Genomic DNA, 72,089 nt, shown 5'->3' with positions numbered 1-72,089 from the left:
AAATTAATGAATAATTTTTTTACAAAAGTGATGTTTTTATTTCTTTTTATATCAAAACATCCTTCATATTTTTAATGAGTTTATAAAAAATTATACTTTTTATTCAATAATATATTCTTTTTTGTTGCATTAATTCATCTTTATATTTATTTATGTCACCCGACTAATTATATTAGGACAAATTCATTTGGATGATTAATTTTTTTAATAATCATTGGAGTTTTTATGTTTAGAGACTCTTAAATATTTATATTACCCTAATTCATATATTTATCATTGGATATCCATTCAAAATCAAATTTATTTGGATGATTATATATATATATATATATATATATATATATATATATATATATATTTATATATATATATATATAATTGAGTTTTTTATTGCAAGAGTCTTGCATATTTCATATTTTAATTTATGTTTCTTTTTATATTAAAACATCTTTCATTTTTTTCAATTTAAAGTATAAAAAATTATATTTTTTGAATTATTATATAATCTATTTGTGGTACATTAATCCATATTTATATTCATCTATCTAGATAACCGTATACTAAGACAAATTCCTTGGGTCTCTTTTGTATTTCTTAATTTGATGATATAAAAAATTATTTTTAAACTATTGTATATTTTATTTATGTCACGTTAATCCCTATTTATATTCATGTATTACATGGGTGATCATATGAGAATTTATCGATTTGAGTAAATATTTTTTTTTATAATCAAAGATCCCTGGAAGTTAATACAATAATCCATTATATCCATGGATGAAAAAAAGTATCTTAAAGATGTTATTAGTTCAAATTCACAAGCCTAAGAAGTAATATTTTTAATTACAAAAGTAGTAGTTTTAATAGTAATTATAAGATAAGTATATTTAAATATACTTATTTTATTGACCCAATATTTTAGATGGCTCATTGGTGAATATTTCAAAACTAATAAAGATTGAAACTATTTACAACTAAACACATGTATAAATGCTTTTTTGATTTCAATATTAAGCTAAATTGCATCATTGGTGAAAAACAATATTTTTTGAGTATAGAATTTCATGTTGTAAAAAATAAATTCCATATTACACAAGTAAAACTTAAGAGATAACATCACTTTTAACTATAGTAAACTTTTATGATATAAGAAAAATAATTATCTCGTTAGGAGTAAATTCTTCATACTGTTAAACAATATATTTTTTGTGGGGTGGTTGGGAAGCTTATATTTTCTTTAAAGAAAACTTTAATTGAATACATTTTCCTAAAAACTCTTAAAAAATCGAGCAAATTGTTAATTCCTTAATAAAACATTGAAAGGGAAAAAATTTAAGTTTTTAAAGAAAGTTAGTAACTAAACTTTTAGGGAAAATTATTGGATGACTAAGAAATTACACGTCAATTGTCAAAACATGATTCAAAACATTGACATACCATTGGTTGTTATTAAAAAGGAATTAAATTCCATTTGTCTATAAATTTAAAGTTTTTTATTTCTATTGTTAAATATGAAAAATTTATAACAAGATATCGATCTTAATAATTCATATTTTTATTCATCTATTACATAGGTCATCATATTTGGACAACTTCATTTGAGTGATTTTGTTATAATCATTGATTTTTTTTAATATCAAGAGACTCTTAGATATTTATACTTAAATTAATGTATAAATTGTTTATAAGAATGATATTTATATTTCTTTTTTATATTAAAACATCCTTCATATTTTTAATATGAATCTATAAAAAGTTATACTTTTAAACAATTATATATTCTTCTTTTGTTGCATTAATTATTCTTTATATTCTTTATGCACCCGGGTAACCATACTAAAACAAACTCATTTTGATGATTAATTTTTTTAATAATCATTTGAGATTTTTATTACAAGAGTCTTACATATTTATCATATTTTAGTTTATGTTTATTTTTATATTAAAACACCTTTCATTTTCTTTTCAAATTGAAAGTATAAATTATATTTTTAAAATTATTATATAATCTATTTATGTTACCTTAATTCATATTTGTATCCATCTATGGGTAATCATATACTAAGACAAATTCGTTGGGATGTTTAAACTTTTTTGTATCAAAACATTTTCTTAATTTGGTTATATGAAATTATATTTTTAAACTATTATTTATTTTATTTTTATCATGTTAGTCCATATTTGTATTTGTGTATTACATAGGTAACCATGCTAAAGTTGATCGATTTGAGTAAAAAAAAATTATAATCAAAGATCTATGGAAGTCAATATAATATTTCATTATATCGATGGATGAAAAAAAAATATATCGTAAAAAAGTTATTAGTTAAAATTCATAAGCCTAAAAAGTAATATTTTTAATTATAAAAATAATAGTTATAAAAGTAATTATAAGATAAGTATATCTAAATATACTCATTTTATTGACCCAAAATTTTAGATGAACTCATTGGTGAATATTTTAAAATTAACAAAGATTGAAACTATTTACAAATAAATACTTATATATAAAAGCTTTTTGGATTTGACTATTAACATAAATAATGTCATTTAAGAGATAACATCATTTTTAACTATAATACAACTTTATGATATAAGAAACACAATTATCTCTTTAGAAGTAATCTCTTCAGATTATTGCACAATATACCAAAAATTGTTATCAATAACATAATAAATTCTGATAAGAAATTATAAATAAATTTAAATATGAAATATTTTATCCCGTAATAAAAAAACTCGTCTGGCATATGCATATATAACTACGTAAGTGTAAGAAAACAATTATTTAGTAATTTCCTTGAAGCACAAATCGTGTAGATAGTTCATGATAATTCAGATCAACTAAAAAAGAAAAAGTTTCATTATAATTCTTAAAAATCAGCATCACTGCCATATACAATAAAAAATATGCAAGGTTGGAATGTGAGCAATCAATCTTTGGCCAGTCTTCGCCTCCTGGGTTCTGGCAACGCTGCTCGAGGTTGGGGCAGCCACCAATAAAAAGATATGAAATGGATTTGGAAAGACCCTCCTCTGGTAGCTATTGGAGGTTGGGGCAGTTTCCAAGAATCAATTTCTTGAGAGAGGAGAGCTGACAGAGCCCCTTGTAGTCCAGTTTTTTTAGATTTCGAAAATCACGGATGCGTAGACAAGTAAGAGAGAGTGGCAGCAAACCTTCATCAGGAAAAGATTCTGCATCCAGCTCTACTATCCCCAAGCTTTCCAGAGAGGGATTGCCTCCCAAAGCCCCTTTCAGTGAGGCCATGAGTCCGGAGGAGCATTTATAGAGTCCCATCTCTTTTAGATTTGATGGCAAACCTCCTTCAGGGAACGACTCAACTCTTGGACAATCATCTATTACTAGCTCCTTCAGAGATGGAAGCAGCATATGCATGCTTCCAGGCAATGATTCTAATTGAGGGCACTCTCTGATTTTCAGAAATTCAAGATGATTATGGGTGTGATCCTGTGTAATCATCTGTAGATTATGAAAGCCTCTGAGATGAAGGGTCCTGAGTGCAGGGAAGAAATCTAGCGGAAAAGTCTTTTGAGAGTCAAAGCCATTATCACTCATTTCACAATTGCATAATATTCCATATTTCAGGCAACAATAAATATACAGTTCTTTCAAAGTATCAGACTTTTCCAGCAACGACGTTTCCGCGCTGTGTCCGCCCATTCTGAGCTTTTTCAAAGAAGCCCAGTCAAGTTGCAGCTTTCCAAAGTCCTTCAGGTCTAGTTCTAGAGCCCTGGGAGCTGAAGCCTCTAGTTGTTTGCACTCACTAATTTGTAGCTTCTTTAAAGGAAGAAGTTGCTCTGGGAGGTCACCTTTCAGCTTGGGACATTTGCTTATAGAAAGATATTGAACACATGGAAAAGCACCTATCACAGCTTCACATTCCCATTTTTCCCATGCTTTCATAGAGGAGAACTTCAATGTTTCCAACGATGGAAATGAAGAAGTGCCATTCCCATGAAAATCAGCACCAATGCTCACTATCCCATCAAGACTTGAAATCTCTAGGTTCTTGAGAAATGGAAAAAGTCCAAGGGAAGGCAAATGTTGGCAAGATTGACAGTTGTGCAACTTTAAGAACACCACATTTGATAGAGAATTATTGGATAACCAATTAGGGAATTGTTTACCACCATAGTTCCTGATTGACAACTTCTCCAAGTGTTTGGAAGGTTGTAGATTCTCGATTACGATTGCATCCCTTTCTTTGGCAGAATCATCAGGGTTCCGGTTCCAATTCCATTCTAACTCTAGTTCCACAAGGCGTGTTTTATTTTTCAAATCTGCAGCTAATGCATCTGAGGGGTTCTCAATATTCTGCAGCTCCCAAAATGATAGTCTTCCATGAAGATTGAGCTCTCCTAATTGCTGAATAGTGAACTCGCTAGTTTTACCAACATCAAATGAACTCATGGATACTTGAAGATTCTTCAGCTTTCCCAGATGTGGTGGCACCTTTATAATTTTAGTATTTACAAATTCAAGGCGATGCAAATTGGTGAGTTCATGCAAATTCGAGGGTTGCTCCTTCAAATATCTACAATAGTTCAGCTTCAGTATTTGCAAGTTGGAGAGTGAACATGTTGAATCAGGTAGTTTTTTTATGCTAGTATGTGAAAGGTCTAACGAACGAAGATGTTTAAGATTGCAAACAGAGTCAGGCAGCTCATTAATGTCAGAGCAATGAGATAGAGATAAGACACGTAAGAACTTAAACTTGGAGAACAATTCAGGTATCGACATATTATTGCAATGCCAACTATTGTAATATTCATTCATGATCCTAATTGTTGGCATAAATGTACGTAGCCTTTTAGTATCACATAAAGTTCCAAACTCATCAAAATGTTGTTTGTTATTCATTGCAACTGAAAAATAGCGGGCTGTCTTCTGTGTACATTTTGCTTGATCAACTTCCAACCTGAAATAGATGTCCCCACAAACATATTTTCCCAAATCATTTAGAACGTCATGCATGACAAATACTTCTTTATTTTCGCTTGATTGTTGAAAGAAGGACCTTGATAGTAAATCATTGAAGTACTGCTGGCCAACTTCTTCTGGACTCTTACTGCCTTGATGGCAGTGTAGGAAATTTTCAGCCATCCACAACTGAATTAAACACTCCTTGTCAAACTCATAATCCTTGGGGAATAAAGTGTAGTAAGCAAAGCATGTCTTGAGATGGGGAGGAAGGTGGTGATAGCTCACTGCTAAAGCAGGAACAATATCACTGTCCTCTATTTCCCATATCTCACTTTTCAATATGTTTTCCCAATCTGAAACAAATGATTTGTTCTGTAATAGACTTCCTATTGACTTTAAGGCTAGAGGAAGTCCTCCACATTTTTCAACTATCTTCATACCAATCTCGTTGTACCCTGGATTTGGTTGAGGATTATCATCATGAAATGCATGTTTGGCAAACAGCTTCCAGCAATAATCTTCTTGTAATTGCTGCAGGTGGTGTTGTTCTGACCGCATGGTAGAAGCAACTTTCTGACTGCGTGTTGTGACAAGGATCCTACTTCCCTGAGCTCCACAAACAAGAGCATTCTGCACAACTTCCCATTTAGGCCTGCTTTCGTTCCAAACGTCATCCAAAACGAGAAGAAATCTGTTTCCTCTCAATTTGTCTTTCAGTTTTGTATGAACAATTTCTAGCCAATCACTATTTTCAGTTGATTTAGTAAATGTGTCAAGAATTGCTCTTGATACGTTCAAAACATCAAATTCCTCTGAGACACAGACCCAAGCTTTAACAATAAATTTGCCCTCTATCCTTGGGTCGTTGTATACAAGTTGAGCAAGCGTGGTCTTACCCAGCCCACCCATGCCCACAATAGAAAGTATTGATAGCATGTTATCAGTGTCAGAAGTGAGTCAGTTAATGATCATTTTTTTATCAGCATCTCTGCCACAAATATCACTTTCTACCACTGAAGATGTTTGTTGAAATTGCTACAAATTTCTAGAATATTCTTAAATATAATATGTATGAAAATAGTAGAATATCCTAGAACTATAGAATATGGTAGAACAATCTAGAACTATAATGTGTATGTGGTAGAACAATCTAGAACTATAAGTGTATGTATAAGATAGAAGAATCTAGAACTATAAGTGTATGTATAAAATAGAAGAATCTAGAACTATCATGATACTAATCTATCATGAAAACTTTAGAAAGACCTAAAGTAATGCAGAAACATTCACCACCATTGAGAGGTTGGTGACTTGAGCCTATAAATAGGCAATTGGTATGTTGTAATTGATAATCCAAGAAATCAATGACATAACCTTCTTTCTAAAACAATTCTCTAAAATTATCAACTATCAACTATCATCTAATCAACTACCAACAGTGGCATCAGAGCTACGTTCGGTCATACATTGGGCGTAGTTATATTACCTACCTACCATTCTAAAATCCTCCCAACTACTTCAAAAATTTCCTTTGTACTATTAACCCACTCTAATAATATTTTTTCTAAGCTATGGATAACATTACTCAATCGTCAACTATTTCTGTCCTTATCTGCAATGATGAAAATTATGATTTCTGGCGTGTTAAAATGGAAACGTATTTTTCATCTCAAGATTTATGGGACATAGTAGAAGAAGGCTTCATCATTCCCGCGGATACTTCAGCTTTTAATGCATCTCAAGAAAAAGAGTTGAAGAAAAATAAACAAAAAAATTCAAAGGCGTTGTTCACCTTGCAACAAGCGGTGACTGATCCAATTTTCCCAAGAATTGTGGGAGCTAAGACTGCCAAAGAAGCGTGGAACACATTGCAGGAGAAGTTTCAAGGAAGTGTTAAGGTACGTGTCGTTAAACTTCAATCTCTAAGAAGAGATTTTGAACTATTGAAGATGAAGGAGTCTGAGACAGTTAAAGATTACTATTCTAAAGTTAAAGAAATAGTTAATCAAATGAGAGCTTTTGGGGAAGATATTCTTGACAAGAAAATTGTTGAGAAAATTCTAATTACTATGCCCCAAAAGTTTGACCCAATCGTGACAACGATTGAGGAAACCAAAGATCTATCCACTCTATCAGAGACAAAACTTGTGGGCTCTCTTGAAGCATATGAGCAAAGACTGTATAGGCATAAAGAAGATATAATTGACAATGCCTTCCAGTCAAAGTTTAAATTTCAGCCCCAAAACAAAGAAAATGGAGGAAAGAAAAATTATGGAGAAACTTCCAGAAGAAGAGAAGGTTCTAGGAATTTCCTTAAGAACAAAATAGATAAAAATCTTCCATGCAATATATGCAAAAGGCAAGGCCACACAGAGAAAAATTGTTGGTTCCGTAATATGCCACAATGCAACCATTGCAAGAAGTTCGGGCACGTAGAGAAAAATTGTCGCAACAAAAATAGGCATCAAGCCAATATTGCAGAGGAGCATGATCAAGAACAATGTACGTTCTACGCCACTCAAGACTCAATAAAAGAAAAGGGAGGAAGCTGGTACTTGGATAGTGGATGTAGCAATCACATGGCCAAGGATGAGACTATTTTCAAAAGTATTGATGAGTCTGTCAAAGTCAAAGTTCGACTGGGAAATGGAAGTGTGGTTGAATCAAAAGGCAAAGGCATTGTCATGGTGGAGACAGATAAAGGTACGTGACTCATCCATGATGTCTTACTAGTTCCTAGCCTAAAAGAAAATCTTCTAAGCATTGGCCAAATGATGGAGAGAGGCTACACACTTTACTTTGAAGGAGGTGTATGCAAAATCTTAGACAACAAAAATAAAAGGTCTGAGATAGCCCAAGTAAAGATGAATAAGACCAATAGAAGCTTTCCTCTAAATTTAAAATATGCAACAAACATTGCCATGAAAGTACAAGTTGATGATTCATGGCTATGGCATCGAAGATTTGGCCACTTCAACACACATGCCTTGAAGTTGTTACATGAGAAGAACATGATGAGAGATCTTCCAAGCATAAAGGAGAACAATGAAGTGTGTGAAGGATGTCTCCTTGGTAAGCAACACTGATTTCCTTTCTCAACAAGCGGAGCATGGAGAGCGAAAGATCTATTAGAGCTGATACATACGGGCGTTTGTGGACCAATGAGGACACCATCACATGGGAACAACAGGTACTTCATACTCTTCATTGATGACTTCTCTAGAATGACATGGGTATATTTTCTAAAAGAAAAATCAGAAGTCTTTGGAGTATTCAAAAAGTTCAAGGCCCTTGCTGAAAATCAAAGTGGAAAACGGATAAAAGTACTAAGAAGTGATCGCGACAAAGAGTACACCTCTTGCGAGTTTGAAAGATTTTGTGAGGATGAAGGCATTGAGTGATAACTTGCAGTCGCATATTCTCCTCAACAAAATGGAGTGTCCGAGAGAAAGAATCACACAGTTATGGAGATTGCTAGATCGATGCTTAAGGAAAAGGGACTACCGAACACATTCTGGGCTGAAGCAGTCTACACTGCTGTTTACATACTCAACAGATGTCCAACTAAGTCTGTAAAAGACAAGACTCCAATTGAAGCTTGGAACGGGAAGAAGCCATCAGCAAAGCACCTAAGGGTCTTTGGATCTATATGCTACATTCATATTCCAGACATGAAGAGGCACGAGCTTGAAGACAAGACTATACGAGATATCTTCCTTGGGTATAGCAATATCTCTAAGGGCTACCGTGTCTACAACTTGCAAACTAAGAAACTCATCATTAGTCGAGATGTTGAAGTTGATGAATATGCTTCTTGGAATTGGGATGAAGAAAAAGTGGAGAAGAACGTTCTTATACCCGCTCAACTACCTCAAGAAGAAGCTGAGGAAGAAGATCGAGGTGAACCACCTTCACCTCCACCACAACAACAAGATCAAGAACTATCATCACCAGAGTCTACTCCAAGACGAGTAAGATCTTTGGTGGACATATATGAAACCTGTAACTTGGTCATACTTAAACCTGGAAGCTTTGAAGAAGCGTTAAAGCAAGAAGTATGGGTCAAGGCAATGGAAGAAGAGATACAGATGATCGAGAAAAACAACACATGGGAGTTAGTAAATCGTCCCCATGGAAAAGATATCATTGGGGTTAAGTGGGTCTATAAGACAAAGCACAACCCTGATGGCATCATACAGAAACACAAGGCGAGGCTAGTAGCTAAGGGTTACTCATAGCAACCTGGAATTGACTACAATGAGACATTTGCACCAGTAGCTCGTCTTGATACCATAAGAGCTCTAATAGCTCTTGCGTCACGAAAAGGATGGAGTATCCATCAACTAGATGTCAAATCCGCCTTCCTTAACGGCGTACTTGAAGAAGAGATCTATGTGGAACAGCCATAAGGATTCGTGTCTGAAGGCAAAGAAAACAAAGTGTTAAGACTAAGAAAAGCACTCTACGATTTGAAGCAAGCACCTCGAGCATGGTATAGCAGAATCGATCAGTATTTCATGGATCGAGGATTCAGGAGGAGTAAGAGTGAGCCTACACTTTACATCAAGTCTCAAGGGCAGTACACTCTCTTACTCTCTCTATATGTAGATGATCTTATCTACACGGGAAACAATACTAAGATGATGATGGAGTTTAAAGAAGACATGATGAAGACCTTTAAGATGACCGACCTTGGTTTGATGAGTTACTTCCTCGGCATAGAGGTAAGTCAGAGAAATGAAGGGATATTCATCTCGCAAAAGAAATACACAGAAGGCTTACTTAAGAAATTCAAGATGTATGGTTGAAAACCTGTTGCTACTCGACTCATAACAAATGAGAAACTACAGAAGAATGATGGAGCACCAAAAGCTTATGCATCCAAATACCGAAGTCTAATTGGAAGCCTCCTATATTTGATAGCTACACGGCCTGACATAATATATGCTACAAGTCTTTTATCAAGATTCATGCAAAGCCCAAGTCAAATACACTTTGGAGCAGGAAAAAGAATTTTGAGGTATCTACAAGGAACAAAAGAGTTCGGTATATGGTATACTACCGAAACCAACTCAGAATTACTTGGCTACACCGACAATGATTGGGCAGGTTCGGCAGATGACATGAAGAGTACCTCTGGCTATGCTTTCTCACTAGGATCGGGAATGTTCTCTTGGGCGTCGAAGAAGCAAGCTACAGTAGCACAATCAACAGTAGAAGCAGAGTACGTGGCAGCTGCGGAAGCAACGAGTCAAGCTATATGGCTCCGTAGGATACTTGAAGACATGGGAGAAAAACAAGATGGGCCTACTAAAATCAACTGCGATAACAAATCAGCAATTGCAATGGCGAAGAATACAGTTCATCACAACAGAACAAAACACATAGCAATCAAGTATCACTTTATCAGAGAAGCTGAAGCAACTAAAGAGATCAAACTCGACTACTGCAGAACAGAAGATCAAATTGCAGACATATTCACGAAGGCTCTGCCGAGACCAAGATTTGAAGAATTACGAGCTATGCTCGGAGTCACAAAAATTTGCATCAAGGAGGAGTGTTGAAATTGCTACAAATTTCTAGAATATTCTTAAATATAATATGTATGAAAATAGTAGAATATCCTAGAACTATAGAATATGGTAGAACAATCTAGAACTATAATATGTATGTGGTAGAACAATCTAGAACTATAAGTGTATGTATAAGATAGAAGAATCTAGAACTATAAGTGTATGTATAAGATAGAAGAATCTAGAACTATCATGATACTAATCTATCATGAAAACTCTAGAAAGACCTAAAGTAATGTAGAAACATTCACCACCATTGAGAGGTTGGTGACTTGAGCCTATAAATAGGCAATTGGTATGTTGTAATTGATAATCCAAGAAATCAATGACATAGCCTTCTTTCTAAAATAATTCTCTAAAATTATTAATTATCAACTATCATCTAATCAACTACCAACAATGTTGATTGTGGCACTTTACCACCTGATCCTGATCTAGCTACAAGATCACTAGCCTTTTTCAAACCTAGATTATCCATCCGGCTTGCAAGATCATCTAGGTCATCAAGGATTTTTTTCATGCTGGAATTAATTTCCTTGTTAATGGAACTAAAAGAGGAAGATTGGAAGAATTTGGGTACCTTGCAAGTACAGCCTGAACCAGTTTGAGATTCAGATTGAGGTTGAACTTGGAGTTTGGAGTGTTGTATTTCATCCAAGACATCTTCTACGTCAAGCATGGCAACTTTGAGCTTAATAAGCCAGTCTCTCACTAGCACATTTCCAAACTATTTTTGTTCAGCATCATCAAGCACAGCTTGGATGGAGAGGAGCTTGTTTTCTAAGTCCTTCCGCAGCTTCTGATCGATCTTTGTTCCACGAAAGAAATCCAGAACTTGAGGAGAAGCCAGCTTCTGAAATAGAGCCCCGAGGAAAGAAGAAAGAATAGCACCACCAACGCATTCTAATGCCATTGTATGGTAGGAAAGGGAGCAGTGGAGTGGATGAATGGAAACCTAGATCTTTTTGTTTCAATGGCAATCAACCCAACAACTCTTAGGGTTCCCGACAACACAAACTTTAGCAGCTGTATTCTATCAATGAATGATTTTAAGATTTGTGTTTTATGTATGATTTTTAATGAGTTATATATGTGAGGATGGCAAATCATGTTTTAATTATTAAATTTTATTCTGTTTTAATATATTTTTTAACCTTCAAACATCTTAGGCTTTTTTATTAATAAGGGGTAAAAAAATTTTAAATTTATCAATTCGAAGATATATTTTAAAAAATTATCCAAGAGGAGTAAGTCGTAATAGCTGTTACGACTTCTAATTCAGAAGTCGTAACACCTGTTATGACTTATTATTTTTTTTAATTTTTTAACTGAAGTCGTAAAAATATTTTCGACTTCATAGTATAAATCTAATTTTTTTACGACTTTAAAGTCATATTTTTTTAAATAACGAAAGTCATAATATTTTACATGACTTTAAAGTCCTAAAGCGTATTTTATTTTATTTTTCTAAATTTTTTAAAGGTTTACCACTTACTTCAAAGTAGTAAACTTATTTTTTTTTAAACTGCTGTTTTGTTATTTGCAGCCACATTTTTGTTTTGTTCACCTGTTTTCTTTTTGTAAATCTGTTTTTTTAATTTAATACTATTTACGGTTTTATTTTTATTTTAAATAAAAAAGTTAAAAAATATATTTAAATATATAATAGATAATATTAAGTTGATTTTATTAGTATATTTTTTGTGATTTTATTTGATATGTTATTATTTTATTTTAATATTTTCATTTTTTAAAACATGTTATATATATATTTTTAATATAGTTTACTTTAAATGTTTTTTATTTAAAGTTTAAATAATCTATCAATAAAAATTAAAAACAACATAATTAATACATTAATATAAAAAGCACAATACAAATGAAAGAAAAACATAAAAATTACAAGTTATTTTAGTCATGTATTTGTTTGTATGGACAGTTAGTCCGATTATGTCCTTTAGTTTTATATAATGAGCATTTTTTAGGCCAATTTGAAATTGGTTCATCCATCTCATTATGTATTCAAGTAGTAACCGGCCTGCCTGATGATGTCTGTCGCCGTTTCGAAGAATCAGACATAAAATGCGGACCTAAATATTGAGGCCATGTGGCTTCACTTCCAAGGGAATGAAAATGATGTTGATAAACTTTGAAAATGTTTTTCAACTTGTATACAGGTCAACAAAGTCATCATAATTTAAATTGGAAAAAGTACACGATGCAATTGCATGCGAGCAAGGTAATCGAAGTGCTTGAAATTATCCACAATCACACGACCATTCATTCAATTTGACAGTGCATGTCATTGCTCATAGACCAAGTCGAACTAGACGATATATATCACGTGAAGGAACAGTATCTACTGAGATTGTAAATCTACTTTACAATTTTAATCATTCTTGATATTATTATTCATAGTTATTTCTAACTTTGTAAATTTGAATCACAATATTATCCTGCTCATCACCAACATCAATCATATGCAGAACCTAATGTACCTCCAGTGCATGTTCCTGGATTTATGTCCCAACATCATCCATCACAAGCACAATATCAATCAACAAGTTTTTCTGGTCATGCGTCTCAAGAATATCAACAAAGTTTTCAACCACTGGGGTTCTCATCGTATATACCTCAGTACTCATTTCAAGTTCCTTGTACCTCAAATGTTTTTGATGGCTCCTCACAAATGTTTGCCACCACTTTCAAGACTCCACCATTTGCATATAATCTTGCACAAGTTTTTGTTATCGTTCATCATTACCTGCTCAAATAGGTGACATCAGTCATGAAGATGAGGATGAGAAGGATAACAACAATAACAACGATGACGATGATGATGGTGATGGTGATGGTGATAATGATGATGACAACGGTAGTCATTATGTTCCTCAACAATAACAGACAATTACGCATCCTAGAACAAGAGGAGGTAGAGGTCACAGACGACCAAGAGGACAACAAACATAGACAAATCCAGTCCAACAACATGAGAGACCCATGCATATCTAGAAGAACTCGTTGTGGGACATCGTCTCATTATTAATTTAACAAATATGTAATTTTTATTTAAATAGAATCAATTTTTAATTTAAACTCTTTCAATTTTTTTAATATATTTCTATTAATAGATTATTTAAACTTTAAATAAAAAACATTTAAAGTAAACCATATTAAAAATATATATAACATGTTTTAAATAATAAAAAATTAAAATAAAATAATAAAATATCAAATAAAATCACAAAAAATATACTAATAAAATCAACTTAATATTATTTATCATGTATTTAAATATATATTTTTCTACTTTTTTATTTAAAACAAAAATAAAACCGTAAATACTATTATATTAAAAAAAACAGATTTACGAAAAGAAAATAGGTGAACAAAACATAAACGTGGCTGCAAATAGCAAAACAACAGTTTTTTTTAAAAAAAAATAGGTTTACTGTCCTCAACCTTTAAAAAAAATAAATTAAAATAAGCTTTACGACTTTAAAGTCATGTAAAATATTACGACTTTCGTTGTTTTTTTTAAAATACGACTTTAAAGTGGTAAAAAAAATTAGATTTACACTGAAGTTGTAAATATTTTTACAACTTTAGTTAAAAAATTTAAAAAAATAATAAGTCGTAATAGGTGTTATGACTTCTGAGTTAGAAGTCGTAACAACTATTACGACTTATCTTCTTTTGGGTAATTTTTTAAAATATACCCTTGATCGGTAAATTGAATTTTTTTTTTACCCTGGTTGGTAAAAAGGCCAACATCCTAACTATGGCATTTGTTTAAAGTTTAACAATTAAATTAAACCAATAATATAAAATAATCACATTAAATATTAATTACATGAACCAAGTAAAAAAATTTGTACTTTTCTTGAAGTATGTCAACAAACATACAAAATCAAAAGAAACCTTTCTTATATTGTATATTGAAGATATAAAATAAAAGTAAAATTATTATGATATAGTATTTATAATATAGTAGTAAAAGCACAAATATATGAATATATGTGAAAAACTTGTACAATGATTATACAAACATAAGATAAAATAACAATAAAAATAAAAAGAAAATCTTATGTATTAATTATCTACTCAATGAAGAAAATCTTATGCCATTTACTTTTTTTCTTTCATTTACTCACCAAAAATATATTTTCAATATTACTCACCGACTTCCTTTTATATATATAAAGATACATCATTCACATATTGTTAATGTTTTCTAATTTATATAAATAATATTATTTTGACAAATGTTAATTTTATAGTATAATTTCAACAAATATTTTTACATTTTTTACTCATATAATTTAATAAACTATTTATTTTTTAACACTTTTAACATCTTCAAATTATATCACATACAAATTAATATTAATTTACAAATAATTTATACAATGGATATATTTTATTCTAAATATTTTTTATGTATAATTCCAACAAAATTTTTATATTGAATTACTTTTATAATTTAATGTAATATTTTAAAAATATTTAAATATATATCTCAAAATTATTTATAGTCTTAGATGTGTTTTTATTCATATTAAATACCTGATTATTTTTCATTTGTTCCTAAGTAAAATAACAATTTTATTTTTAGTCCTTGATATTTTATTTTAGTCATTGATGAACTAACAAATTTTATATTTATTCTTTGATAAATTAGCTCATTTTGTTTTAGTTCTGACAATTAACAAAAGAAAAAAATTATAAGAAAAAAACCACAATATTTACTAATTTATTAAGGACTAAAACAAAGTATCAAGTATGAAAAATAAAATTAGTTTATTAGGAATCCAATGCAAAGAAAAATATATTAGAGAGTAAATACAATTTTTTTGTATTTATTAGAAATTAAAAATATATTTTATAAGTATTTTTTTAAACCCATGCAACGCCTAGGCCAATACCTAATTTTAATAATTCTGACAAAAAATGACATATTGGCAGCAACGGATATTCACAGAAAGCTACCACCAAAATGAAAATTCTGCTGGTCCCTTTTGTTGTACTCATCCCTCGCTCTAAGCAGAAGAACTGGGTATTTTGTATTGTTTCTTCAGGAATTGAAAAGCTTCTGAGTCACTCCTGTTACATGATATTCTCAATAGAGTTTTGATATTGAACTGAGTATTTCCATGCCACTAGCAGATTATTTCAAGTCTTCGATCAACTTCCGTGTCTGCAAAATAATACAAATTATTTTACATGCTTTCTTAGACATAATTGTTGCAAGAAGATATTTTCTATCATTGACGAATTATAACTGATCCCTCCAAGCTCGGATAAAGGAGGAAGATTCCATTAGTCATCAGCAATCAACATAAAATTTCAAATATCAACGAGCAAAAACCAAGAAAAACTTGTCAGAAAACAAATATAAAACTCGAATATATATTAACAAGCACGAACATATTTTAGCCTAAATAAATCCAAGATATCTAACACATATTTAATGAAGACTTTAGTGTGTTTAGTCAATTTTAATGACTAATTTATCAATAAAGAAATTCAAGAAATCTAACATCATGCATATGTGTAGAGTTTAATGACAGTGGGTCTGTGCATTGCAATAATTTAAAATGTGTGTAAAAAAAAACTACAACTTAAATAGCTCAACAGAGCATAGCAAACTCTGATCAAACTAATTAAATAAATCAAATGTACACAATTAAGTTAGGTATTAAACTTCAAGACAACAGTAGAAAAACACTTTTCTTCTCATATTTTTGATGAAAAATAATGTTTTGATTAAAGTTTTGTATAGGGTCTCCTTTGGATGAAAAAAATAGTGTAACATAACATAAAATCAGAAGTTTTCATTTATCTATTGATATTTACACAATTAATCAAAAAAATCATTATTGATTCAAATGATATTTTTATGTCCACTAATTACTATTGATGTTAATGTTTTTGATATTTTGGTTTCATTCAATTTTTCTAATCAATTGTTTAATTTTTCTGTTGACCTTTTCATTTTTCCGTGACATCCATTAACATATATCATATGTTATTTTTCATATTTTAATTAAGAAAACAACATAAAGAAAGAGAAGCGGTCTTATTTCTTAAGAGTGCATTTAGATAGAGAATTTGAATTTTAATTGAGGAAAGTAATTTATCCGAGAATTTAAATTTCTGTAATTTAGAATTCATTGTTTAGACACTTTTTATGAAGAATTTAAAATTTTGGAATTTTAAAACAGAATTTTAAACAACTAAAAGTTTGGAATTTCAATTTCCTTATAAAAGGTGAAAAATTGAAATTCTCTTCTGGGAGTCTTCTTCAAGAAACACCGTGCTCTTAAAATATCGATCTGGGTGTGAGCAGGAACACGTATAACTAACACACCAATTATATCTTTTCTTTTTTTCATTCATTTTTTTCATCTCATAATTTTAATTTTTTTTATCCAAACACAAAATTTTGAAAATAAAAGAATTTCAATTGAAGTATTTGAAATTCTTAAGATTTAAAATTTCTCATAATTTTAAATTTCTCCATCCAAACACACCCTAAATGTATTTCCCAAATTTCCAACTTCTTGGATCTTCTCTGACTTGATAGGATTTCTTAATCTGATATAATATATTTCATGCAAATTTGTTTGATATCCTTACTTTATTCACTTAGTGAAATATTTAATTAAGCAAGTTTAGCTCATTTAGTTAGTATGTTTAAATTTGATGATTTAATTATTATGTCCAAAGAATGGTATTAATTACTTGGTAGTTGCTAGCTCTAAGCCATAATAGCATGCCGTTATATATACTGTAACTCAACTGAGGATAGAAACTCTGATCGAATTAATTAAATAACTCAATAAAAAAAATTGAATAAATCATTTATTTGTTTTTCATTTCCCGACCATTTTTCTTTTGGCACATTTTGTTATTTTTAATTTTTTCCATTTTCTTAATTTTTTCATTCACTCTTATTAAGTTTATAGATTAGGGCTGGCCAGGCTCACTGGCCAGGCTCAGTGGAGGGTTAATGTACTGTTGAAACGTGTAAAAACTAACAAGCTATTTTATGAATGGACCTTCTAATAAGAGTAGCAAATAGCATGTTAGGATTGTCGGTTTGAATAGCATTCAATGAATGAATGACGACTATTGTTATGAGAGGGTAGCTTTTGGGATATTTTCCATGACTTGATTAGAAAGGGTTTTGTTTTTATCGTACTGTGTATCACACGTTTCTGTAGGATGGTCTAGGATTTTTTTTTATTTGTGGCTGTCAACCAAGTCTTCCCTAGAAAAAAGAAAATTTAACTGAAAGTTTGGGTAAAAATTAATCCTGCATTTTCAAGTTCTAAGAATTGTGGCAGGGTGAGACTGGGCAGAATAAGGACCTTTAACACTGATTTGCACTCCCTGAAGACCGAAGACCAAGCTCGTTCAGCCAGGCAATGAAAAAGGGCCAAACCACTAAATAATTGAACTTGTAAATAATGTGTTCCTTATAAATAATTAATTATATGTTAAATTAAATATTCAAAAATATTAATAAGTTAGATATAACTTGTCTGATAGGAAAATAAGTCTATTATGAGTCAAGTGTATGTGTTTCTCTTTTAAAATTAACGTGAACTGCTAACCCATGTCTTGAGATGTCACTTAGAGTGTCATGTGTATTTTATGAACATTTGAGAGTATAATATATCATCATTATGAGTTTTTATTGTAAGAATCTTAAATATTTATCATATTTGAATTTATATTTCTTTTTATATTAAAATTCTTTTTTTCCGAATTGAAGGTATAAGAAAATATATTATTAAATTATCATACAATTTATTTATGTTACCTTAATCTATATTTGTATTCATCTATTATTAGATAATCATATATTAAGACAAATTTATTGGGATGTTTAATTTAAACTATTTTGTATCAAAATCTTTTCTTAATTTGATGATATAAAAAAAATTAAACTATTATATATTTTATTTATACCATGTTAACCCGTATTTATATTCCTGAATCCCATGAGTAACCATACTAGAGTTTATCAATTTTACTAAATATTTGTGTATAATCAGATATTTCTTGAAATCAATATAATATTCCATTATATTCATGAATAAAAAAAAGTATTTTAAAGAAGTTATTTGTTAAAATTCATAAGCTTAAAAGTAATATTTTTAATTATAAAATTAGTTTTTTTAAAGTAATTATAAAATAAGTATATTTAAATATATTCATTTTATTAACCTAAATTTTAGATGAGCTTATTAATAAATATTTCAAAACTAATAAAAATGAAAACTATTTACAACTAAACACTTATATATAAAAGTTACATCGATTTCAATATTACGATAAATGGCATCATGGATGAAAAGTAATATTTATTGAGCATAGACTTTCATGTTGTAACAAATAAATTTCATATTACATAAAAAAAGTTCAAGAGATAACATCACTTTTTATTATAATAATTTTTTATGATAGAAAAAAAACAATTATCTTCTCTGAAGTAAACTCTTCCGATCATTAAATAATATACCAAATATTTGTTATTAATAGCATAATAAAAAACAATGTAAGTGTAAGAAAACAATTATTTAGTAATTTCCTTGATTTACAAATGGTGTAGAAGTTTCATGATAATTCAGATAAAAAAAAAGTCTCAAGATAAATACTTAAAAATCAACGTCACTACCATGTATTAATAATATCCACGGTTTGAATGTGAACAATCTTTGACCAGTCTTGGCCTCCTGAGTTCTGGCAACGCTGCTTCAGCAACGGACAATTGCCAGAAATTTTAAGATGTGAAATGGATTTGGGAAGACCCTCCTCTGGTAACTGTTGGAGGTTGGGGCAGTCATCAAGATTCAATCCCTTGAGAGAGGAGAGCTGACAGAGCCCCTTGTATTCCAGTTTTTCTAGATTTGGAAAATCATGGATCCATAGATAAGTAAGAGAGAGTGGAAGCAAACCTTCATCAGGAAAAGATTCCTCATCTAGGTTACTAATCAACAACCATTCCAGAGAGGGATTTTCTCCCAAAGCCCCTTTCAGAGAGGCCACAAGTCCAGAGGAGCATTTATAGAGCCGCATCTGTTTTAGATTTGATGGCAAACCTCCTTCAGGGAACGACTCAACTCTTGGACAATCATATATTCGTAGCTCCTTCAGAGATGGAAGCAGTATATGCATCTTTCCAGGCAATGATTCTAACTGAGGGCACTTACCGAATTCCAGAACTTCAAGATGATTATGGGTGTGATCCTGTGTAATCATCTGTAGATTACGAAAGCCACTGAGATCAAGGGTCCTGAGTGCTGGGAAGAAATCTAGCGGAAAAGTCTTTAGAGAGTCACAGCCATCATCACTCATTTCACAATCGCAAAACATTTCATATTTCGGGCAACAATAAATTTCCAGTTCTTTCAAAGTATCAGACTTTTCCAGCAACGATGCTTTCATGCTGTGTCCACCCATTCTGAGCTTTTTCAAAGTAGCCCAGTCAAGTTGCAGCTTTCCAAAGTCTTTTAGGCTTAGTTCTAGAGCCCTGGGAGCTGAAGCCTCAAGTTTGTTGCACTCACTAATTTCAAGTTTCTTTAAAGGAAGAAGTTGCTCTGGGAGGTGACCTTTCAGCTTTGGACATTTCTTAATAGAAAGATATTGAAGACACGGAAAAGCATCTGTCACAGCTTCACATTCCCATTTTTCCCATGCTGCCATAGAGGAGAACTTCAATGTTTCCAACGATGGAAATGAAGAAGTGCTATCCCCATGAAAATCAGCACCAATGCTCACTATCCCATCAAGACTTGAAATCTCAAGGTTCTTGAGAAATGGAAAAAGTCCAAGGGAAGGCAAATGTTGGCAAGATTGACAGTTGTCCAACTCTAAGGACACCACATTTGATAAAGAATTACCGGATAACCAATTTGGGAATTGTTTACCACCATAGTTGATGATTGACAACTTCTCCAGGTGTTTGGAAGGTTGTAGATTCTCAATCACAACTACATCCCTTTCTTTGCCAGAATCATCAGGGTTCCAGTCCAAATTCCATTCTAACTTTAGTTCCACAAGGCGTGTTTTATTTTTCAAATCTGCAGCTAATGCATCTGAGGGGCTCTTAATGTTCTGCAGCTCCCTAAATGATAGGCTTCCATGAAGATTCAGCTCTCCTAGTTGCAGAATAGTGAACTCGCTACTTTTGCCAACATCAAACAAACTCATCAATACTTGAAGATTCTTCAGCTTTCCCAAATGTGGTGGCACCTTTATCAGTTCAGTATCTACAAATTCAAGGCGATGAAAATTGGTGAGTTGATGCAAATTTGAGGGAAGCTCCTTCAAATATCTACAATAGTTCAGCTTCAGTATTTGCAAGTTGGAGAGTGAACATGTTGAATCAGGTAGTTTTTTTATGCGAGTATGGGAAAGGTCTAATGAACGAAGATGTTTAAGATCACCTATAGAGTTGGGCACTTCTGTAAGCCCAGAACACTGAGACAAAGATAAAACGCACAAATTGGCGAGTTTATGTAAATTTGAGGGCAGCTCCTTCAAATGTCTACAATTGACCAGCTTCAGTATTTGCAAGTTGTAGAGTGAACATGTGGATTCAGGTAGTTTTTCAATGCCAGTTTTGGAGAGGTCTAATGAACGGAGATGTTTAAAATTGCAAACAGAGTCAGGCAGCTCTTTAATGTCAGAACAACAAGACAGAGATAAGACACGTAAGAACTTAAACTTGGAGAACAATTCATGTATCAACATATTGCAATGCCAATGATAGTAATATCCATTCATGATCCTGCTTGTTGGCATAAATGTACGTAACCTTTTAGTATCACATGAAGTTCCAAACACATCAAAATATTGTTTGGTAATGATTGAAACTGAAAAATGACGGGTTATTTTCTGTGTATTTTTAGCTTGATCAACTTCCAACCTGAAATAGATGTCCCCACAAACATATTTTGCCAAATCATTTAGAAGGTCATGCATGACAAATACTTCTTTATTTTCGCTTGATTGTTGAAAGAAGGACCTTGATAGTAGATCATTGAAGTACTGTTGGCCAACTTCTTCTGGACTCTTATTGCATTGATGGTGGTTTAGGAAATTTTCAGCCATCCACAACTGAATTAAACACTCCCTGTCAAACATATAATCCTTGGGAAATAAAGCACAGTAAGCAAAACATGTCTTGAGATGGGGAGGAAGTTGGTGATAGCTCAATGCTAAAGCAGGAACAATATCACTGTCCTTTAATTCCCATATTTCGCTTTGCAACACGCCTTCCCATTCCCAGGCAAATGGTTTGCTGTGTAATAGACTTCCCATTGACTTCAAGGCCAGAGGAAGCCCTTTACATTTTTTAACAATCTTCATACCAATCTCTGGGCATCCTGGATCTCGTGGAAGATTATCATCTCTGAATGCGTGTTTTGCGAACAATTTCCAGCAATAATCTTCTTGTAATAGCCTCAGCTTGTGTTCTTTTGACCCCATGGTAGAAGAAACTTTCCCACTGCGTGTTGTGACAAGGATCCTACTTCCCTGAGCTCCACAAACAAGAGCATTCTGCACAGCTTCCCATTTAGACCTGCTTTCGTTCCAAACGTCATCCAAAACGAGGAGAAATTTTTTATCTGCCAATTTTTCTTTAAGTCTTCTCTGAACTATTTCTAGCTCTCTACCATGATCAGTCGAATCAGTAATCGTGTCAAGAATTGCTCTTGATACGTTGAAAACATCAAATTCCTCTGAAACACAGATCCAAGCTTTGACATCAAACTTACTCACTATTCTTGGGTCATTGTATACAAGTTGGGCAAGCGTGGTCTTACCCAACCCGCCCATGCCCACGATAGAAAGTATTGACAGCTTGTTATCAGTGTCAGAAGTGAGCCAGTTAATGATGATTTCTTTATCACCATCTCTGCCACAAATATCACTTTCAACCACTGAAGATGTTGATTGTGGCACTTTACCACCAGATCCTGATCCTGATCCTGATCCTGCTACAAGACCACTAGCCTTTTTCAAACCTAGATTATCCATCCGGCTTGCAAGATCATCTAGGTCATCAAGCACGTTTTTCATGCTGGAATTAATTTCCTTGTTAAAGGAACTAACAGGGGAAGATTTAAAGAAATTAGGTACCTTGCAAGTACAGGTTTGAGATTCAGATTGAGGTTGAACTTGAAGTCTGGAGTGTTGTATTTCATCCAAGACATCTTCAACGTCAAGCATGGCCACTTTGAGCTTAATAAGCCAGTCTCTCACTTGCATATTTCCAAACTGTTTTTGTTCAGCATCATCAAGCACAGCTTGGATGGAGAAGAGCTTGTTTTCTAAGTCCTTCCGCAGCTTCTGATCGATCTTTGTTCCACGAAAGAAATCCAGAACTTGAGGAGAAGCCAGCTTCTGAAATACAGTCCCGAGGAAAGAAGAAAGAAAAGCACCACCAACGCATTCTAATAATGCCATTGTATGGTAGGAAAGGGAGCAGTGGAATCGATGAATGGAAACCCAGATCTTTTTGTTTCGATGTCAGTAAACCTAACAACTGTTGAGGGTTGCCTACAACACAAACTTTAACAGCTGTATTCTATCAATGAATGGGCGGCTTTGATTTCAATTGCTTTGATCTTATTCTCATAACAACTTATTCATTAATTAATTGTTATAATTTTGATCAGCGGAGGATGATTGTTATTATTTTTTTTAAAGTGGATTTTAAGATTTATGTTTTATGTATGATTTTTAATATGTGTTATATATATATATGATGATGATAAATCATGCTTTAATTATTAAATTTTATTCCATTTTAATATATGTTTTTAACCCTCAAACACCCTAATTATGTCATACATTTGTTTAAAGATTAACAATAAAATTAAACTAATAATATAAAATAATCACATTAAATATTAATTACATGAACTAAATAAAGATCCTTTGTAATTTTTGTTGAAGTATATAATGTCAACAAACATACAAAATCAAAAGAAACCTTTCATATTGTAAATTGAAAATATAAAATAAAAGTAAAATTATTATAATATAATATTTATAATATAGTTGTAAAAGTACAAATATAAAAATATATGTGAAAAACTTGTACAATGATTATACAAACATAAGATAAAATAACAAACAAAAAAAAACAAAAAAAATCATATTAAAACTAAGTAATTTATTATTTTCTTTATAATCAAATCAAAAGTTATTGAAGTAATATAGTCAATTATTAAACTAGCTAGATGGGTGACATTGGTATAACTTGGAACATCAATACCAAAAGTTTATACTTATTTTCTTAAAATCATGAAAATATAGTTTGGTGGTGTGATTATTTATTAATATTCTTTCTCCAACAATAACCATCATCCTGCCGAATAAGAGAAACTAATATTTATTAAATGAAGGTTGTAGAAGAATGTTTGTCCTATATAAAATAGAAATAATATTATATTAGATTGTTTGAAAAAAAATGACAAAAAATCTACCCTAATTAAACAAAATAAAAACTAAATCATGAACAAAACACAAACCAAACCCAACAATTGCAATTGAAAAAAAAAAAAGAAAACTCACATAATAATATCAATTATTACAACAATTTTTTGTATACATAGCGATTACAATCATTAATTTTGAATTTCTAAAAAATTAAGTAAAGTACTGAAAAATAGTTTTTATTATTTTATTTTAAAATTTCTTTTTTTCTATTTTTATTTTAGAACAGGAAAAATCACATATTAAATATTAAAGTAATGAAGATTAAAATATTAAATTCAATATACAAAAAAAATACTTACTCATAAGGCCCATATAAGTAAATTTTTATGTAACTTTTTACTAGATCCAACACTTGTCATTGCATCTCAATGAATAAAATTGAGTGGATGAAAAAAATAGAATGTTGATTGGTTACATGGATTGATTCTCTATTTATAATATAAATAAAAATGTATATAAAAAAAATCTTATGTATTAATTATTTAATCAATGAAGAAAACCTAAATTTTTCAAATTTTTTAATTTAAATGACATTTTTTTATTTCATTTACTCACCAAAAATATATTTTCAATATTGCTAACCGACTTCCTTTTATATATATAAAGATACATCATTCACATAATGTTAATGTTTTCTAATTTATATAAATAATATTATTTTGACAAATGTTAATTTTATAGTATAATTTCAACAAATATTTTTACATTTTTTACTCATATAATTTAATAAACTATTTCTTTTTTTAACACTTTTAACATCTTCAAATTATATCACATACAAATTAATATTAATTTACAAATAATTTATACATTGGATATATTTTATTTTAAATATTTTTTGTATAATTCCAACAAACATTTTATATTGAATTACTTTTATAATTTAATGTAATATTTTTTAAATATTTAAATACATATCTCAAAATTATTTATAGTCTTAATGTGTTTTTATTCCTATTAAATACCTGATTATTTTTTCATTTGTTCCATAGTAAAACAACAATTTTGTTTTTAGTCCTTCTTGATATTTTATTTTAGTCATTGATGAATTAACAAATTTTATATTTATCCTCTCATAAATTAACTAATTTTATTTTAGTTCTGAAAATTAACAAACAAAAAATATTATAAGAAAAAAGTACAAAATTTACTAATTTATTATGAACTAAAACAAAATATCAAGAATAAAAAATAAAATTAGTTTATTAAGAACCCAATGCAAAGAAAAATTTATTGGGGAGTAAATAGGATTCTTTTGTATTTATTAGAAATTAGAAATATATTTAAGTTTTTTTTTTAACCCATGGAACGCCTAGGCCCATACCTAATTTTAATGATTCTGACAAAAAATGACATATTGGCAGCAACGGATATTAACAGAAAGCTACCACCAAGATGAAAATTCCGCTGGTCCCTTTTGTTGTACTCATTCCTCGCTCTAAGCCGAAGAACTGGGTATTTTGTATTGTTTCTTCAGGAATTGAAAGGCTTTTGAGTCACTCTTGTGGCATGATATTCTCAATAGAGTTTTGACATTGAACTGAGTATTTTCATGCCACTAGCAGATTTCAAGTCTTCGATCAACTCCCGTGTCTGCAAAATAATACAAATTATTTTACATGCTTTCTTAGACATAATTGTTGCAAGAAGATATTTTCTATCATTGACAAATTATAACTGATCCCTCCAAGCTCGGATAAAGGAAGAAGATTCCATTAGTCATCAGCAATCAACATAAAATTTCAAATATCAACGAACAAAAACCAAGAAAAACTTGTCAGAAAACAAATATAAAACTCGAATATATATTAACAAGCACGAACACATTTTAGCCTAAATAAATCCAAGATATCTAACACATATTTAATGAAGACTTTAGTGTGCTTAGTCAATTTTAGTGATTAATTTATCAATAAATAAATTCAAGAAACCTAACATCATGCATATGTGTAGAGTTTAATGACAGTGCGTCTGTGCATAGCAATAATTTAAAATGTGTGTAAAACAAACTACAACTTAAATAGCTCAACAGAGCATAGCAAACTCTGATCAAACTAATTAAATAACTCAAATGTATACAATTAAGTTTATATATAAGGGGTGGCCAGATTCAATGCAGGGTTTATGTACTGATGAAAAAAGTAATAGGCTATTTCTATGAACGATTTTTACTAGCAAATACAGTAGCAAACATGTTACGATTGTCAATGTGAGGTTTATTCCATGAATGAATGAGTTGCTATAATTCTAGAGGGTAGCTTTTGGGATATTTTCAATGACTATGTGTACTTACTGTGTGTCAGGCGTTTGTGTACGATTGCTTTAATTCGGGTTGGTGAACATATTTTTCTTTGCTGGCCCGTCCACCATAGTCTTCCCTACAATACTGACATTAACAGCAGCTGTATTTTGCTCTCTGTCTTGGCTCTTGAGATATTTTCGGAAAATCATCAACCTACTATATTATAGAATTTAGGAGAAAGGTTCCTTTAGAGCAAATAAGAGTATTGTATTTAATCACTACCGAAACCAGTATATCTAATCATTCAATTACAATATATAGAAATAAAACTGCTTTATTAGGAAGTTAGGGAATAAATTGCACAATCAGTTGAAGTTTTCTAAATATGAAACAACTACCCTCGTAAAAAAGAATAGCAGCTTCATTAATTGAACTTACAATTACAGTATTCACATGGACGAAATTTTACAATGAAGATCAACAACATTGTAGTTAGATTAAAACCAAAACAAAGGAAAGGCAAAAACTCCTCTAAGCAATGAATATTCACAGAAAGCTAACACCAAAATGAAAATTTTGCTGGTTCCCTTTTATTGTAAACATTCCTCTAAGCAGAAGAACTGGGTATTTTGTATTGTTTCTTCAGAAATTGAGAGGCTTCTGAGTCGCTCCTGTGGCATAATATTCTTAATAGAGTTTTGGAATCAGTTCCCAGTTTGCTTTTGCCACCTTGCATTTCCATGCCACTAGCAGATTTCAAGTCTTCAATCAACTCTCGGGTCTGCAAAATAATACAGATTATTTACATGAATTCTTAGACACAATTGTTGCAATAAGATATTTTCTATCATTAATAAATTATAGCGGGTCCCACCAAGCTCGGATAAATGAGAATGGTTGTATTAGGTTGTTAGCAACCAACGTAAAATTTGTCAATATAAGAGCACAATAGTGGGATAAGGCTTTTATTGTTGTAATTGTAATAAATTATAGCGTACATCAAACAGTGGAAACTAGCATACAAGAGATTTTAAATATAATGATGAATTTGACAACAAAACAAAGCAATAAGAACACATAATTAATTAACACCAAACATGGCCTAAAGATATGGCTAAGGCCTAAGGCTATTAGGTAACTAGGCTAATCCAATACCAAACATGGCCGCAAGATATAGGTGAACTAACCTCATAGCCATGCAAGTTGATCACATTCCGAACACGTGCAACCTGATTTTCGACAACACCCCGAGGGAGGCCGTCACCTCCAGATATAAAGAATTCCTACAAGAAGCACAACATCATTCACTGACTTTGAAACATTATTAACCTTCTCAAACTCTCATTTTTATTGGGAAAAAAAAGTACAAAAGTCCAAAGATCTGATTAGTCTGTTGAAAATTGTAGATGGCATTGAATTAACTAGAGTAAGATAATCTACCTTTAAGACCTCCAGATCTTCCTCTAATAATTTTACATCACCGGGAAAGAAAACTCTTGATGGACCCCCATCTAAGATAACACGGAGTAAGCCATCCTGACATGCGGGATAGTGTTAAAATCACAATACTAGTAATGAATTCATCAAAAGAAAGGCTAAGCTACCAACCAATGATGCCTGAAGAAGACTTGTCACTATGCGATCCCTGAGAGGCTCCACAACAATATCACAAAGTTGGCTAAGTTCCTACAATAATTCAAAAGTGGTAATCAAATGATCAATTAAATTTGCTAAAAATTTCAGACTTTCATGTGAATCCAGATAAATTATGTGAGTGATGCTTGTTAACAGACATTTAAAAACGTTTTAGGTGAATCCACACTTAAATATTTCAAGTGGTATTTTAATTTCTCTATTTAAAAACTAATACTGAAATTTAAATTTTTAAATTTTATTTTCTATAATTATGTTTATAAACATATTAAATATATTTTTTGGCCTTCACAAAAATGAAGCCCTCAACATCAGCATAGGCCATAGTGACCTATGTGGCTTTGTTTTTACTTTTTACTTTATTTTCATTTATCAAACATAAATAAAAATCTTGTGTACACAAATGCATATAACACTACATATTCATCATCAACATAGCATGACTTGGTTCATGCAAAGCATAACACTGCATACACATTAAATTTTTCAAAACTGTATGTTAGACTTCAGTGTGAATGAGAAAATGATAACTGCACTTGGTAACTGACTAAATGAATCCAGAAACTGAATTACAACAGAGAATAACTGGGCTCAGGTATTTACAGCTCCCCAAAGACAGAAAACAAATACAGAAGTTAAAGGTACCCTATCATTACATGAGTAACACTATAATACCCCCCAAGCTTGAGGGATGTGATGCAGAAGAATCACACAGCTGAACTTGCTCAGAGCAACAAAACTAGTGGGAGAGAGAGCTTTATTTAGGACACCAGCACAATGACCAGAAGCTAGAAGGTGGATTTTAGTCTGCCCAACCAGGCCTGGGGAGGCTGTTTAAACCCTGTGAATAAATAGTTTTTAAGTCAATGTGAGGATGAGCCAAAAAGTGACAGATTTAATCACTGGAGAAAGTGTCTCTCTATTTTCACAACCAAATTGTTCATGAAACCCCTTGGCTACAAGTCAGCTTCTTCACCCTAAATACCCACTTGCAGCCAATCGTTACCCTGCCATAGATTTGACTATGCCAAACTTAACTCTCTGCATAGGGTTAGTATTTTGTGGTCTAGAGGGTTCAGAAACAGGTGAGACCCAAAAAAGTATGCCCATGGGCATAAGCCTTAGTTTCCTTTCCTATACCTACAGCCATTTCTTTACAGTTAAATTTGAATCACAAATTCAGAATATCATCTCATAATTAAATGAGATTGATGCAATCTAAGATTTTTCTTTTGACAGCATACAATACTCACAATGTATTTACAATTAAAAGCAATCTAACAAGTATAATATAAAATAAAGACAATTTTCTAATAAGAAAAACGTTACCATATCAAGTGGTTCTATAAGTGCATCCAACCTACAGCCACTGACACTGGGTTTATATAAGTTGTCCATAAATGGAACTCTCAGATCACAGAAGACAATTTTAGTTCCTGTAATAATTAACCCAATAAAGACTTAGAAAACTTTAATTTGCAAGAAAACAACAAAATGAGACAAAGCTCCGTATTCTCACCTGTGTACTCACAAATGCGGTCCATGGCAGCATTTATAACTTTTCTACTTCCCTCAAAGGTATCTTTTTGGGAAAAACTTTTGGACTTGTCATCTAAGGATTTCTCTATTGACAAAAGGATTGAAGGAAATGTGTCAGAAATCAAACAATTTTCTGATCAATTATTATTATCATTACCATTTTGAGAAAGCAAGACATAAAGGGAGAAAACAAATGGAATATTGGCATGTTCTCATGTACATGGCAACAATAGAAAGATCAAAATCGGTATTAATAACAAACTTGTTACTAATAATCATGGTTCTATCAATGTATTGCAGAAATCACATGTTTCATTGATAGGTTGAAATGTTAAAACATATCTAGCATTGCATTTCTGAATCTCTTACAATAACAGAAATTTCATTTTAGACACAAAAAAGTACCCATTGGATAATTTTGCAAGGATACTGATAAAACCTTGGGAGAACCACACCACATAAGGTAGTTATTGTAGTTGGAGAGTCCAAAGCCTTATAAACCCCACACTAGAATTCCATACTTCTAATGTGGGACTCAAGTCCCATACCTTGCAGTTGGCTCCTAACAGATACCACCCATTCAATTGGATCCTATATTTGCTTTAAATTATCCCATGCAAAGAGCGTATAAACACAAAAGAAGCCACAATTACAATACACTTCCCAACAAACTGGATTATAGCCCTGTTAGGATAAACTTGTCAATAAGCATTTATAATATCTCAATAAGCATTTATAGGAGAAGAAAATAAAATAAGTTTCTTCCATAAGTTAAAATTATCTTATGCATAAGCTAACTTGTAGAGGCTCTCTCATTTGACTTCTTATGGGAGAAGTTTAATTCATTTACCTAATGATTTTCTTTTTCTATAGGTACTTATTGAAGTTTATTAAAACAGGGCCTATATATCTCTTGGTAACCCCCACTCCCCACCGAAAATGGGGTCAAAATTTTATCAACTTCGTATTAATGCAGATGAATAAAGAGATTCACATTCCTTTTTTTCTAATAAAAGAATAAAATTTATTAAAGATGTAAGGCACATGTGAGTGGAGGATAAGAAATCCTCCTAAAACGGGGTGAGGGGGCAGGAAAAAAAAATCTGCAAGCCAAACAGGTGTACAAATGCAACACAGCAATTCAATCTTTCTGCATTTCAGTAATGTAAATTCCCTTTAAACAATTAAGAGAAAGAACCACAGGGATAGCATGAACATGATTTAACACAATAAAATTATAACAGCAAAGAGACAACCTCTAGAATTTCATCTTTAAATAAGTGCAGCGTAGAATCATAAAAAATAAATCCTTTATTTGTATAAATTAGAATAACTATCTTGAAGAGAGTATTTTTAAGAATTATTCTTCAATGAGAGCATTTTACGAGTTTTTTCTTCAACAGGAGTGTTTATAGGGATTTTTGTTAACCTGTTATTTCTTTCAATCTATATCCTTTTCATCTTTATTTCTAAATTGAATTTCAATATTTGTTAAAAGAAATTATCAATAGTTCAAAATAACCTTGTATCACAATATTAATTGTTTATCATAAATCTCAAATATAATTTATATCTTAACAATATTTATTACAAATTTTAATTACAATATAATTTATATTTTCAAGGTTATTTATTTATTATATCTAAAAAATATTATCATATCTAAGATTATCTTCAAGGATTAATTTCCATATTTCCCCATTATCTCTTAGGATTAGTTTTTATATTTCCTCGTAACGATTTGTTTCCCTAATTAGTTAAGATTACGATTAGCATAAACAAGGTTTAGTGCTCTAGCTAGGTTTTACAAACATATCAAACACATCAACACATTGTAATACATATCAGTGAACATTAATTCTGGGTTTCATTCTCTTTCATCTCTATTCTCCCCCTCTATACCTAAAAGCACCATAATTTGAATAGTAGTCATACAAAACAAATACAGATATAACAGTTCAGCACATACTTATGAGTTTTTCTTGGGACCTTTTACTTGTCCATCGCTCCCAGATGTTATCTTCCAATTTATTCAGATGATTAATCGCATACTGTAAGTGACAGAAAAAACTTAAATTAATGTCACAGCATGATGAAAGAAGATTCAGCATATGCAGCACAAGTATAAAGAGAGGTATTAAAACAACAAAATTATAAGACCTAGTAAAAATTATAAGAAATAACAAATAACCTTTAACCCTTAATGCTGGAATAGAATATGGCAATTCCAAAATAATATGATAAGGAACAACGGCTGATTAAAAAGGTAGCTTGAAATGAGAAAACGAAGAGATATACTTAACCACATAAACAAGAGGGAAAATAATCAAGGTACAATCAAGTTTGCATGAACTCACGTATAATGTATTTAATTGAACACAAAGTGTTGGAGTTGCAAGGACACTAATTTGGCTGGGCCTTGTTTCATCAGGCTCAGGCACACGAGCATCAAACAGTTCCTTCTTTACAAATGCCTTTAATCCAGCTTCCTTTTTGTATCGTGTAAGAATAGGCACAGGTGGTATTAGTTCCTCCTTGCTTGCTGTGTAATTGAAGGGACGTTGTAAGATTCATAATAGAATATGCATAATCTCAACACAGGATGAAAAATTGATATATAAGAAAATATTTTGAGAAAACATTAGAAACGCATGTTGAAAGAAATGCGAGGATTACGCCATCTACGAATGAAGGTATAGTTATGAAAATGGTAGTAGTAAGAATGTAGGCATTACATTAACACGAGGTAAAATATTGTAACTTATCACCAAACAAAAACTTCATCACATCAGCTTCATATAGTTATAATGCTAATAAGACACTACATCAGGTGAACATGATTAAAACTTTGAAATCATGATAACACAGCATAATAATTCAAAGTTTTTTTTTTTTGTGTGTGTGTGTGTGAACTATAGTTAACTTTATTTATAACCAAGACTAAAATGAGAACGTGTACAATCAGACAGTTAATTTGCGAGAAAGGGATGCAGAGAAAATTCTTCACAAAAACATTATATAGCATGAGTTGAGCCAGATCCCTCTAGAGGAAACAATTATCTGAATTTCATGGAGAACAAGATCCCTAATCCATCATAAAATTATGTCCTATGAGAACTGCCAGGCAAACCATAAATATGAAGTATCTACTTACCCAAGTCATTAACAACATTATTTGCATACACTTGAAGAGCATTGTCAATGCCACGAAACAAGCTGTTCAATTCTGTAAACCTCATTGGAACTTTAAGACCAAAAAATTGATCAACTGTCTGCACCCAATAGATATCAAATTAATAAAATTAGTGTTAAAATTATATTTATAATTATAATAAAAATAAAAATAAGCTAATAAGTAATAGGCTCTGCTACAAAATCTGTAACCAAAAGAAAACACTATTTTATATGCTACTATTTCTCGTCAGCACATTGAACAGACAACCAGTTAGAACTGCTCTGAAGTGACAACTCAAATCATAGTTGGGAAAATTCCACATACTTCCACACAAGCATTAAGGACACGAAAAGGGTCTAAATTTGATCTCTTGTACTTTTACAGGTGGAAAAATTGAAAGTGAAAATATGTCACATTTCTATAATTTTAGATGTCATTTAAGAAGGAAGCATCCATTTATAATTTATTTAACTAAGTTTCCTACATACGTTGCAGAATCAAGGTTCCAAATGATGTAAAAGAAACAAAAGAAAACAATATCCATTTTCCCTGGAGGAGCAACTCGAGTACTTGAACTTTTCCATTGTTAATCAGGCTACATTTTCTAACTTTTTTCTCTTTGAGGTATACAGAATTACAGCTTTTTGTCTTATTACGTGTAATACCAAAAGGAAAAGTGATGCAGAAATGGAAAAATACATGATCCACACACAGACCAAGTTAGTGACTGCTCAAGTTAGTAGATCATGAAAAACTATTTTGTTGCACAACCTTGTAATAAATCCCAGAAAGACCATCACATTCTTACCTCCTCAACAATCCTGTAAACTTCCACAATAGAACCGGCATGTCGTTGTTGAGGAGATATCGGGTCCCAATGCTGTGAAAGTATATTAACAAATTATTAAAACATTTGTTCAGTGAAGAAGCTTAGTAGAACTGTAGAACCAACATAGAAAATGAAGAAAACTGAAAGTTACACTATAGCAAAAGGAAAAAATATTATTTTAACAATACATTCATATCTTGATTAGTTGATTTTATTTTTAAAACTTTCTTAACAAGTAAAAAAGTAAATTATTTTAATTATATATATATATGGAGAGAGAGAGAATTAGATTAAATTAACTCAATCCTACACAAATGAATTTTTCGTAGTGAATCCTAATCCTTCATAGCATCAGAAGGATTTTAGGATTTAAAACCCATCTCACTCAATAAACCCACCTGGTTTGAGCTTCACAGAAAACCCCCCTTTCACTCACTTACTCTGGTTCACTCTTCATTCACAGTTGTGTTTCACTCTCCCTCATCCGTGAGCATTCTGCAGGTTTGTGCTGTATCCTCACCCCTTTTCTTTTCTATTTTTGTTGTAACTTCTTTCTTTTGTTCTCACTTCATTCCTCTGTGCTGTGCTGCCTCTACATTCTGTTTATGCTCCTTGAGTCTTGTTAATAATTCATTAATCAGATTAATAATAATTGTGTGTATAAACTACAAGTTTGGATTATTAATGATGAATATATTTCTATTTTTAGTAATTCCTTTCTACTATTTTTGACAACTTATATGTGTGCACTATAAATTATTTGCATTGAATCCATTATATTTAGTAAATTGGTCATCCCATCATCTGCTACTTCATTATACCAGGTTTTGGGTCAGTCACTCCGTGCCACTATCCACGATTAACTAGTCTGATGCTAAGTTGAACATGCAATAGATATTACCAAAAAAAAACTTCTAAAACTGAACAATGAAACTAGACCTTAAGAAAAGCCTGTGTCCCATATTGTCACAAATAGACATTCAAAAGGCCAGCCATTTGACAGTATAGCACTGTTGAAAAGGGGATTTACCTCCTGTTGAATAACCCGCTCTACCCAACCTAAAATTCTTCCAAGCTGTGAATTGACCCAACGTAACACCAATGTTCCAGATTTTGTCTCAATCTATAACAAGAAAAAGGGGCAGGGACCAAAGTTTAGAATAAATAAAATAGGACTATATGAGGAGAGATGACAAAAAAAACTATAAGCTAAATTTGCCTAAGAGTGGACAAATGTAAAACTATTTGAAACATAAATGTGATGGAACTAAATGACATTAGAAGAAAACACATGTCAATAGATAATCAGAATTATGCCCTCCAACAGTCAATCGCAACATGACGTTTGACCAATAAGTCATGATTGATCTAAACATCCTTTTATCTCTGTTGACCTATTTAAATGAGTACAATACAAGAATCAAGTATATGGCACATGTGAACAGGTTCCAATGTAAAAGTCAAAACAAGATATATCTGATCAAATGTATAATTTTGCGTACTCTAAAAGCAATTTATCCACCTAACCTGGTAAGGATTTAATTTCTTCAACAAGATCTCAGCATTTTCTTCATGGCATACAGATGTAATAAGTGCCATTATGAACTGCTCTAGACTTTCAGCTGCAGGAAATACAGAAATGACATCCTCACTTAAATGTTCTGCACTATCCAGAAAGGGTTTCTGAAAATACAAAAATAAATTTTCAGTCACTTTGAAGATATATTCCATAATGTGATCAGAAAAAATAGAAACAAACCATATACACACTCACCAGTCTGTGGCCATAAAGTTTGTGAACTAATGATGCAGATGCAACAGTTGCTTGAGGATGCCTCTGTGATAAAACAGGCAAGAAAGTTGCTGAATCCTTTTTTAGGAGCTTCTTGAGTTCTTCTGCAAGCAATGCCAAGGGATGCTCATTCGACATATCCACTCTTTCAACAACTTGCACCATCTGCAGAAAGTAAAGAGATTCATTAAATATAAAGATAGGCATAAAATAAAAATGGAAACAAAAACAAGGACATCTGCCCAGTAGTTTGCAATTAAAACCGATAGAGGTAAAAGAAAATGTTCCCATGCACATTCAAATCAAGTGGCAGAATCAAGAAAAAGACAACAACAACAACAACAACAACGCCTTATCCCACTAGGTGGGGTCGGCTACATGGATCAACTTCCGCCATAATGTTCTATCAAGTACCATACTTTTATCCAAACCATTAATTTCGAGATCCTTTTTGATAACCTCTCTTATAGTCTTTTTGGGTCTTCCTCTGCCTCGAATTGTTTGTCTTCTCTCCATCTGGTCTACTCTCCTCACTACAGAGTCTACCGGTCTTCTCTCTACATGCCCAAACCACCTAAGTCTATTTTCCACCATCTTCTCTACAATATGCGCTACTCCAACCCTCTCTCTAATAGCTTCGTTTCTAATTTTATCCTGTCGAGTCTTGCCACACATCCACCGCAACATCCTCATCTCCGCTACACCTACTTTATTCTCATGTTGGCTCTTGACCGCCCAACATTCTGTTCCGTACAAAATCGCCGGTCTTACCGCAGTCCGATAAAACTTTCCCTTTAGCTTGATCGGTACCTTTGCATCACATAACACCCCCGATGCTTTTCTCCATTTCATCCATCCTGCTTGAATGCGATGATTCACATCCCCTTCAATTTCCCCATCATCCTGTATTATAGACCCAAGATATTTAAACCGTGTGACTTGAGGGATAATATGGTCTCCTATTTTCACCTCTGAGTTAGAAACCCTCCTTCTTTTGTTGAACTTACATTCCATATACTCCGATTTGCTTCTGCTTAGGCGAAAGCCATGTGTTTCTAGAGCTCGTCTCCAAGTTTCCAACCTCTCATTCAACTCCTCCCTCGACTCTCCAAGGAGGACTATGTCATCTGCAAAAAGCATGCATCTCGGCGCTATCTCTTGGATTTGTTCCGTGAGGACATCCAGAATTAAGGTAAAAAGGTAGGGGCTAAGGGTTGACCCTTGATGTAAACCAATTGTGATGGGAAAATCGTCTGACTCTCCATCCTGTGTCCTAACACTAGTCGATACCCTATCATACATATCTTGGATAGCTCGAATATATGCAACCCTAACTCCTTTCTTCTCTAGAGCTTTCCACAAAATCTCTCTAGGCACTCTATCATACGCTTTCTCCAAGTCAATAAAAATCAAGTGCAAGTCTTGTTGGGCCATGCGATATTGCTCCATCACCCGCCGTAATAAATAAATCGCTTCCATGGTCGACCTTCCCGGCATCAAGAAAAAGACATAAAACAATTTTAGGTACACATTTGCTTTGAAATTTTATGATATATATTTAAGCTAAAGATAAATTCTGTCAAAATGTAAATATATAATTATAATTATGCCATGCTTAAATTTCACTTAAACATGTATATAATCAATAACAACGAATGTGAAGATTTGTGAGTTGGTTGTCATTTATCAGTCAAGTGGAAGATAATACTGACTACCAAATTAGGATTTCAATTAACATAGAACTTGAACTATAGGTATTCAAACATCTTTGCAAATTAATACTCACCCTTGAAAATGCATTCTTAATTGATGATGATATATATATCTCTATCTGATCACGATCACTAATTGGCAAGGACTGTGTGGTCTGCAGGAAAAATGGTAAAAGAAACTTCTAATAACTGAAGTTTATACCTACCATAATATTTTTTACAAAATGAACTATCTAAAAGCAAAAGATGTCAACAAACTGAATTACACACAGTTTCTGGTTCTTCCAGTAGAAGCCTCCTCGTAATCATTGCAACTGCTACAATCTTTTCCATAGTTGCTGAACCCTAAAAAGTATGAGAAGTTTTTCAAAACAAAATTAAAGGTGCAACACAAGATATTAGAATTCATTGGTATAAAATCAAAACAAAGTTTGGAAGAGAAAAGAAGAGGGGAGAAGACTTCAAGAGTATTCCTTTTGAAAAGAAAAACAAGGAAGAGCGTGCAATCATGAGTTACAACAGCTAGTAATGAGTTGGAACATCTAAATACATGATGAAATGATGTGTTAGCAACAGATGCAACACATCTCAATTTCTCTTTCGTATACTAAATTCAATGTTTGTTCTTGATGGTTTGAATTGACCAGAATCCCCCAAGTCTTCTTACAGGAACACTCAACAAATTCTGGTGGCTTAGTACTTTCACAAATGAAGACATAGATTTCAACTTAAAAATATTATTAGCTCTTCAACAATCAGACACAAACATATCCAAGTATCAGATCCAGTAATACCTATTGAGAAAAACTCAAGTCTCACATCGGCCAGAGATAGTGCCAAAATGAAGTATATATAGTGGGAGGCAACCCTTACCCCATGAGCTAGCTTTTGGGGTTGAGTTAGACCCAAACCCACATTCTAAGAATATCTAACAACCTAACAGTTGAACAAACCTCATTGAAGTGCAGATGGTAATCTCCAAGTTGCTTGTCAGTCCATCTCTGAATTGGTGTTAAGAAAGACTGTAAGAAAGACATATCTCTTTCACCTTCAACCTTGGAACGCAAGCTTTTCAAGTGCAACCTCTCTTGTTGGCCTCTTTGTTCCATCAGTGGTATTTTATTTAATTGCTCGAGTGCATGCAGCAAAACCCTGTGCTCCCTTGTGATAACATACTGCATCCTCATAATAAAATAATGTAATTTATATTAAATAATGATTAAAGAAAGGGTTGTGTCACATTATTCAACAAATATTAGTTAATCAGATATTACAGTAATCACAAAATGAAAGAAAAATAAAACAGCCAAAGAGCAACAGAAATTAAGCTGAATAGCACGTAGTCAGCATATCCCGATGAGTCAAATTTTAACCAAGCAACCTTAATCTTGATTACCAGCAAATTAAAGACTTATTGGTCTTGATTAAATCAAGACAATGAAAGAGACGCAGGTGTATTAAAAATTAAAGAGGCAAAAGTCCAAGGAAAATAGATTTATAGATTATGAGAAATTCAAATGTTTATTTGAAATATATATCAGTTTGTAAACATTCTGAAGTTCAATATTTTTCATGCTCATTTTGAAGTTTTCAGAAATAATGTAAATAGGGTAACAGCAGTACATTGTAAAGTATTTATAGTAATTAGGGCAACTATACATGGATTCACTCATACATCTCTCACTTTTCTACTATTCAACAAAAGCCTTATGTCACCGTCCATAGGGATTACTACCATAGTCAAGGAGAATAATAATTCATATTCAATGTCCCTAATGGTGATCATCTACAAGGTTGGATTGGGGCATAAAGCAATACAAATCAAACTGCTTGCATTTCAGTAGAGAAAATGGAGAAGGAAAACTTAGGAGAAATGAATCATTATGTATCTATGGAGAGTGAAACATGAAAGAAAAAACACAGAAAAAACAGGCCACAAAGTGATAATAGGCAATTAGTTTTACATGAGACACACAAGTGCATCTTTCAGGGTGATTTTTTTATTGTAATTACTAATAAGATGAGGCAATCAACAACAGCACAGTAAGCAGTCCAACTCCAATTATAAAATTGACAGTGGTTCTCAAAAATGACATTAAAAGAAAATTTGATGTGATACCTGACGAAACAAAACCCATGCATAGCAGGTGTGATGGATTGTCTCCGTGATTCCTAAAACTCTCCAAGTCGACTTCAAAAGTTCCAGAATTTCTTCTACTTCCTAGAAATTAGGTGACCCACAGATGACAATTCAGAATCTACAAAAGTGGTGCAATCTAATTTCTATTTCTCAAATAAAAGTTTCATTATAATTATTCCTTCTTGAATAGAATCTTAGCTGCAGATTGCAACTAAATACATGTTACACAATAACCCTCTGATTCTTTTCCCTTCCACAACAGCCCATGTACTCAGGAACCACAGACCACATCACAATTCACTTCTTGAAAAACTATTAATACTCAGCAAATAAAAAAACCAGGAAGCATAGCTTAGGAATAACAATTTGAAGGATGTAATGGCTCAACTCATGCAATAATACGGACTTGGAAAGTAAAAGACACCAACCTCTGTCAGCTTTCCTTCATCTAGCATGTCAAATACACTTAAAAGCAATTTCTCATATAGTCTAACATTTAAGTGGTAACCATCTGCCCAATGGCATATTTCACCAGTTAAGTCACCCCGAGCTGGCCTCTCAGCAAGTGGAATGGCAATCTCCCTTAGGGATCTCAAGCATTCTGTCCTTTGAAGTTCACCAGTTGAAGATGGGAGAAACTTGAAAAAACAAAAATAAAATAAGAAGAGTAAAATAAACAAGCAGTCAAGAATGACTATTAAAATCATGTTAGCCACAGCCAATCAGGCATGATACAAAGGAAAGCCATTTCTTATGACCTAATCCTAACAGAGGATATGGTAAAAATATGAACATCCAAATGGAGAATCACACACCTCTGCTTCTTCAATCTTGGCCAACAGAATCCTCAACTCATTTGTCTTGCGTCCAGATTCACCAAATCCAACGGCAGGGTGATTAACAAGCCCCTCCTCTAAAACTTTTAACTGTACCGACACAAATTTGGAAATGTTCAACAACAAAAAATATTATTATGGTGCCAACATATTTACAAGCTAATAGAGTATATGAAGGAGAGCAAAGAATATTCTATAATGGATTTTACTACCTGCCTCTTTTGCCAACGTATAAAAGCCTTCTTATCAGAAAATTCTGAACGTGAAATACAGCAAAGCAACTCCAAAGGAATCAATAGAGTATCCATCCTTTTCCCCACCTTTCCCACCAGAGCATTTAGCAAGCCTTGTCTTGTTCTGATATCCATTGACTCAGATATCTGCATAAAATTATCTATAAATATGGGTGAAGGATGCAGAAAACATAAGCAAACACAAATTTAAGCTTTTGTTGATTTGCATGGTTTCTAAACATTAGCTATCTCATTATAGCTAAATAATAATAAGCTTGCTAAAACATGCATGTGTAGAGAATAAGTATTAACAAAGTTTTAAGCAAGATCAGTAGAAGTCCAAATAAAGAGAGTAGATCAGATGGAGGGTAGCCATAGCGATAACACTAGAGATAGAGGGAGACCAAGAAAAACTATATGCAAAACTATTAAGATTTAAGAAGGATTTAGAGGTCAATGGTTTGTCCAAAGACATGATTCACAAAAGAACATTAGGCATCATTCAATCTATGTGGCCAACCACACCAAGTTGGGAAAGGGATTGGCTACTATATAGTTTTGGAGATAAATTTGTAGGCAAAGAGCTCACACTTATGAGTATGAATCCAGAATAAGAAAAACTAGGCAGAATCCCGAATATATATTGAACTGTTCACAAATTCAAAACGTATCAAATTCCAAGGAGCCTTAGCTCAAGCAAGCAACACAGTATCTCTAGCGATTGACTCCCAGTGAATTCACTTTACCTCCACTGTAGCTACTAAAACTTAGACCTTCTTTAACCAAACAAAAAAAGGAACAAACAAAAAAGAGATTTTATCACCCTATGATGATTAATTTTCTATAACAACAACAGACAACCCTCCAGAGTCCAGCCTCAAAACCACCTACCTCAGTGAAAAGAGGAAGCCACAGTATTACAAAGGTTTTACTAAATATGATATTCATTAGAGAAACCAAAGGCCCTTGCACATTATAACAGTGCACTACAGTATGTTGCAAAAATAAAAAAATAGAAACATAATGGTGGAAAAAATCAGTGGAAGGACCAAAGGATCAAAGTATAAGTAAATGGAACCTGGACCCTTATATACCTCCATTTGAACACGCATGGTTTCTAACAAGCCAACTAATCCAGGAGCATTCTGAGACTGGGATACAACACTTCCACTTTTGCTGCGCCCAAGCTTCCTGATCAAGCTGGATTTTTTATCCTTCTTTTTTTCTTTTGATGGGACAATCAGACCCCTGATAAACAAGAAACAGATCACAAACAGACCCCTGCTAAAACCCCTATATACAGGTTTTCACACATAGAATGGAATACACATAAAAATCATTCACAAGGAAAAGAGATCCTCTAAAATTAAACATCTATTAGTAACATACCCTGTAGCTCCAGCACAACCCAAGATGATCTCATATGCTGTTTCACGAAGATCATCATCTGAGATGCCTAGAATCAGTAAAACCAAAAATTAGGAAAGTTCATGATAGCTTCGATAAACCTTTCAATTCAAATTTGAGGCATAAAACATCCAAAGTTATATCTTAGTACTTTTCTATAAAAGAAGAAATTATTGCAGGAAACTATGAAGGATGAGAAGTAAAAAGAAGGAGGATGAGAAGTCCTGCTAGAGCTACAAAACCATCATCACAAAAGAAACCTCCAATCTATATGGATATCTATAATAGAAACACACCCTAAAACAACCATGGGCTGTCACCAGATAAAACCCATGAAAACTACTCTGTCCCAAAAATAATATGAGAAGGGAGAATTTGCTAGTTAAGGCATGTCCTTGACCCATACAAAGGCACAGGGGAAATCATAGAAATGTTGGATGCCTCAATTATACAGGTTTCCACCTTAGCAATGACTTCTATGACTCAGCAATCAACAAATAGTGACTTCACGTACGACAATTTACCTTACAACAATTTCTAACACTGTTTGGTTCATTCAATTTTCTTAATCATATGTCTCCCTATTTCCATGATATTGCACATGCTTCAAATCAAAATATTGTTCATCTGATAATATTTAGACAGATTAGGAGTTGTGAGGATGAAAGAACTAATCCAACAGATAAGTTTTCAAGAACAATAACCTGTGGAGAAAGAAGGCAATTTCACTGCAAGATCAGAAGCATCATTAAGAGTCCTTTTAGCTCTGAAGCCTTCAACCACCGCAACATCATCATCATCCTCAAAGTCTTCAATGTCATCCACTGTTAGCTCCTTTTCTTGAGTAGAGTCAAAAGACTCCGATCTCGATACATTAGAAACAATTGGGGATGGTGGAAAAACAGGAGGAGGAGTGGAAACAGCGACAGGAGGCACTGCAGGAATAGGAACAGTTGGTGGTGGCCTCCTGGGAGGTGAACCTGAAGACTCAGGATCAGTGACCAAATAAAATTCACCGACTGAACCTGTATCACTCTGTTAAAGCCAGAAGCATTTAAAATCCAAACATGATTCTCACAAACAATTTAACGTAAGCTTTGAATGAAATGTGGGAAAATGAAAACTTAGAAAGCATGTCATGACAGTAAATAAAATAGCTCAATAGTTTTAAAGATGCATCATATTCTGAAAGGGCAGATTTGGTAGACTAGTCACAACATGTTTAAAAAGGCAAAATGCAGCAATGACATCTCAACATATAAGAAACTAAGAATTATTTCAGTATAAATTTGTCATCAGAAAGTGAACAAGCCAAATCAGTACTTCATTCATAATATTAATAATTAAAAATGTGTATAAATGGACATACATACACAAATACACAATTGACAAAAATAAATCAACACAAAAAGACCATATCATAACATACCATTTGGGGCAATCCAGTATGATCATGATAATCTCTAATTGCTTCTGAAAGCTCAAGCAATGTGCCTGCATTGAAGAAATTTCCAATTAAGAAAAGGTAAGCAAAAAAAACAAAAGAGAAGGATGATAACTGATAAGCATGGCAAAGGCCCAAATTCAACTCACTCTTTTTGGCACAGTTGAGGACATAATCAACACTGACTTGATCTAGATCCACATCATCCAGTGTAACTGCACCAGGTGGCATTACAACTTTCTTGATTAAGCTCCCTGAGAGTATAAAATCAAGAAGCACTCTCCGGTCCCTCCGGTATCTCTGGAGAAGCTCTATGGCATTCTCTCTGAAATTCATCAAATCACCTCAAGTATAAGGGTCACATCACATGATGACTCCACTTAGCAGAATTTGGGTACCAGAAATCTAACAAGCAATGAAGGAACAAGGAGACACTTACTCTTCCATTGCTAATAAAGCTACAATTATATTGAACTTCAACCAACTTTAACGATTGTGCTATTTCTGCAACACAAAATGCTGAAAACAGTTAAAACACTGAAAGTTAAAAGATATTATGAAGCATACAAAACCAAATGTCAAACTTTAAAAACTAAAATCATGCATTCCCGATATAAATCAAAGTAATTAAAAAAAAAAGTTGAAGAAGAAAATTGATGTTAAACAAAATACGAGATCAGATTCGACCCAGTTCAGATTGTTCAAGCATTTCATCGAAAAGCAAGTGTAAGACTATGAACTTTCATAAATAAAAAAAAAAAAAAAAAAAAAACAAGAACACTATTTTTTTTCCCTGTGGGGTGGTGAAACACTTGACAAGAACCCATTTTGATTTTGAAGCAGTAGTTGCCCTTTCTTTTCAACCGAACCAGAGAGAGAGAGACAGGGTTACCTGAATGGATCTTGAAAATGCGAAGAATGGAGAAGAGGGAAAGAAGAAAAGTCAAATGGGTATGCGAATTGGATGCGAAAATTGAAGCTTTTTTGGTCACTTGAGTTGAGCTGTGATGATGACTCGCTCTTGTTTGTGAGTGAAAGCAGAGCTAATTTTAAGTTGTCAATTTTGGCTTTGGATCCAATCCATGTTTTAATTTTTTGGTTTTCAGAAAATGCAAAATTTTATGTCTGTACGTGTTTGATCTATTATTATTATTATTAGAAATAGAGCCGGTAGTTGGTTAAGATTCTTGTTTTTATTTTGCAAATCATTTTCTTGTTTTGCATGAGAGAATTTAAAAAAAATTTAAATTACTAATGTAAGGTGGAAGAAAATGAATGTGAAAAAAAAAAGATATGGTTAGTTTACTTTATATTAATACGATGTGGCATAGGAGAGATAGCAAGGAATTGGGATATGACCATGGCTTATACCATTCCATGATAGATGGTGACTATGACTGTTCTACTATACTGGATCGATGCTCCATGAGTTTAGACGATATTTATCGAAGAAGAAGATTATCGATATTTGAAAAGAGTTGCGAGGAATCTTAGATCGAATTTTAGTTATTTAAAATATTAATTTAAAATTACAAAATTTTAAAATTCTGTATCCAAACTTATTAATTTGCTCACTTTAAATTTTAAATTTATTGTATGTTTCTTTCATATTGAATTATTTCTTTTCAGCTTCCCTCATCCTTTTGAATTAAATCATTTAATTAGTATAATAATTATTTTTTTAATGGTAACTACTCTTCCATCTTATCTATTATAGAAATTAGTTTAGAGGTCTGATTTTTAGTGAACATATACGACAGATTTATAATTTGTGCAGTTAGATAGAATAGGATGTAAACAATAACCTTCCTGGGTCTTCTCCCAACGTAGAATTCTCTAGTTGATAGATTATTTTACTTTCTTCATCTATTTCATCCTCATTGGAAGTGTCTTTTATGTCAGAATTTATTAATACATTTAGTAGAACTTTTCCTTAAATTTTGATGTAGCTCTAACTTCCTTTATTTTTGGTTGAACTCTACAATTTTTTGCATAACGACCTATTCTTCAACATTTCCAACAAGCATTATTCCTTTTCTTTGATTTTATGTTTTCGGGTTTTTGATTTTGAAAATATTAAGTTATGTTTTTTGTAGATTTTCTCTTGTAAAGTTCTCTGTAAGTATTTATTGGTTTAGAGTGTTTTCTCATTTTTCTTTTCTACATAGTACTGGGAGCTTTAATAGTTTCTATCCCATATTGTTAACAAAAGATTTCCAGCTCTTGCTTTACTTGTCATCTTTTCTTTTTGAATTTTATTTTGTAATTTAAATTTTTTTTATAAACCTATATCCCAGTATCCATTATTATATTATGTATTTGACCATAAGTTATGGGATTATCATGTAAGTTCATTTTAATCTTTTCAGAAAATAATTTTGGAAGTCCGGTTATAAATCTTTTTTTTTATTTTGAGATTTGAAAATTGAATTTTCTTTCGCATACATTTCCATGGGCTCATTGATATACTAAGATAATGCAGGTGTACAACTTCCGTGGTTCTCTTTCAGCTCCGGTAAATCAATATTATCACTGTTTGGCTTACTATCAAGAGCAGTAAATGTGCCCTTATTTACATAGAAGTCTGTTACTTCAGTTTTGATTATTTTCTCTATTAAAAAAAATAAAGAACAGCAATAAAGATAACTAATTTTAATTTTGTTTATTTTTACTCATTCTTTTCATTTACTGAAATTTAAAACATCCATTTTATTGCTGAAAAAAAACTTTCAATTTATTTGAATTTAAAAAACCTATCTATTTTATTTATTAAAACTACCCATTTTTTAATTTAAAAAACATAACAATTCATTAACTTAGACAGACTTTTTTTTTAATTTCAAAAACTCTACCATTATGTTAATTGAAACTGTTCGTTTTTTAACAAAAATTAAAAACTACTAATTTATTAATTAAAACTGCTCAGTTTTTTAATTTAATTTAAGAATCTATCTTTTTTAAAAATAAAAGTATTCATTTTTCTATTTTTAAAATTTTAGTAATTTGTTAACTAAAATTGTTCATTTTAAAAGTTTTACAACCCTACCAATTTGTTAATGGAACTTCCTAGGCTCTTTTTATTATACTATCTTTTGAAAATATATCAATTTATTTTGTATGTGTTGTTTGTACTATTTGTTTAATAGAGGAGTGCTAGCCACACTCTTTGTGACACTCTCGTTTAGATACTATTAGTTAGAATTTTTATTATACTCCAAATTTTAATAAATTCTAACAAATCACATATAGAGTATCTAGAAGAAAGTGTCATTAACACTCCTTTATTTCAATATTTTAACTAATGTTTAAGATTCTTTAGCTTTTTTTCAATATTTGTGGTACACAAAAAGAGAATGTAATAGGATATGCACACTAAAAACTATAAACATAGTCTAATTTAATAATCAAAGTGTTGAGTCCAAAATCTTTTATTTTAATTATGACAAACCTTCTAAACACAAATCATAAGTCTTCTAAGTTTATGTTTATTGATGAGTTTCTTAAGTGTATTCAGAAAAGACAAGTTATGTAGAAAACAATAATTAAACTAAACTCTAAGTTATCATAAGTCACTCGGAAAGGATGATGGGCTTGAAAGCACTAAAGAAGACTCAAAGTTTGAAGAAAGATCTTCAACTTTCATGAACAAATTAATCGTGGTCTAATACAACCTATATCATGGACAAAATTGAGCCTAAAGTTGCAGACATTGATATGTTTGGATAGCATGGTATGTGTGTAGTAATTTGAAAACTGTTTGAGCTACAAAAGTGAATTTGAGATGATCAAAGTGTTTATGGAAAGCTAAGATACATACATACATACACACACACACACATATATATATATATATATATATATATATATATATATATATATATATATATATATATATAAAGAAGTTGTGAACTAATATGGCTTTTTCGTGGAGGAAATTGATGATCAAGATAAAGATGTCATTCGATTCTTATAATATAACACAATTGCAATGCTTTGAAGATTGCTTATATTGTAGTGGTCCAAATGACATGAGATCAATGCCTGAATGTCAGGGATAGAATTCTCTATAATTCTCATGAAGACATCAAAAGTCAGTTTGGGCATTCAAATTGTCAAAGAAATAAAAAAATAGTAGCAAGCATAACATGTTGCAACAAGCTCACACCAAAATGTTTTTGTTGAACGTGTGTATTAGCAGTTACCTGTTAATTTGTTTTCTGCTAGCTGTTTGACCGAGTCTTTAGGACTGTTTATTTTATTTTTTTGCAAGTGTATTTTGGAGATTTAAGCAGTGGATTGAAAAGCAAAGTGGATGCATGATTCAAGCTTTGAGGTCTAATAACAACAAGGAGTACACTTCAATACAATTCACCATGTTTTGTGAGGAAGCAGACATTGAGCATCAATTAATAGCTCCTTACACCCCTCAACAAAATGGGGTTAGTGAAAGAAAGAATCGGAAGATAATGGAAATGGTCAGATATATGCTTCATGAGAAAGGGTTACCTAAGGAATATTGAGCAGAAGCTGCAAACACTACAATATTCTTGCTAAATCGACTTCCCACCAAAGCAGTAAACGGGAAGACTCCTTTTGAAACTTGGTATGGTTATAAACCTTTCTTGAAAAATTTTAAAGTATATTGGATGCTTGTGTTTTACTTATGTGCCACAGATTAAGAGAGACAAGCTAAACAAGAAAGTTGAACCTGGTATCTTTGTGGGATATAGTTCAATATCTAAAGCTTATAGAGTTTTCCAACCTCACACAAGGAAAATTCTGATAAGCAGAGATGTATACTTCATGGAGAATGAGAAATGGAGCTGGAATGATACTGAAAAGATGTTGATAGTTGATCCTTTGCAAAATCAAGATGAGTTAATTGATGATGCACCTGTGAGAGGCACTAGATTGCTTTCAGATATTTATGAAAGATGCAATGTAGTAGTTCTAGAACCTGCAGGATATTGGGATGCAAAGAAGGATCCAAAATGGAGTGCTGCAATGCAGGAGGAGCTTGTCATGATTGATAAAAATCAGACTTGGGAACTCGTTGAAAGGCCTGAACACAAAAAAGTCATAGGTGTGAAGTGGGTGTTTAGAACAAAGCTGAATGCAGATGACTCAATCAACAAACATAAAGCAAGCTTGGTAGTAAAGGGGTATGCTCAAATTTTTGGAGTAGATTTCTTTGATACTTTTGCTCCGGTTGCAAGGCAGGATACCATTAGGATATTGCTAGCTATTGCAGCACAGAAGGGATGGAAAATCTGCCAACTTGATGTCAAAAGTCAACTTTCTTAAATGGATTTCTGGAGGAAGAAATCTATGTTGAGCAACCTAAAGGTTTCCTTGTGAAAGGACTTGAGGACAAAGTCTATCTATTAAAGAAGACTTTGTATGGTTTGAAATAGACCCCAAGAGCTTAGTACAACAGGATTGATGAGTACTTATCAAAACTAGGCTTTGTTAAAAGTCTTAGTGAATCCACTTTATACATCAAAGGTGATCAAGCTAACTTCATTGTGATCTCTTTGTATGTTGATGATCTCTTAGTCACTGGCAGCAATGTAGAACTTATTCAGCATTTCAAGGATGATATGATGCAAGTCTTTGAGATGACAAACCTAGGAGAAATGTCCTATTTCCTTGGTATGGAGGTTAAGCAGAATGAAGGGGATATCTTCATCTGTCAGAGAAAGTATGCAAAAGAGATCCTAAAGAAATTCAACATGGAGAACTGTAAAGGCATGAACACTCCTATGTGTCAAAAGGAGAAGTTATGCAAGGATGATGGTTCAGAACAAGTGGAAGAAGCACTCTACAAAAGCTTAATTGGTTGCTTAATGTATCTCATAGCATCAAGACCAGATATCTTGTATGTTGTAAGTGTACCTTCAAGTGTGCTAAAGAATCTCACTTTAAAGTAACAAAAAAAGTGTTGAGGTATGTCAAGGAGACTTTAAATTATGGAATGAAGTTCAATCAATCACAAGATTTCAAGTTGCAAGGCTATTCTGATAGTGATTGGGCAAGGTCTTTAGATGACATGAAAAGCTCCTCAGGTTACTGTTTTAGTTTTGGATCAGGGATGTTTTCTTGGTGTTCCAAAAAACAAGAAATAGTCGCACAGTCGACCGCTAAAGCAGAATTTATAGCAGCCACAACAGCTATTAATCAAGCCTTATGGCTAAGGAAAATGCTAACTGATTTGCACTTGGAGCAAGATACAACTACTGAAGTAATGGTGGACAATCAAGCAGCCATAGCCATCTCTAAAAATCCAATTTTTCATGGAAAAACAAAGCATTTTAGCATCAAATTATTTTTTCTTAGAGATGTACAGAAGGATGATGCAGTGTGCTTGAAGTACTGCAAGACTGAAGACCAACTGTCAGATATCTTCACCAAAGCACTTCCAAAAAGCAAATTTGAGTTACTGAGAGAGAAACTTGGACTTGTCAAACACTGATACAAGGAGGAGTGTTGAACGTGTGTATCAGCAGTTGCCTATTAATTTATTTTCTGCTAGTTGTTTGACCGAGTCATTAGGACTGTTTATTTTATTTTTTTGTTACTTAGTAGTTGTTATGTTAGTGGCTATTGTTTAGGAAGTCAATTATTGCTTTTATGATTTCTTTCAATTACAAAAATCTCTATTTAAACAGATTATTATTCAATAAAATGTGTGCATTCATCTCCCTTCATTATGTGAGTTATGTTTATTATCCTATAGTTTTTAATACAAGTATGTCATCTCGTCTCATCAAAGTATTCCTATAAGAAGAACATTCCATGGTTTTTCATCTACATCAAAGAGCTCTCTCAAAGCAAAACATCATATGCAAGAAAGTTATGCAAGCCAACATATCTTCAAATGATACATATACAAAGATCATAACATAGCAAGTGTTCTCATGAGTTCAAAACAAGCTAAGAATGAATGTCTCAACTATGCTTTCAAGTGAGAAGCTTTAGAAGATTTGAATGAAACCCATCTGTGTGATGAAGTTAGTGCTTCCATCTAAACATCCCAATCTTATAATGTTGCAAAGACTTCAAGAATACCTTACTTTGAAGATCTATCAAAGGTTACATTGAGCATACTGCATCAGAATGAAGTTGTACTAGAATCAACATCAAAATGGTGTAATTGATGACTTTGAGATTGAGAACATTAGAATGATACTCTGGCAACAAAATAGAATCAAGATAAGAGAAATTTTAAGATAACTACATCAAAATAATGTATTGAATTCAAGATAATGCAATATCTATGCATCAGAATGAAGTTGCATGAAAGTATACATCAAAGTTTTGAAGATCTTGACTTTGAAGACTAAACTTCAAAATGGAGTTTAGAAATGTTCATATTACACCTCAAAGATAACACCACCTCTTTCATATGTTGCAACACATACAAAGAGCACATCAAAAGATTGAGGTTGATAGCATCTCACTTTCCATATGATGCCACACACATGGAGGACACATTAAAAAGTCAATGCTAATTGCATTAGAATATTCACAAGTGGAAAGTTGAGAATTTTCTTGAGAAGATCTGGTGTGCAACATTAGAATGAAGACTGAAGATACTTTGTGAAGTTTGAACCAAAGATAGAACACTAACACAACGATAACAACAACAACTTTCACATGTTACCTATATTGAAGTATTCTACTTCAGAATGATTTGTGTTGTGATGAGAATTTGGATTGATGGAGTTAAGTTATCTATAATGTCATATCATGTTATCTTCATCATAAGGAACATGCCTTAGAATAGGTCCTTTCTCAACAATATTATAATACAGTTCTGATATACCATTAGAAAGCTACTCAAAATTTGATCATTATAATGACAACATCAGTTTGTCTACTTCAAAAAGAAGTTACTTAACTATCATAACAACTAGATAATGGCTAGTTTAACGTGTGAGACTTATAAAAGCATAGAGGACATGTGCAAAACATAAAAGAAAAGGTAAAAGACCACCTACATTGTGCATAAACGAGATTCATCTCCTTTCTCCACTCTAGATGTGTTCTGAGTTCAGAATCGTTACAATAAGAGTGCATAAGACTTAGAACTTCAAAGAAGATTCACCCAAATAAGTGTTGTAAAGCTGTAAAAACCCCCCTCAAACACCTTTTCCTAGTTTGTAATATGTGTGTATCCTAAATTAATCATATGAGTTAAGTTTGGTGGTGAGAGAAGTGATAGGGAGAAGCCATGGAATGTGGGTAGCTTTGAGAGAGTCTCTAAGATAGCAACCTAAAGAGGTTAGAGTGAAATAATACTTGGGTAGCCTTGAGAGGTGAAAAAAAATACTTGTATTGTCTCTCTCATGACCAGGTGAGTGTCGTGATTGAGTGGGTTTTGCTTCCCAAGAGTGACGTGAAAGAAAAAATGTGTTCTAAAAACACACATTGCGAAATAAAAGGATCTATTTTGTATTTAAATTATATTATAAACAAATGGCATATTAAAAATGTACCTGTTGATGAGCTCTTGAAGCATAAAAATTCTTCAATAGTGTGAAGACTCTACATACTGACTTCTATTCATCAACAACTTTGACAAGTGGAAAAATAAGAATAGAGAAGTGATATTGGATTTTTTTTTAACGTGCAGTCCAAGGCTCTATTTATAACACGCTAAGGATACCAAATTTATGATCAAATCAAAATCATTATTGATAGTATTTCTTTTTTAAGCTATATTATTTCTTGTTACCTTTTTATTGCTAACCATTTAGCAATTAAAATTAAAATAATAATTGACCAAGTCAAACTTGTATCTAGCCATCTTTTCAACCCAAATTCCAAATACAAAATCATACATGTTTGTTTTTCTTCTTTCATCAAATCTTTCATATTATTTATATTTTCAGTGCTAGCAAAAATATAATAATATTCCACCTTTTTTAAATCAATTAATCATTTGATCATATTAAATTCTCTAATTTAATTAATCATCAAATATTAAAATAATTTCTTCAACAAAGATTAGAATACTCGTTTGTGTGTGACCTCATAGGTTCAATACTAAGTCGGTAATATATTAATCAAATTAATATACTAATCAAGGTAGGCATCTAGCAATACTCTTTAACGTCCGGATAGCATGAAGTAACATTTTACTTTCAAGAACCATTAGAAGAGTAGGATAATAATTTCTTCCATCTTTACAGTTCTGGGTTAACTCTAGAGTATGGTATTATTGTCAAACCCTTTTGAGTTAACACATAATGACTTAAGAAACTCATTTCTTCTTTCATTTAATTTTCCTGACCAGGATATAATTTTATTCATAGAGCTCAAACTCATTACCAAGAGTTGATGGATTCCTTCTTGATTAATCATTAATTCTACAGGTATTTAATCATATTCAATATCCATTCAACAAGTGCTCTAAAACATTAGGTGTCCGGAATCAAAATACAACAAATAATCTGTTAATTATTATGACAATCTCAGGTCAAAGAAAGCTATTATACATCTTCTTGAGAATTTTCTATTGACAGTTTATGGTAAATTTTAACCATTAGAAAATTTCAATTGAGTCAGTTCAATTATCACATCAACATGTGACTCATATATATATGCAAATTAATAAATGAAATCTATTAATATTTATCCAATAAATATTATCACATATATATTAATCTATCCGGATTATTGATATCCTATTTACAATAATCCTATGATCAAGAACGATTTAGATTAAAATTAGAACAAACTTGTTTCTCATTATCATAATCTCTATTATAATAACAAGTCTTTAATTTTAATCAAGGACATTATCAAATGAACCATTTAATCAAATAGCGAAATATGACAATGAAAATAAAATAATACTTTATTATTAAAATTAGAATTGACTACATGATGACTTGGATCGTGGGCATACAAATTTATTCCCAATATAAGGAGCATCATTATGTGGGTTAAGCCCACCTAAAGAGGTGAAGAATAGTTGGATAGCCTCTCCAATGGTGTTGTGGTTAAGACAGGTTATCCCCAAGCCTTGACCAGATGCGGTATTACAGTGGGGGAGATGTTCTGAAGTCCAATGAGTGGTTGGTAATTGTAAAACTCCAATAGGTTGTTGGTTGTGTTAGTGGAAAATCTCATCTTGAAGGATGAGGATTGGACATAGCCCAAGGTTGGGGTGAACTAACACAAAAATACCTGTGTTGAATCCTTTCTTTCCTTCCTCTTTACATTATGTTATTTGTTGTCGTATATAATATTGCATCTGCATTAGAACATTCTGAGCATCAGAATGACAAATATCATAATGCATACACAAGAAAATTTTCATAACAGGCTTAATTGTTTTGTAAAATGATATTTATAACTAAATCATGCTCTTAATAACAAGTTTTGTTTTAAACCAATTCTATTATATGCATCAAAGTATGAAAACTGTCATAAAAATGAAAACAGTTTTGTGCATAAAAAAAAACTAGAAACAACATCTTAAACAATAACTTTTTGAACACATCAAAGGTGGTAATTTGCTAATTATTTAGGGTCAAAAACCTCCAAATAAATGTGGACACCAAATAAGGGGAATTGTCATTATATATTGTCATAGTTTTTATCAATTTGTATCTTTTAACAATTTAATATAATTAATTTTATATGAGAGTATGGAAGAAAATAGTGGGTGATTTAGAAAATAGTTAAAGGGTAATAACTAAGGTAAATTAAAATTTGAGAGAGATGCTTATAGAAATGAGTTAGGATGAAAATCTTCGACACCGCAAACACATTTGGTGATCTTGGAAGCAGAACCATTGCAAAGAACAACATGAAAATAAACTAAAGAAGGATTCAAATGACATGTTGGAGAAGAACACGTTTGAGCAAAAAGAGAGATGGAAAGCAAGAAAGTGATATGTGGTAGCAATTGAGATTTTAATGTTGGAGGTGGTTTTGAGAGAGATGCCAAGCAAGAAAGAGGCAATCTTAAGGGAAGCAGTTAGGGAAAAATCCTAGCCATTTAATTGGTTTTGTTTGAATCGTCAAGTTGATTTAAACCAATGAACACCCTTATATAAATTCAGATATCCATATGTGTTTCATGTAATTGAGAGAGATATATTATTGCATGCATGCAAAGATGGCACACCTTTAGGGAATGTGTGACTAACTCTATGTGATTGATGTTGTGAATTCTATTGCCATGTGCTTGAGTATACATGTCATGTGATTAATGCATATGTTGTTTAAATTTAAGATGTTGCAATTAATATATGTAATGTTGGGCCTTAGTTTGTGATATAGAGTAGCATTTGGATTGGTTTGTAATTTGATTGTGTTGCATTTCTCTTTATTGTTTCTATATGTTACCACAACCCTATTTTATTTTTATTCTTTTATTCTCAAGATAGAGTAAAATGAATTTTATTCTTTTATTTTATTTTATTATACATATTTTGTAACATTCAACAAACAAAGTCGTTAATTTATTCTAATGTTTTTATTGATGTATCTAAAAAATTATAAATTTTATTTTAAATAACTACATTGTAGAAAAAAATAGAGTAACATCAAATAAAAGAACTATCTTCTTCAAGTTTTGTCAACATTGATCTTAACAAGAGAATGTCCAAAAATACAAGATCTTTGCAAGGTATAATGTGCATGAGATGGGTATCTCAATCACATGTATGCTAACCTACCATGACCTTCACATTCATAATATTCAATAATACTTTATTTTTTCTTAGTTTTAACATGTATAAAATAATAGGATAATATGTTCACAATTCATGCAACAATCAATGAGTTCCATGGTTCAATTGGAATTTTGAATTATGTTGCATGTGAGAGATGCCAAAAGAGGAAATCAATACACTTGTAGAGAATGCAAACAACTAGTATCCAACAAGGTTTAATGTTTTGTATATAATGAATTACTTTTATAACATAATTAAATAAATATTAAAAACTTAAAAACCTTTTTTAGGTTCAAGATATAATTGAAAGTCTCTGATGATACCAGTGTAGCAACATTCACAATGTTCAATCGAGATGTGTAACAAATTCTAAACACAGCAACATTTGAATTCCTTCACGCCCAAAATACAAGTAAGGCTGACATACCCCAATATTAAATACCCTTTGCAAACGCACTTTCATCCACTAATTAATATTAAAAAAAAGGAGTCCGCTTCACCATGACAAATATCATTCCAGTGAAGAACTACTTATAAGTTAAGCCTAAAACTACAAGCATCCAACAAGCCAAAAGGCGCATCTTCATCATCTAATGAAGAAGTTTGTCAAATCTCACAAAGTCCATTAAGAAAAAAAGGCAAATAAACAAATTTTCACAAGTCAAAGTCCAAAGCTACAACTATCCATAATTCAAAAGATGCATCTTCATCATCAAAAGAAGAAGAAAGTCTATTAAAGAAAAGTGTGAAAAAACAATCTATTATAAGTAAAAGCTCAAAACTACAAGCATCCAATAAGTCAAAAGATGATTCTTCATCATCAAATGAAGTTAATTCAATCTCTGAAAGTCCATTAAGGATAAAGGCGAATAAACAAGTTGTTATGACATTCTCTAATGAAGAGTCAATCTTACTTTAAAGTTTAAAAAGGAGCACACCAAAGAAAACAAAATTCAACAACAGGTCACCGACAAACGAAAATAAATACAAAAATTCTATTTAAATGAACAGTTTTCGATGTTTTATTTGCATCATTTTTATGTTTTTTACCATTATGATTGACTATTTTTTCTTTCATTAAGTATATTTCTTTGACTGCTTTATTATGTCAATTTCACTTTAGTCTTATATCAAATTTATACATAACACTTATCTTCACCTTAATTAACTTTAGTTGAGTGATCGGTCTCTAATTATAGAATATTTTCCTAATTCTAAATATATTGACAAATAAAAAAATCTCAATTTATACGTAATTTTTTTTATTTCTTTTGATAAAAAATAATATAAAATATCATTAACAAATTATATTTTTAAATTTAATTTATCAAACAAATAATTTATTTAAATATTTCTTTAATTATTTATCAACCCGCGTAACGTGCGACCTCTATCTTAGAAGTTTGTGAATCTTTCCCTTTTATTTGTTTGAGACTAGCATGGTTGAGAGTTGTGACTTTACATTGTTTATATTTATGTGATAGAAATCTTTATAGCCCTGTTGTCATGTGGCTTCTATACCATCTATTTTATCTTTTGAAGTTATACAAATTAGAAGTTTAAACCTTATGTTTAACTAATATGCACTAGACCTTTTTTCTTATCGGTCTTTATTTTTCATTTTTATTTATTGAACTTCAATTATAATTTTTAAACAGCTACATGAGAATCATAAAATTGATAATATATGGGTATTTTATTTTAATTGCTAAATTATTTAATTATCATAATTTAGAACATATATGTGAATATATAATTTCATTCTTCTTTATTAGGTACATGTAACATTCTACCTATTTCACATTTTACGTTGTAGAGTAGACACTTTATCATAAGTTTTTAGAGGTTTTTTTTTGTTATTTGAATTTTGAAACTCATTTACAAGAACTGCATTTTGAGTTTTAAAGATAAACATCTTTATTATTGAAAAAAATTCTCATTATTTTCTTTAGGTTGTTCAGAATAATTAATTTCAATTTCTAAAAATGATTTCTAGTTTCGACATAACAAATCCTTACACTTATCACTCACATAATCTCTATCACAATACTTGCATTTAGCCTTCATTTTCTTGTCACTTCCTAAAATAAGTTTTTGAAAAAAAGGTTTACACAAAAGATGAAAGACTCAAACATTTTATTCGACATTATAGATTAAATTGGTTTATCTTCTTTAGCTAAAATGTTATTTTGGTCCACATCAACATCAATGTTAACACTTTCATCTAAACCAATGTCAAAAGCATCCATATTTGAATAATCAAATCTAAAATAATTAAACTAAAATAAAGTAAGATCAAATGAATTACAACAAACACATACAATGCCAACACAAATGAACAAAGACTAATTTCCTTATCTTATATTCAGATGTAGAATTATATTGCAACTTAGAAAATTCAAAATAATCTAATTACAATTTTTTTATTACAAATCTATTATTTTTTTACACTATCAACAAAATAAATATTGGCAAACAAGTAATAAAAAGTTGGAGAAAATATGAAAAAAAATCAATTTAAGATAGTTCAAATTTTCATCCCTACTATACATTTTATTGTTTTTATCATTATCATTCAAGTACCCAATCAAGTGAAGATCAAAGACAATGAGTCGTACAAAGAAGAAACCAAAAGGATTTGCAACATATACTAGAGATTTTGAAAGAATAAGAGATTTGTTCAAAAACTTTTATTGTGTTGTGTGATTAAGGAACCCTCTGGATTGTGACTAGAGTAGGCTGCAATCAACCTACGTTCTCACCAGCGATGATGACTGAGCAATGTTGTGGAAGTAGCAGATGATGGTGACAATAACGGCAAAAAAGAGGGGTAATAGATGTAGCCTCGACTAGGACAGATTCAAAACATACAATAAAATCATGTTTGTAGGTGTGTCTCTCTATCTATGTCTACAAAAGTGATGTCTCTTCTCTACCCCTTCAAAAAATATAACACATTGTATAACTTTCAAAATTATGAGTCAGCCTACAAGGGTTCACGAACCAAGTCTACTTAGTTCATGGACTACACATGTTTGACTAAATATCTAATACAAATGATTTTTTTTATTTGTTGATTGTTTGAGTTACGTGCTAAAAAAGTCGATTTGTTAGTATAAACCCATATGCCCACCCTTACAAATAAGTTGAAATTGGTAAGATTTGTGGAACCCTTGACTCCAATGCAACAATCAAGGTTGGATAAGGAGAAGTGTTAACTGGAGCCTTATAAGTAGTAAAATTATACTTTATTTGTTAATCTATGTTGGTTTATTATTATTCATGTTAGTTATTATCTTAATTATAGAGACTTATGGAAGGACCAATGCATGAAGACATCGTGACAATGACTAAGATTATATCTCATCTCTTGTTTTTAGAGATTCTTGGTGGAGGGAGGCTCTTTGATAGTTTTCTCTTTTATTATATTTTGGGATTAAGTCTATGGCCAACATAGAGTGTGTGATGCATCCCTCTCCTCTTCATGATATATTTTTTGCATATAGGTATACTTATGAATAGATATACACTACTTGTGAGATATTTAGATGTTCTTACTTCTGGGTTGTAATGTCATAGGGTACAATGTTGTATTGCAATTGTTCATACTATTTATGTGCATTATACAAAATGTTTTATGTTTATATGTTGAAACATTTAATTACTTTCATATTGAAAATTGAGAATTAAATTGTAAAAAAATTACACACATGTTCATTAGTTAAGAAGAGGTTTTTAACTTTAGAATTTACATGTGGTATTAGAATATATGTTATCAAATTTATGTTTTTTCATTATGATGATTTTTTTTTTCAAATTTTATGAACTCTAACAGTTAAATATATAAGAATTTTGTTTCTACTTCATGTACTATTTATTTTTTTATGGTATGTTTTGATTATGTTTTTTTTCTTATTATTGATTTATAATGTTAATAATGTTTTGATTTATTTATTGGCTCTTAAAATTAATATTGAGAGTATGGATGTAAAAATCATTATTTAAGCTTTAATTAAATAATATTGCTTATATTGATACAATACTATTATGTATTACGCATATTTTGATTGAAACTCATTTTGGAATAAATTTTCAAGCATGAATGTCAAATCCGTGCATATATACATACCTTAAGTTTATATGTATAAGTCGGATATAAATTCCATGATCAAATTGATTAAACGTAAATTTAAAAGGTATGCAACCATAATTGTGAAACTCGGTTTGGTCTGGCAGGTTCGAACGACCCAACCGGGACTCAATGGTCTAACTAGGCATATAATTGATTTGGGACGACATGACCAGTTAGGTATCGAATCTTGGTTGGACTAGTCCAATTCTATCGATTTTAAAAAAAAAATGAATCACCTCTACAACGTCATTTTGATGTCTCATTGTTATTAATTGTTATTTTTGGATTTTGGAGTATAAATGAATTTTTCTTACTCAAATAATGTAAGTTATAAACTTATATATAATAGATAGATACATAATTTTGAATTTTTAATATATAGCAAACCAATTACTAGCCTACCAGTTGGACCACTGACCCATTATCTCGATCGGGTTAATGATTGGACCAGGTTTCACAACTATGTACATAACTGATAGTTATTCTTCAACTTGCATTTTTTAAATTCTAATTATTATAGATTGTTATTGACTTTTGGAATTGACATCAAAAAGCCGTGAACATGAAGCAATTGTGAATATTTAATTTGAAATCCAACTTTTTGGCCTTAAAGTTTGGTATTAATAAAAAAAAAGAGTTTAATGAATTTATAGTGACACTATAAAACATTTTTATAGAATCATCCAATTATAAATCACTATTTGTATAAGTTTCAAGGTAATTATTATAAATGCCAACATACTTATAACACATGGTATGTTATGATTGGATGATAGATTTGTTAGTCACCCAAGTGGTCAAATCTTTAAGTTTATTTAATTTTGAATTAATGATATTCTTTTCAATAACACAAAATAATGAATATTGAAATATATAATTATTGGTTTATGGGTAGATTGAAATTTATTATTATTGACATTAATGGATTACCCAAAAGTTGATTAATTGTCTGTGTAATCAATAAATATAATTGTAGATGATTTGTGTGTGCATTAATTTTATTTATGTACCCCAACATTATTCTAATGGGTTCATTTTTAGTTGTCGTATGACGTTAAAATTTTATAAGCATCATTATGTTATATGTTGTGTTGATGCATCACCCAAAGAAAGCACCAATATGCATTGATCGTTGTTTGAATATATTATATATGTAGCATGTGTTTTATGTCTCAAAATACTTGTGTGAAATTTGATTATACGACGCTAGTTATCATTTGACCCAATTTTCATGTATCATCGGTGCAGATTTTTATTGGACTTAACATTTCTGATTGAAATAAACAAGTCAAATTTCACATCGGTGTTATGGATCTTGATTTTTCTATATTGGAAGAGAAATATGCTACTATTATTCATTTTAGTATTAATGAAGACAAAACTCATCATAAAGCTTGAGAAAAATCTAATAGATTCAAACAAATGTTTATGAAAATGACTATCACATACAACATTACGACAACTCTCCTCAAGACCAAAAGTTTCAAAGAATTTATGGGATTAGTGATAGAGTGCTCCCAAACAATTCATGAATCTTTTGCTGAGACATTAGTAAGTACATTGACCATTGTGAAGTTTGATGACTTACATACTATGCATGAGTATGTTATTGATGTAATAAACATTGTGCAAGGCTTAAGACCTTTTGAGTGGTTGTCAATAAAAACTTCCTTGTACAATTTATTCTTAACTTATTGCCGGTTGAGTATGGTTCGCTTCAAATGAGATATAATGCAATGAAAGATAAATCAAGTGTGATTGAGTTGCACAATATGTTGGTTCAGGAGGAATTAAGGCTTAAAAATTAAGGAAGTCACCGAGTCCATTGTGTAAGCTGCTAAGAGAATTAAGCAGCTAGAAAGAAATTTACAAAGATACTTGATAAGAATGAAAGGTCATTAAAGATTAATAAAACATTTGTGCATGTTCAAAAGAAAGCATAAAAAGGTAACAATTGCCATTAGTATAAAAAAAAAACTTGGACATTTCCAAAAGATTTGTGCAAACCCCAAGGCTTGGCTGCCCAAAATTTAATTGAAGTATCCATAATATATGATTGATTGATTTTGGATGTATGACTCACATTTCTAATATGATGCAAATATTTCTTACAATAGAAACCATGAACCTAAATGTGGAATTTAATTTCATTCTATAAATGTTATTGGAAACTCTTTTAATTTTAGTAATGGGTGTTTTAGTTTTTTTTTTTTAAAATATAATCATATATCTCATTGGTATTATTATTCTTTGTGATGGTTTACATAAATTGAATTTAGATGGTTTCTATGTTGAAACACTTTTGATTTTACATCATAATGTTGCCACTAAACGTAGTTTAGTGAATGAATGATCTACTATAATTTAACAAATGTTTGTCATACATTTCTAGAGAAAGAATGAAAAGATTCATAAATAATGAAATTCCTCTAATGAAATCGCATCATTCGAAAAAGCAATGAAATTGAAAGATTCATATTCATATGCAATTGTTAAGGGATGACCACACACAAAACAAAATATCTTATGAGAGTTATCTATTTCAGTTCAATAATCTCACTATAACACCCCTTTGCATGCTCAACACGTGTCCCCTTCCACATAAACAATTCCCTTAATAATTTTTCAATAATAATAATAATAATAAATTTAATTTAAGGAAAACTTTAATAATAAATTCAATTAATATTTTTCATTTAAATTTTAATATAAAATGATCTCTTTATGCTAATTGTTAACATAATACCTATATTGAATGAGAATATTTTTACAGACAAAAGACTTAACAGTATAAAATAATCACAAACAATAATGTATGATAAGTTTGATAATTTTTATAATAATTATTTTTAAAATTATAACAAAACCCTTATTTTTAAAATTATAACACCCCCTATTAGAAATGAGAGTTTTGTTCTCAACTGAAAACAACCAAACCAAACACCCCCTAAAATAGGAAACCAAAATTGTGATAAAAAATATGGTGATAAAAATGACGGATTAAAAATTATAGGGGTACTAAAATTGTAATTTAGACCAATTAAGAACATTTTATTAAAATAAAACTCTTTAAAAAATTTAAAGAAATAGTTCTTCTAAATATGAGTTTAATGCTCCTACCATCACAATTTACCTTGTTTTACACTATCTCCCCATTAGAAATTATTGTTGTTATAATTTTAAAAATAATTATTATAAAAATTATGATAAAAAACAAATCAGGAAACAACCAAACCAAACACCCCCTAGAATAGAAAACAGGAAACAACCAGACAAATGAAAACAATACATTCTCATTTTCAGTTGAGAACAAAACCCTCATTTCGGGTAAAATGAAATTGTGGTGACAATTAATGTAATTTTAAACAAATCTAAAAATACAAAAAGATATGAAGTCAATATATCATAAATTTTCAGTATTTTTATTTCATGAAAACAGAAAACAAGAAGTCAAACCAAACATATTTTCAAAATTCTAATCTTTTGAAAATGAAAACATTTTTTCAGAAAATGAAAACAGGAAATGAAAACAGAAAATGAAAATGCAAACCAAACACACCCTTAAAAATTCATAATTTTGGTTCAGTTCTCTATTTTGCATACATTTATTTCTATTATTTTTTATATCTTAATTATTTAAATTATTTTTTATTGTATCTCAAGTGAATATGTTAAGTATAGGATTCAATTCAATCAAAATAAAAGAAAAAATGTATGCAAAATTGAGGATTAAATCAAAATTGTTAATTTTTTAGAACAGTGGTACCCAAATCTTGAAAAAAAACATGGAATTCAAATTTGTGAATTAAAAGTTGTTGCGAAACCAAGATTATAATTTAGCTGCTTAATTTATAATTTTTTATTTATTTGAAAAGTTATCAATAATTAAAAATAATCTTATATCAAGCTATAAAATTCTTGTTGTTGGTGTCGAAGAGGCCTAAAGCCCAAGGTTATTTATCATAAATTTAAAATATAATGTGAATATTAAAAATATTTATTATAATTTTAACTATAGCATAATTCATTAAATATTTATTTACTATTGAATTATTAATTATCTAAAAAAATATTTACCATATGCATTGCACATATCAAAATACTAGTTATTAATTTAATTGACATACATTCTTAATGCAAAACTTTTTACATGTTTGCTAACTTTTAAAACAAATGTTCTATAAAATACATCTCATTTTGTTATTGAATAATATGTATTTCTTATTTTAAATTATTTCTAATCATTGATAATTTTTCATTAACTAATATATGTATTGACAATGTAAATATTCTTTATATTGTCATTTAATTATAATATTTTTTTTCTTACTTTAGTATTGATGTGAAGCAATCCTGATTAGGAGTAGTGACTAATTTTGATTGACTATAATTGATCATAAGTACACAAAAGATATATATTTTCCACCTAACATGCATAATTTTGACTTTTATAATAATATTTTAAAATTCAAATTAAAGATAATTTTTTTATTAATTACGAGATAAAAAAGGATATTTATAATATAACTGAAATAATAATTTAATAATAACAATAATAATAATAATTAAATTCACAAATGGAAAAGATTCATAACTTTTTTTTGGCTGAATGAAAACCCATTATATACTTCTTTTTTTATTTATTTGAAAAACAGATTAACTAAGATTTTAAGCTTCTCAATTATACTCAATGTATTCTCAAAAACTTTAATTTTTGAGAATGATTATAAGATTAATTCTCTATTGGGACTTAGTCACACTCAAATCCAGATTTTCTCCCACAAAATACAAGTTTGTTGCCAACCGATATATACCAGTTAAGTATTCATTATATTTTCTAATTTAATTTAAAATATATAAGTATAATATTTCTTATTTAGTTTTAGTTTTAAATATAATAATAATTTTTTTTTTTATTTTTACTGTTGCGTGGGTCCCACTCTTCTACCTAGAATGCTTAACTCGCTCTCCTACGAAAGAGAAGAGAAAAGAAGACAGTTTTTCGTGTTAGTGTGTATATAAAATCCGATAGGTAATTTCACTCTAAGAGACCCCCCTCTCTCTCTACAATCAGGTTCTCTCTACGTTCTCTCTGATTTATTTTTTCTTCTGCCTCTATTTTTTCTCGCGTTTTCTCACCCGTTTTCCCAACGCCTAATTTTCTCTGCCAACAAACAACTCCGTGATTATGCTCTCGGTTCTGATCCTTTTTTGCGTTTTCGATGCAGCGGTGATTTTTGTTTATAATAGGAGGATCTGATGTACTCGCTCGTGGATCTCAGCTATATTCACGATCATGATGGCCCTTGAAAATTCTGGTTTGTCTCTCATTCGTATCCCAATTCGCAATTTTTGTTTCGAAATTCTAATTCAATTCTGTTTTTTGACTTCGATTGATGCCAATTTTGTTTTTTTGTTTAATTTTCGGTTTTTGTTTTTTTGGTGTGTTCTAGTGTTTGATTGTGGAATTTTTGTTGTTGTGGATAGTACTGTGTCATTGTGTGTTTGCTTTGTGGTGTTTTCTATTTGGTTTGATCGGTGGTTTGGTGCGGTTGGGAGTAATGTGTGTGAGAACTGGGCTTGGATTGAGCGGTTTTTACTTGTTTTGGGTCTAAATTTACTTGTTGAACTGCAAGGAAAGGTATATTTTGCGGTTATGCAACTTAGGTGTTGAGATTTGGAATGCTTGGTATGTAGGAGTGAGGATGGGAAGTGGGTGGCGTGTATGAGTGTGTGTGGGGTTTGAGTTTGATGGATTCGGTGGAGCTGACATGTGAAGAGTTTAGACTTTAGTGTTAAAGGCATGTGTGCCGGAGTGAATACCGGTGGGATACCGGCATGGGTAGTAGAATTTTGGAACTTAGTTCATTAAACTAAATTATAAATCTTGTTTGATTAGTTGCGGATAGCAGAGTATGAGCAGGACTTATTTTATTGTGAGGGATCTTTTAATTCATGATTGTGCATTAAGTACTGGAAAACTTAATGATTTGTCAGTTGTCATCTCATAAGAAATGGATACATAGAGATGTCTATTATCTATTTCTTTTGGGAAAGCTGAATATCTTAGTGTTCTCTTTGTGCAAATAGTATTTTTAGTTTCTGAACTTGTAGATTTAAGATTTTTTCTAGATTTTCCAGATTCATGCTTGGGCCCATTGTGATCGTTTTTTTCTTTCTTTTTATGCAGAAAATATGCAAATAAACTGTGAGGCATCTTTAAAATGCCTCCAGAGCAAGGGATTTCCTTGCAATTTTCAAAGTAATGGGAATTCTATGGAAGGCTATACAGAGCTTAAAAATGAGCCTGGTACTCACCCTGCTGGGGATGTTGCTGAGCCTAACTGTCACTTAGGAAGTGAGTTTCTTGAGCCTTCCAATGAATTCCACACAAAACCTACTTATCACCAAAATTACAGCACCTGGACGCCCTGCCATTTTAACTCTCACAAGGTGCAGCAATGCCAAATGAATGCTTTTGAGAGCCATTATTATCCTTATCCTGTTGAGAACCCACTTCAGTATGTTCCTATTAATATGGTTGCACAAGGTTACCCGCGTGAGCAATATCAGGAATTTCAGTATTTTGTGGTGATAGACTTTGAGGCTACTTGTGACAAAGATAAAAATCCCCACCCTCAAGAAATAATTGAGTTTCCATCTGTTATAGTGAGTAGCATCACTGGCCAGCTGGAAGCGTGTTTTCAAACATATGTGAGGCCCACCTGCAATCAGCTTCTGACTGATTTCTGCAAGGATCTGACTGGTATCCAGCAAATTCAGGTGTGTGAAGGCAAATCTTACACTTATGAGAATGAAACAATAACAAAAATAGCTGGACAAACCATTGTATGCACTTTTTTTTGTGATTTTTAACTCATCATTTTTTTTCTTATTATTGAACTAGCAATTACATTACTGTGTGCATTGTCTTGATGTCTATAATGTTTGTATATGGTAACTCCCTTGGCACAATATATCCAGCTCATACTCCTCTTGTTGACCAGTAATGTCTGCTTGAGAGTGGTTGTAGAACAGAAAGATTTTCGTGGTGTAGAATTTAATTGATGATTTTGTTGAATTAGAAAAATGTTTAAGGTTAAATTACTTCTAAATATCTAATCAATCTACACGGGCAACTATGTATACAAGGTACAATACTAAAAAATGTGTTACATGAGGAATCATTTCCTAGACTATAGCTAACCAACAATAATTGCTCAAGAGTAATGACAGCTAAACTAACACTACTCATGATACATATGCTTAAATCTAACATTTAATTCTAACACTATACCTCTAAGTTGGAGCATATATGTGACAACCTTTCTACAAATAAAGTCAACCTGAGCCCCTCTAAGCCTAAGAGATTTAGTAAATATGTAAGTTATTGTTGGAGTTGACCGAACCAATAGTGATCTCAGGTGCAAGAACCTTTTTTTTTCCCTGAAAAAATGGTAGTCAATATCAATGTCCAAGGCAGCTCGGAGTAAAAAATGGTAGTCAATATCAATATCAATGTCCAATGCTGAAGGCTGAAGCAATTCCTTAAGTTGGTTATTACTGCCTAAGCTACTCGACCTTTGCAATAGCAATATGTTCTGTTTAGGACTTCTCAATGAGATTATGTAACCTTCAATGAAAACACAATACCTTGAAGTTGATCTTGTAGTTGATGATAAACCTGCTCAACCAGTATCAAAATAGCCAATAATTTGAACATTTCCTTTGTTTCCATAAAGCAACCCTTTATCTAGTGCTCTCTTGATGTATCTAAGAATGCAAACCACAGCTTCTCATCGATTTTCACAAGGAGCATTCAAAAATTGGCTTACCACACTCAAAGCAGAAGTAATGCCCCATAGTTAATGTTAGGTAAAGTAGTTGAGTTTACTGGCAAGACATCTATATCCAGTAGGGTATGTGAGTGGCTCCCCCTAACCTGGTAGGAGTTTGACAATGGGATCCGTCGGAATATCAGTCAGTCTAAAATCCAGCATGTTTGTTCCCGCAAGTATGTTTAATAGCATACTTTCGTCTTGAGTGATGGCAGCACCTCCATTAGATTTAACAACATGATATGGAATTTTTTTTTGTTGGTAAAATTGTTGGAAAGCTGCCTTACTTTGGTTACCTGTAGCCCGCAAGATAGAAAGGGGTACCTATGTAGTGGCTGGCCAGAAAAGCTAAGTGAAACATCATAGTGTGGAGTCACTAGGATACTGGCTCCTAGTGAGTTGAGAGCCTACATCAACTAGAGATATGACCAATCTAGTCCATATAAAGCTTGGGCAATCCTCACCTTAGAAGCCAGTTTTATTGAGCTAGGTCCTAAAGCCCAAATTCTAAGAGAAATGATGTTTAAGTAAATGCAATGGCTAGATGAAGAATGGTCGAACAATACAGAAAGGTCAGCCTCATGTTGTTATGCCAACTTGCTAGATGATAGAATTAAACTTTACTGGGTAAGCATACAGAGGGAGCAGTGTAGTTGGCATACTAGAGTCATGTGCCCTGACACTGTAAAACTCTGGTTATTGCATATATATCTCTTTGTATAACTTACTAAGTAACAAGACATCCTTAATGCCTAACATGATACAGTTGCCATTAATGAATATTGATTAGCAGCCATGGCTGGAGGTGAAGTAAAGCAATTTTGGGCCATAGGAGAATAGGTATCTCTAGAATTGTGCGAGAATATCTATGTATATCCTTTTCCCACTAGATAGGATTTAAGGCAATTAACTTTTCCTACCTAGACAGTAGAGTATAGAACCGGCAACAACCGGCAACTGTTTTGCCAAGAGATAAGGGGATCAGTTTTCAATTACCGATTCTATTGACATGAAGACCAAAGGGGACACAGACATAACAGGAAGAAGATAATTGAATTGACAAGCATAAGAGGATTAGAGTTTAGAGCTGATGTGATACCTTTGTGTTATGCTATGGGAAGTTCCAATGAAGGAGGCAAAGTTGGAGAATTTGATGGAGTAGGAGATGAAAATAATGGACCAGAAGGGTCTTGGTGCAGTGTGTTTATTTTGTGTGTGTGGTTATTTTTAGAAAAATAGAGAGGGTTGAAACAGCGGGTGGGGGTGTTTGGAAAGTAGCACACACACACATAGTACCTGGACAACACAGGCAAGGAAAAAAAGGGAGGCTTGGATGGAGATGGGTAGACTGGGGTCGAGCCAGTTGGGGTACTCTGTTGTTGATCTAAGGTTGACAACAGTGATTGCAGCAATTGGAAGGTGGTGGCAGCTAGAGGTTGGCACCCCTGAGAGTGGCGGAAGAAGTGCCATAGGTTAGGGCTCAGTGCCTTGAGGGAGGGAGGGCTCAAGACGTGGTGGCAAATTTTATCAATGGAGAATGGTGAATTTTTGGATGGTGGTGGGTCATGGCCATAAGCCAGAATCTAAAATATTAATATATAAATGTTGAGAAAAGCTATTAACATGCTGTAGGAGATGAAAACATATTCTAGGAAATAAAATTTACCAAAAGTATCGCAAACTCAAGGGATAATATCATAAATTTTGTAACGCCACTGACTGAGAACAAACAAAAAAGTGAGAAGCAATGAACAGAGCATCAAAACAGTAAGGAATAGGTAGATACACCAAATGCAGAGAGGAATAAAACCAAGAATAATAGAAAGGAGGGAAATAGAGAAAGAGACTCAGCACAGATACGAACAGAGAGAACAGCAAAGGAAATGGTGAGGAAACAGTAGAGAGACTCAGAGGAACATAGGTTAGCATAAAAAATCACATGGATCATGTGCTGGAGATGGTAGAGGTTTTCAGTTTTGCAAATGTTGAGGAGTTCCGGTGTCAGTTTTATAGTCTTGGTTTCTGGTGCTTAATTAAAACGCATCAGATGGTATCTGAACAGTCAGAACTCTTTGTTTTTCATTTAAAGAAAATACTTAACTGCCACCTTTTCTGGCACAAGAACATGCAAAAATGCCCATCATAGGTAGGCTATAATGCCAAACCTGGAATGCTATTGACATAATATGGCATTTTGCTGAAAATCGACTATACCTTAGCACCCTGGTACCACCCTGACCACTATTTGACAACACTGCACACTGGGTGACTCCTAATATATAGAATGAGAATCTTTGAGGTGAAATTGTGTCTCTAATCAGTTCTTGCAGATAACTAATTAAATTATGTGCAGTATTAATTCAATAAGCATCATTATTTAGATTAGAGCTAATAATTTCTGATTAGTAATTACTCAAGAGTTAGGGACAACTTATATTACTCATTATTCATGAGCTTAATTTAATTCTAAAAGTAGTTATTCTATGTGCTGTTGTATTAGCTACAAGTGGAGTCATTTCCCATATTAGAACTAACCAGCGCCAATTACCCAAGTGTTAATGTTAGAAAATGCTACTCATTAAACCTAACATTTAATATTAACAAATTGAATTCCTCTATGGTAGGGTTGATATATGCTATGCAGCACAAAACTGAAGTATGTTAGACAGAAGTCCATATTTAATGGGTCCATAATTGGAGAAATGCTGAATATCTTTAGTTGACGCTCTTGATCCCCTCCGTTTTATTCACTAGGTTTTGTTTGTGAGTATGGACATATGGTGCGGTTATTGCTTCTAATGCAATTTTGCATCCCTTCATCTTCAGCGTCAACTGTGTGCATGGGTGTGTTAGGCAAGAAAGTCAACCACAATCTGAGCCAAGGGTCTTACGAGTCTACTATAGTAGGGAAGAAAAGGCCCATTAAATGTATTTAAAACATTTAGAAGGGTTAGTGGGCTGTGAGAGAAAAGCTTATAAATAGACCATTAGTGGGTAATAGGGGATTCATGGGTACATGGAGTTTTGTTAGTTTGACAGGGCCATTTCCTTGTGAGAAAGGAGAGTGCTCCTTTGTATAGTGCTGTATGATTCTTATGCAGTAAAGAACCCAGAGCCATATTCTGTTTTTTTTCCTGTCTCTTTCCTCCTTCATCCTAGCTATAGTCTCTTCACTTCCAATCAAACAGATTCCTAACAGTGTGTATCTCTGATTGGATGATTAATAATATCCATTTCGAGGTATACCCATTAAATTCATGTTGGTAAATGAAGAAGCTCTATTTAGGACGGGCTCAATAGATTTTATATCCTCAAATTACCTTTTTCAACTTATCAGTTGTGTCCCAAACTGACCTCGAATGGTATAAATACTCCAAGGCTTTATAAAGTTTATATACTACTTTTTTACTGACCTGTCTGTTGCTCCTCAACTTTTACATTCACTCACCTATTGTTTGTTGGATTTCTTACTGTATGGTTCAGGTGGACAGAGGTGTTACATTGAGTGAGGCTCTACTTAGGCATGACAAATGGCTTGAGAAGAAGGGAATAAAGAATTCCAACTTTGCTGTGGTTACATGGTCCAACTGGGATTGTCGGGTGATGCTTGAATCTGAGTGCCGATTCAAGAAGATACGGAAGCCTCCTTACTTCAACCGGTAAATGCTGCAGCATAGAAATGATGACCTATGTTTACCAGGATTTCATTTCATCTGACTTTTGTTTATCTGCTTAACTTATGTTAGCTGGATCAACTTGAGGATTCCTTTCCGTGAGGTATTTGGTGCTGTGAGGTGCAATCTAAAGGAAGCTGTTGAGATAGCCGGCTTGGCCTGGCAGGGACGTGCACATTGCGGCCTTGATGATGCCAAAAATACTGCTCACCTATTGGCACTTCTCATGCACCGGGGTTTTAAATTTTCCATTACCAATTCCATAATGTGGCAGACAGCTGATCGACCACTGATGTGGAAACAGTCACCAGAACAACCAATTGTTTTCCCGCATTCCCCCTATAAAGCAAAGGATATCACTATCCCCGTGGTTCAGTATCACCCTTTCTGCTTTTGTGGGGTGAAAAGCAGCAGGGGCATGGTGAGGAAGCCGTGTCCCAAGCAAGGGAGTCTCTTCTTTGGATGTGGAAATTGGACTGCGACTAGAGGTGCTTGCTGCCGTTACTTTGAATGGGCTTCTAACTGAATGCAACTTTTGATCTACTATGATCAAAATCCTAAGTTTGGGTTATGATAAGTTCTATGTAAAAAAAATGAAAAAAAAATAAGAAAAAAAGAAAGAAAGAAAAAGGAAGAGGAAGTGTGGGTTATGATAAGTAGTGTTGTCTCTAGTGGAAGCATGTATTCCTGGCTGCGTGGTAAGGTTTCTGCTTCTTGATGAAGTGTAGAGAAATTAGTTGCCTCAAATTGCTATATTCTGTGACTGCTAAACATCAATAGTAGTCTGTCTTTGACTAAAGAGAGAGGGAGCTTCAACCTGTAAAGTTGACTTGTTGACTGGAGAACCATTGGGGGAATATGTGAGGAATGGGTAGTAGTTAGGATTGATGCTTTTACATGCCAAGGCATGGTAAGTTATCTTTTAAATAATCCGTGAAAATAGGACTCGGTGTTTTCTTGCTCTGAATGGGAATCGCTATAGTTTCCTGTGCCCCCTTTTGCTGCATGTCACTCGTGATCACATTCTAACTTAAGACCTTGTTAACTCTACATGCTACGGGTTACGTTTAGGCAAAATTGGGGATGAATTTACCTTGAAAAAACTTAAAATTGGTAGCCACCAAAAAGAAAACAAGAGAGGAATTAAAGTTGAAGGATGCATTAGCAGAGTTTGTACGTTTCCTCTGGCACGTAATATTTTCTCAGTAGTTGTTAATAACATTTATAACCCAAACGAGAGATAAGAGTTAAAGCCTAAAATGTAAACTCATGCCCAAAAATATTTATTCGTAGGGTCTCAATGGCCTAAAGCTCAATACAGTTTGAAAGCAAACAAATGCAAACTAGTAGGGAATGGGTGGCATCACGGTCGTGGCAATTTCCACTGTTAGGGCGTGGTCTTCTTTGCCAGAAGACAAAGCTACCTTCGATTCCACAATTGGTCGTGGTTTTCTTTGCAACAGAATTGTTTAGTCCTTATTGCTGTTTTTGTCGCCTCCGTTCCTCATAGTGTTTGACTACTTTACTCCTGAAAAAAAAAAATCTTAATACGGTAACAAGTTCCTAAAGAAAAAAAATCAATCAAATAACGATAAAATGGCACTGCTTAAATTTAATAAGAAAAACATCATACTAATGGCACCTCAAGTACATTTTTCATCCTTGTTTTCTAATTAAAAAAAACTTGCAAATTGTCTTGGGTGTGGCAATTTAA

The 72,089-nt window shown here is 32.0% G+C and overlaps 3 protein-coding genes and 1 pseudogene across 5 annotated transcripts; 1 reads left to right on the top strand and 3 right to left on the bottom strand.

Moving 5' to 3' along the window:
• The window catches only part of LOC100777493 (putative disease resistance RPP13-like protein 1), a 12,897-nt pseudogene extending 1,423 nt beyond the window's left edge, over positions 1–11,474 (bottom strand).
• Positions 11,475–19,035: 7,561 nt separating this feature from the next.
• Positions 19,036–23,232, bottom strand: LOC100776964 (putative disease resistance protein At3g14460). Its single transcript, XM_006598028.4, has one exon. It carries the CDS (start codon positions 22,999–23,001, stop codon positions 19,201–19,203), a length of 3,801 nt encoding a protein of 1,266 aa, XP_006598091.1. The 5' UTR covers positions 23,002–23,232; the 3' UTR covers positions 19,036–19,200.
• A 3,424-nt stretch (positions 23,233–26,656) lies between these two features.
• Positions 26,657–44,144, bottom strand: LOC100780877 (protein unc-13 homolog). Of its 3 annotated transcripts, none has more exons than XM_006598026.4 (27): positions 43,934–44,142; positions 43,481–43,560; positions 43,191–43,366; positions 43,027–43,091; positions 42,302–42,632; positions 41,580–41,646; positions 41,285–41,438; positions 40,170–40,337; positions 39,937–40,047; positions 39,550–39,759; positions 39,101–39,202; positions 37,935–38,156; positions 37,252–37,326; positions 37,056–37,136; positions 35,252–35,434; positions 35,005–35,160; positions 34,508–34,600; positions 33,457–33,528; positions 32,628–32,745; positions 31,831–32,015; positions 31,443–31,524; positions 29,454–29,558; positions 29,264–29,370; positions 27,890–27,967; positions 27,722–27,817; positions 27,469–27,564; positions 26,657–27,062 (listed from the first exon to the last, which is right to left on the bottom strand). In XM_006598026.4, exons 2-27 carry the CDS (start codon positions 43,486–43,488, stop codon positions 26,889–26,891), a joined length of 3,315 nt encoding a protein of 1,104 aa, XP_006598089.1. In that variant the 5' UTR covers positions 43,489–43,560; positions 43,934–44,142; the 3' UTR covers positions 26,657–26,888. The 3 variants fall into 3 exon arrangements, 2 of the variants coding, with proteins under 2 accessions (XP_006598089.1, XP_006598088.1); XM_006598025.4 differs by having other exon boundaries at positions 43,481–43,545; XR_418525.4 differs by lacking the exons at positions 26,657–27,062; positions 27,469–27,564 and adding an exon at positions 28,591–28,775 and having other exon boundaries at positions 27,757–27,817; positions 43,481–43,545; positions 43,934–44,144.
• A 19,649-nt stretch (positions 44,145–63,793) lies between these two features.
• LOC100780340 (uncharacterized) lies at positions 63,794–71,368 on the top strand. The gene is made up of 5 exons (XM_003546653.4): positions 63,794–63,937; positions 64,092–64,181; positions 65,054–65,646; positions 70,185–70,360; positions 70,448–71,368. Exons 2-5 carry the CDS (start codon positions 64,160–64,162, stop codon positions 70,899–70,901), a joined length of 1,245 nt encoding a protein of 414 aa, XP_003546701.1. The 5' UTR covers positions 63,794–63,937; positions 64,092–64,159; the 3' UTR covers positions 70,902–71,368.
• Positions 71,369–72,089: the final 721 nt, after the last annotated feature.

Source organism: Glycine max, chromosome 15 (genome assembly GCF_000004515.6).
Source record: "Glycine max cultivar Williams 82 chromosome 15, Glycine_max_v4.0, whole genome shotgun sequence".
NCBI classification, from domain to species: domain Eukaryota; kingdom Viridiplantae; phylum Streptophyta; class Magnoliopsida; order Fabales; family Fabaceae; genus Glycine; species Glycine max.
Note: the sequence above shows the minus strand (reverse complement) of the source record. Positions and strands in the feature narration are given on the sequence as shown.

What these genes read in the sequence shown, in the direction of transcription:
- LOC100780340 (XM_003546653.4), top strand. Translation starts at nt 64,160, where the DNA reads ATGATGGCCCTTGAAAATTCTG. An exon ending in CTGGTATCCAGCAAATTCAG is followed by an intron (nt 65,647 to 70,184) that starts GTGTGTGAAGGC and finishes TGTATGGTTCAG; the next exon opens with GTGGACAGAGGTGTTACATT. An exon ending in AAGCCTCCTTACTTCAACCG is followed by an intron (nt 70,361 to 70,447) that starts GTAAATGCTGCA and finishes AACTTATGTTAG; the next exon opens with CTGGATCAACTTGAGGATTC.
- LOC100780877 (XM_006598026.4), bottom strand. An exon ending in CCATGCGTGTTCAAATGGAG is followed by an intron (nt 40,338 to 41,284) that starts GTATATAAGGGT and finishes AATTTTATGCAG; the next exon opens with ATATCTGAGTCAATGGATAT. An exon ending in AAGATCTGGAGGTCTTAAAG is followed by an intron (nt 27,565 to 27,721) that starts GTAGATTATCTT and finishes TGCTTCTTGTAG; the next exon opens with GAATTCTTTATATCTGGAGG.
- LOC100776964 (XM_006598028.4), bottom strand. Translation starts at nt 23,001, where the DNA reads ATGGCATTATTAGAATGCGTTGGTGGTGCTTTTCTTTCTTCTTTCCTC.